Consider the following 72,089-nt stretch of genomic DNA (forward strand, 5'->3'; position numbering starts at 1 on the left):
ACCTGGACTGCCAACAGGCCACTTTGTGGAGCCTCACTGGATTCCATTGTCGGAGCAACAGGGGGTGCTTCCTCAATTGGTAAGATGGCCTACTTCAGATCAGCTTGGAGATTAAGGTCACTGGAATCTATTGCGGAGCAGCAGGGGGCACTTCCTCAATGCTTGCAGTTTCGATCATCAGAGTTTGGCCACCATCAGTTCCAAGCTCACCAACAGTCAGAACAGCATCTTCATCTCCTATGGAATTGTTAGCACCACCATGAGCAACACCCAAGCTAGAGGATGAGGCGTCACCGTGTCCAGCCTCAGGGATAGCAGGAGGCCATGGGGCCTCCCAATCAAATCTCGACAAGATAGCAGAGGGGAGAGGCATACCAAGGGTTGCACTTTGATATTCAAAGTACATTGTAAGTGGCATTGCCGAGGGTCAAGCGCACCATATGAGGGATGCTATCAAGATTCTCATAAAAGGTAGTCACCTTAAAAAATAGACAGTTCTTTGCCAACAAGAGTTTGAAGAAGAACCTTTTCCAACAAGGCAAAGCCAGAGATGGCCCTCGTCACAAAGTCAATGTCCCAGGCATGCAGAGGGACACCAGAGAGTTCAAGATAAACTCAAAATTGAAGATTGTTCGGAGATGCAGAGTCTTTGAAAGACCATGGCTGGATTTTGAAGGAGAAGAACAAATCTTTTAGGTGGCCTCATCGATGGGCATGCAGCAGAGCCTCACACATCGAAAACATCACCAAGTATTAAGTCCGATCTCAATTGGGTCCCAATCAAAATTATGAAGAAACCTTTAGAACACATATCAGATTTGAGGGACCCAACAAAGGAGCACCGCACGATGAAGAGGTAAGATACAAGATGTCGGCATTTAGGAGCTGGTTATACCTCTGCACATGATAGTCTTCAGTTGGGAGAAAGATCAAGGCATTTGTTGGATGACCAGGAATGACCAAGCTGCCAGGATCCTCCCTCCTCTAACTAGCCCGACAGGTGCACAGGGAGTGCCCAACTTTTCTACAAATGAAGCATACAAGGCCATGAAGGCAATCGCTATGAAAGTACTCGAGTTCGCCACATCTAAATCATATGCCTGGTTTGAAACCCTAAGGTCTCTACTTGAGATTTTCTCTAGATGCAGGCTCCGGCTCCTGCTGTTTAAGTATTCTGTTGAGGTTCTCATGTTAATGGAGGATTGAAGATGCCATCTATTGGGGATGTTGGGGATAAAGGGAGAAGTATAAAGGTCTCACCATGAATGAGTAGTCGTGCTACCCTAAATGGCAAAAGCAGCAATAATAGCATAGCAGGCAGCTTCCCAAAGATAGCATTTAAGAGGCTATTTACTACCCCATTAACTTTATAGTTATGATCCGGTCTTCCCAGAGGCACTGCATTCGCGCCAATAAGGATCATACTCTGTCTGAAAGAAGGGAAGGACTTTCGGCTAAGGTTGGTCGCAAGTCTCTTGACCTCTCCATGGCAACCACCAGTGCTATGGAAACTTTGATTCCTCCAAGTCCACCGACTCTATCTTGTCCACCTACTCCATCTAGACCTCATCTTCCCTACTCCTTAAGAGTTTGTCCTATTGAAAGAGAGTTTATAGACTTCATAATTTCACCATAAAATGATGAACAACTTAACTTACAGTTCTATACATAAACTTGAAGTATACATAAACTATAACTCTAATACTAAGCACACTTTCTGATTCTTCATCTTTCAATGTCCAAATCCAGCACACATATAACCACTGTGTTTCTTCCATATACTTTAATTTTCAAACAAATATACTTTATTGAAAAAGAAAAAAAGAATAAATTGCAATCAAGATAAACCCAATTCAATATATTTTCCAAAGAATAATTAGAAAAAAAAACTTTCTAAATTGTCAATTATTTCACTAACATTGGAGTCCTGTATCATAATATTAATTTCATATTCACTATTCATATGTACTATCTAAAGATAAGAAAGACCTAGCATCCAAATCAGTATACATGAATCATAACTCTAATATTAAGTATACTTTCTGATTCTTCATCTTTCAATGTCCAGATCCAGCATATATATAGCCACCATGTTTCTTCCTTATACTTTAATTTTCAAACTAATATACTTTATTGAAATAGCCACAATAGCGTTGGAGCTAGCAATAAGCCTATTGTGATGGTTGCGGTACGAGGAGGCGATGCCTGTGCTGGAGCTGGTGGTGGTGGGAATGTCAGGGGTACGAAAGGAGAGCACAAAGATCAGAGGGGTTTCTTAGGTTCTGATTGGGGTTTTTTCTCGAGCATACAAGTTTTTGTGCGAGTTGTGGAGGTGTGAGTGATAAAGAGTCGAGGAAGAGGCAGTGCCACTGCTGAGCAGGCGGTGGCGGCGGTGTCGGGGGGTCGGAAGAAGAGCACGGAGATCGGAAGGGTTTCTTAGGTTCCAATTGGGGTTTTTTCTCGAGTATATGGGTTTTTGTGCGAGTTGGGGTGGTGTGAGAGACAGAGGGCCGAGGAGGAGGCGGTGCTAGTGCTTGAGCGAGTAATGGCAGCAGTACTGGGGGATGGAAGGAGAGCACAAAGATCAGAGGGATTTCTTAGGTTCTGATTGGGGTCTTTTCTTGAGCATATGGGTTTTTGTGTGACTTGTGGCAGGGGCATTAAGAGGGCCTCACAACGGCTGGTTAAGGCAGCGAGGAGGCAGAGGGCGGTGGGGAGGCCGTATGTGAGGGGAGAGAAAGGAAGCAGAAGCTAATTAAAAAAAAATCATACATTGCATGGGTTATAAGCTAGTATATATATTAAAATGGAGGCTTCTAAATATATATTTCATTTAACACATGGCTCTCTTCTTGGATCGATGATCGTCACCTGAGAGGCAAATTCATCCGCTACTGTTGGAATTTGACGTCTCGAGATTCGATCCACACTAAGCCCACAGTGAGGTTCAGAATGACGAATAGAGTCCAAGAAGCTTAAGAACAGTCCAAACGGAGTCCAGACGACGAAGATAAATACGAAAGAAGCTCGGAGCAGGTGGCACAGCGCATGAGACACGGAGGCCGACGGCGAACCGATGGTGGCTGGGCTTGACAGATGCTTAAGCGCTGGCCCAGTGCACGGGTGGGCCTACTGCGGGTGTGCGTGCGGGCCGACCTAGTGTGCGCAGGCGCCCAGGCCCAGCGCCCTGCATGGTCCACCATGGACCGCAGGTGCTAGGCGGTCCATGGAGGCCGCATGGATTGATCATTCAGTCCACGTGCATTTTTGCGCTATCCGATAGCTCTGGAGTGAGCCATTCACGATCCGACAGCTGAGGATGACTCCGAACATGATCAAGCGTGATCAAAGGCTGTAGTGCACAATCAGACGGCTCTGATGCGAGCCGATCATGATCGGATGGCCACAGATTGTTCTAGGGTTGATGGGGACTCAATATTCCTACTGTAGCAGTACTTTTGAGATTCTGGAGCCTATATAGCTCCGATTGACGAGCCATTTGTTACATTGGATAGCTAGTGACGTCTTGGAGGTGCAGAAAGATTTCAAGAGAGATTTCAGAAAACTTTTATGAAGATTTTAGGACTTCTAATTGAGAGACTCTTGTACAAAGGTTGAGTGATGAGTTCCTCTTATATTGGTTTTGTTTTATTCTCTCGTAGTGAAGCTTGCATGCCCCATGGAGGTAGGCTTGAGGCCGATCCATGCATTTATATTATGTTGCTTATTTTATTTTTTCTTTCTTCCTACTGCACCATGTGGTACTGGATCCTACACAACAATTGGTATCAGAACAAGGTGATACCAGAGCATAGGTTGCGGCGGTGGTGACCGAGATAGAAAATGAAAAAGACAAGCACAATCAAAGTAGAGATCAACAGATTTGATAGAAAGAGCAATTTTTCCTTATGGTAGGTAAGGGTGAAAGACGTGCTCATCCAGCAAAAATTGATCGATGTTCTCTTGTGTGGAGAAGCCGACTACTATGAAGGTACAAGATTGGAGGTGGCTCCAGATGCACGCAGTGAGTATGATCCGTTTGTACCTAGCGAATGAGGTGGCGATCCATGTGATTGGTGGAACTTCTCCGACGATGCTGTGGTCGAAGTTCGAGAAGTTATACATAACGAAGTCTCTCACGAACATCTTCTTTCTCTGGAGGCAATTCTACCAGCTGCGGATGACTGAGGGACAGAGTATGTAGGAGCATCTCAGTCACTTTCAAAAGATCCTCATCGACCTCCTCAGCATTGGCGAGAAAGTTGAGGAGAAGACCAGGGCACTGGTCTTACTAGCGTCGCTTCTCTATTCGTATGAGTCTTTGGTGACTGCTCTTCTGGTGAGGAAGAGCACCATCAAGATGGACAAGGTCATTACGGTGATTCTCCAAAATGAGATTCTCAAGTAGGAGAACCCAGCTTCGAGCTTAGGTGATGCTCAATTTTGGTGGTTTCTGGAGGAGCAGGAGACAGCAGACGAAGCGACAGAAGATCGTGATGAGGGTGGTCTAAGTCTAGGATGAGAGATCTGAATAAGATCAGATGTTATCGATGTGACGAGTTGCGGCACCGAGCCAGAGATTATCCTCAACTCAGGGATCAGACGAGAATTACTGCAGCGACGGCCAATAGCGAGTCAAAGGATGATGTCCTAGAGATATCTGACGAGGTATCTACTTCTTTTCAGCAGTGAATTTTAGATTCTGCATGCACCTATTATGTATGTTGCAGAGAGGAGCAGTTTGACTCCCTGGAGAGCAGTGAGAGTACTGTTTATCTGTCGGATGGATCAAGCTGTACGATCAGAGGCATTGGGATGGTCAGTTAAAGGACATATGATGGTGTAGTGAAGAGATTCGGAGAAGTCTGATACATATCCGATTTTAGATAGAATCTTATCTTACTGAGCAAACTGGATTCGAAAGATTATAGGACGGTAGCTGGTAGAAAAATCCTGAAGGTATTGCGTGGCGATAGGATTATTCTGAGGAGAAGAAGATGACGAAAGGATATTACTACCTGGGGGGAGTCCAGTGCGAGGTAGAGATTCAAGAGCCAAGAAAAGCCCAAAGTGAGGTGAAGCTCCAGGTGGAGGTGGATTGGACATTAAATGGGAGACTCGAGAGGATGAAAGGCGACGTCGCAGAGTGAAGTTCCTATTGCTATAGAATACTTCCTCGAACAGATCTTTGGTCAGAGTGGACACAGCCCATGATGGAGGTGGGATCGAACGGCCTGGCTCGACTCCCACATTTGCCCATCCATGAGACAACAAGCATGCCCCAGAGTGTGGAGGTGAGATGGATCACAAGCTCTCAAAGACAGGTAAAGGTCGAATATTGAGTCGAGATGGAGATTGTTGAAATTTGATGTCTCAAAATTCAATTCATATTGAGCCCACAGCGAGGTACAAAATGACGAACAGAGTCCAACGAGCCCAAGAATAGCCCAAATGGAGTCCAGACGATGAAGATACGTACGAAAGAAGCTCAAAATAGGTGGCACGACACATGAGGTGGCGGTGCGGTCGGGCCCGATGGACGCGCGCGCCAGCCCAGCACACGGGCGAGCCCAGTGTGGGCATGTGTGTGAGTCGACTCAGTGCCCTGCACGGTCCACCGTGGACTGCAGGGTGCTAGGCGGTCCATGGAAGCCGTGTGGACCGATCATGCGGTCCACACACGGTCCATAGACATTTTTGCACGATCTGATGGCTTTGGAGTGAGTCGTTTACAATCGGATGGCTGACGATGACTTCGAGCATGATCAGACATGATCAGAGGCTATAATGCATGATCGGACGGCTCTAGTGTGAGCCGATCACGATTGGATGGCCACGAATTATTCTAGGATTGATGGAGACTCAGTATTCCTACTGTAACAGTGTTTTTGAGATTCTGGAGCCTATATAGCTTCGCTTGATGAGCCATTTATTGCATTGGATAGCTGGTAACGTCTTGGAGGTGCAGAAAGGCTTCAAGAGAGATTTCAAAGAGCTTTTATGAGGATGTTTGGACTTCTTATTGAAAGGCTCTTGTACAAAGATTGAGTGGTGAGTTCCTCTTTTATTGATTTTGTTTTATTCTCTCATAGTGAAACTTGCACGCTCTGTGAAAATAGACTTGTGACCGATCCACATATTTATATTGTATTTTTTATTTTTTTTCTTCTTTCTTCCTACTGTACCGTATTGTATCGGATCCTGTACAATAGCTATGATGCACCAGCATGTGCTCGAGATCCCCGGCAGGCACAATATGGTGGACTCACTCCTCCGCTTCACCTAGCTATGGAATCTTGGGGTCTACATCCTCTCCAACATCAGCACCGGCACCGTCGCCAATACCGCTCTTCACCGGCCCTCCCTCCCTGCAACCCCACCACACGAGAAAAGGAATAGTGCAACAATGTCATCCATAGTGCTTGACTGTTGAATGGTTCATCGTGTATAAATGCGGTGCTAGGCCATCGGCATGTAGAATTTTGGGAAAAGTGGAGGGAGTTGCATGTGAGTGGATCACGACTCCCAATCCACTCCCCTTCCCCTATGTTTCAAGCCATCTACCACCTCTCCTGCAACTCGAGCTCCGGCTCGGACCCCATCACCACCGACCTGCTCTCCTCCTCTCCATGGCCCTCCCCAGTATCCCTCCCGCCATCCTTTGGAGTAAAGGGGCCTTATTTGCTGAATCTCTGGTTCGGATTCTAGGTTTTGGGTCGCTACAGGATGGTGGCCTGAAAGCTGGGTTGAAGTGCATCTCTCATGATCTCCTCGTGGTTGGAGACAAGGGGAGCTGGCCAACCATGTCCTTTCTCTATGGAGTTCTTATTGGCTTTGTCACAAACCACCATCCAAAGGTACGTTTTCTACTAAATAGCCTATTGAAAAATTACTACCTAAATAACATGTGGTTTTTGTGGGCACTAGGAGTACAGTTCATGTCACTGTACAAATTTTATGTATATTTTAAATGCACTGTTATTTGGTTTTGCATAAAAAATTTGGACAAGCTAAGTGGAAACAAAGGTTACAAACTTGTGCACTCATAACTACGAACAATGTCATGTTGAGGATTATAATATCTAAGTGGAGGGAGCCATGTGTGAGTGGATCGCGACCCTCACCAATATCCGAAAGGCCATTATATTGACTTTCCACAAGCAGACCAATCATTATATACATTGCACATCTTCTCAGCCCCTATTGAAAGAAAATATACTCACAATCCACTCCCTTTCTCCCCTATTTCGAGCCCTTTTGGGAAACTAACTACTAATGGCTTCGGAGGAGACTATTATGGCAACATCCTCCATTTCATGCCGGATGATGACAACGGTGGGGACATCAGGTATCTGAGCAGCTTTTTACTATGGCAAAGTTACTTACTAGCTTTTTGTTCTTTTGACAAAATAACATTTATGTGTATTGTCAACAATTTCTTAAGGTCTCAATCATCCCGTTAAGAGATCATATTATGTAAGCCTTGGACCAATTAGTATTACATGGTAATGAGATGTAGCAATATGTCATTTACTAAATATTGATAGGAATAGAAAATAAAATTGTGGTACTCAACACATTTTACATTTGAGAATGATTGGCATGGCCGATGGCTAACGCATAAGTATTAAAATGTTGAATTAAGCAACTTTCTGTTTTCAATTGAGCAGTTCACAGAGTCCAACTTTTTTATTTTCAAAAAATTATTTTGCTTGGCTTTTGCACAGGGTGAAAGGGCTCTATTTTTGGAATGCCTCTATTTTCCTTGGATTGATGAGTGATTTGGGATGACCATGGAGCATGTGTGTGAGTTGGCAAGGAAAAATAATTTATTACTCAATAAGATAAGTTATTTACAAATCATAAGATACTATTGATGAATATTTTATCCTCTCTAATAACCAGCATTATGAAAGATGTGTGCAATTTAAATCATAGAAGCTTTCACTATCTCTAAACATGGATTTCTTGCTTAACATATAAAGTTAAGACGGATGATAATAGATTTTTTTATAAGAATTAATTGAAACCACCAAGTTTTTTAGCAAATTTTCCATCTCTTTATTTATTAAAGTAATGCAGTTGGTTGTTATTTACCTCATTGCTTCATAAATCCATAGTCACTTAAATGCCAACTTACTAGAAGCATGTCATAGATAGCTCATAATATATACCATATAAATACCAAGATAAGAGACCATTAGATAGCAAGACTTCTCATTATCTGTTTCCTAAGAATTGGACCTCATAACTTTCACAACTAATGACTCTACAAAGCAACACTACCGACACTAGGAAAGTGGCTGATCGGGGACTTGACCTTCAAGATCAAGTATCTCGTGAGGCAACAGGTGAGTAGGCTTTTGGATCTGCCTATGGACTCTTGCATCTCCTTTTTCTTTTTTTTTTTAATCAATTTTGTAAGTTCGATAAGATGATTTTTTTGTGTGTAGTTTCATTATGAATAATTAAGGATAGTGAATATGCAGAACATCATAACTAAGGTCTCTAGTTTCGTCATCGACAATAAAAATTGCATGCCATACATTGCATGGGGTTATAAACTAGTACAACTCCAAAAGCACAATACATACATTTGCTAATTAACTTCACTAATTAATACTTCAACTCAACGGAGCACTAAAATTCTATCCAATCACATCCATAAATAGCACAATATAAATATAACCGATAGGTCAAGAAAAGAAAGTAGCTCAAAAATAGAAAAGAAGAAGTGGAGTGGAGATAGGGGCTCACTGGTTAGAGTAGGGTCAGTCATTGGCCGTGGCAAGCTAGAAGGAGAGGAGAATTATATTTAAATTATTGAATACTATCCAAGATAGCATTTAAGATGACGTATAGGCGTTATGAATTTTTGGTGATCACTTTTGGATTGACAAATATCCTTGCAGTATTTATAAATCTAATAAATAGAATAGTTAAATCTTTTTTGGATCAATATGTCATAATTTTCATTAATGCTATGCTAATGTATTCTAAAGGCCAAGAGGAGCTTGAGAAACATTTGAGAATAGTGCGACTGACCCTAAGGGAGAAGAAAATTATGCAAATTAAAGAAATATGAGTTTTGATTGCATAGTATCTTCTTTCTTGGGCATGAAATTTTTACATATAGGATCAACATGGATCTAAAGAAGGTGGAGGTAATTATAGATGGGAGCCAATCAACTAATGTATCTGAGGTCTCAAGATTTTCCTAGATTGGAGCCAATCCACTAATGTATCTGAGGTCCCAAGTTTTTCCTTAGGTTAACTGGATATGACAAGAGGTAAGTTAGTGGGTTCATACAACTTGAAGGCCCTGATCATCATGAGAAATTTACACTGATCATCCAATTGTTTATGGTCCGCTACCATCTTGCCATACTTTTGCAAAGAAATAGCAACTCACCACCAACTCAATATGAACATGCTCTTATCCATGAAGATATCTATGGAGAAATCTATACGAAATTTCCTCCTAAGCTTGGATGCAAAAGGGAGACTCGTCTTCTTAAGCTACAAAAATCAATTTATAGTCTTAAGCAAACTTCTCATAATTGGTTCGAGAAGCTTGCTCGAGCTATTCACCAAGCTACATTTTACCAATCATATGCTGATAACTTTCTCTTTATCTCTAACAAAGGCGGCATGTCAATATATATATATATATATATATATGGATAATGGATAACATCATTGTTATAGGGAATAATGCCTCTATCATTTCTTCCCTTAGGCTTTTCTACATTCTTAAATATTTCACATCAAGGATCCTTGGTTGTTGAAGTTTTGCTTAGGTATTGAGATTGCCCAGTCTCATAATTACATTTTGTTTACTCAGATAAAATACACTCTTTCCTTTTGAGACTGGTTTCTTGGCTCCAAACCAACAACATTTCTGATTGAGCTGCACCACCTCTTTGCCATTGACACCAAACAACTATTTTGTGATCTTGATCTATATCATTGACTAATTGGATGGCTAATCTATCTCATGATCATTTTGCCTGGACATCATTTATATAGTCTATATCTTAAGACAATTAATGCACCAGCCTCATGCTTCACATCTTGTTGCTGCTCGCTAGGTTCTGCAGTGCTTCAAGGGGCTGCTATTTGAAGCAATCTCACTACCTTCAAATTCCAATTTGCAACTTTCAGCCTATATAAATTTAAATTGGGCTGAGTGTCCTATGCCTAGGCATTCAATAAGTATTTATATTAATTTTCTTGGCAACAGTCCCATCTCATGATGAAGTAATAAACAAAGTATTGCCTCTCACTCTTTTCCCAAAGCAATGTACCGTGCTCTGGCTAAAGCCACATATGAATTAAGAATTTGGTATTATTAACCCACAGCCCATACAACTCCATTGCAGAAACCAAGCGACTTTACACATTATAGCCAACAAAGTGTATCATGAGAGGACCAAATATATCAAGTTACATTAGACAGCCATGTTACTCGAGAGAAATTACAAAATGACATCATCACCACTTCCTGTGATCCATTTTAACACCAACTCATAGATATCTTCATTGAGGCATTCAATGTCACATGATAATAGGCAACAAGTCAAGCATATGCCCTTTTATCTCTCGAAAATTACCGAGATTCATTTCCATAGTTATGTGACTTTTATAATTATAGAATTCTCTTTTCACATTTTTATTAGCAACCTAGTAAAGCATGCTCGTTCTCATCTCTCCGAAATTGTTAGGATCCACTCTAGAATTATGAACAATCATTATGATGTATTTCTATATTACTGTGCTCTCTAGAAAGATGGATAATTATTAGGATCCATTTCAATATTTGTGCACGCTACAATCATAGGCAATCATTAACATGTATTCCCATGTGAGCGTGCTCTCTACAAACATAGATAATCATTAAGATCCATTTCAATATTTGTGCACTCTATAATCATGGACAATCATTAATATATATTTCTATATTAACATGCTCTCTACAAATATGGATGATCATTAGGATCCATTTCAATATTTGTGTACTCTACAATCGTAGATAATCATTAAGATGTATTTCCATATTAATATGCTCTCTACAAACATGGATAATCATTAAAATCTATTTCAATATTTGTACACTCTACAAGCATAAACAACCATTAAGATGTATTTCTAAATTACCATACTCTCTATAAATATAGATAATCATTATGATACATTTCAATATTTATGCACTCTACAATCATGGACAATCATTAATATGTATTTCCATATTAACATACTCTCTACAAACATGAATGATCATGAAGATCCATTTCAATATTTATGCACTCTACAAGCATGGGCAAACATTAAGATGTATTTCCATATTAAAATACTCTATATAAACATGGATGATCATTAGAATCCATTTCAATGTCTGTGCGCTCTACAATTATGGACAATCATTAAGATGTATTTCTATATTATCATGCTCTCTACAAACATTGATGATCATTAGGATCCATTTCAATATTTGTGCACTCTACAATCATGGATAATCATTAAGATATATTTCCATATTAACATGCTCTCTACATTAGGATCCATTTCAATATTTGTACACTATACAATCATTGACAATCATTAAGATATATTTCTATATTAACATGCTCTCTACAAACATAGATGATCATTAGGATCTATTTCAATATTTGTGCACTCTACAATCATATACAATCATTAACATGCATTTCCATATTAACATGCTCTCTACAAACATAGAGGATCCATTTCAATATTTATACACTCTACAAGCATGGACAATCATTAAGATGTATTTCCATATTAATATACTTTACATAAACGTAGATAATCATTAGGATCCATTTCAATATTTGTGCACTCTACAATCATGGATAATCTTTAAGATGTATTTTCATATTATTATGCTCTCTACAAACATAAAAGATCATTAGGATCTATTTCAATATTTGTGCACTTTACAATCATGGACAATCATTAAGATGTATTTTTATATTAACATACTCTCTGTATTAGGATCCATTCCAATATTTGTGTTCTACAATCATGAATAATCATTAAGATGTATTTCCATATTAACATGTTCTCTACAAACATAAATGATCATTAGGATCCATTTCAATATTTGTACACTCTACAATCATGGACAATCATTAATATGCATTTTCATTTTAGCATGCTCTCCATAAACATGGATGATCATTAGGATCCATTTCAAAATTTCTGCACTCTACAATCATAGACAATCATTAAGATATATTTCCATATTAACATGCTCTCTACAAACATAGACAATCATTAGGATCCATTTTAATATTTGTGCATTCTACAATCATGAATAACAATTAGGATATCTATTTCAATATTATTGTGCTCTCTACAAAAATAGACAATCATTAGGATCCATTTCCAAATTTATGATCTTACAATCATGGGGTTCTTCATTGTTGACTCTATTTTGTTATACATACCATATAGCTGTTCCAAAAATCATGGGATTTGTATTAGTTATCCTAGAGATTATTAGAATTTGTATCATATGAGATAATATAAATTGAAGGAATACGGTAGAGAAGATCAAGTCATTCTTTCCAACCAATTTTCTCATCTCGCTCCTTATGTCCTTTCCTCTCTTGTTGGATCTCAACTGCTTTATCTATACCAATCTCGTCATAAAAGAAGTTACCATCAACCAAGAGATGCTCAGGACCGCTCAGGTATAGAAATCCCACAATTTTGTTTCCCCTTTGGATTTTAGAGTCTGTTTCTCTGCTGGTTTAAGTTAATTCAAGCATGTTTTCAAGATTAGCCCTCAAAAACTTTTGTTCCATCTAGGTTTGCCTATATCCTTGTTCTTTACTCTTTTTTTTTTTCTTTTGGAAATTAAATCTGACCAAAAACTATACTAATCCAAGCCAAACCCTACGCTTTTAGCTTTGTCACGGCCTATGAGAACTAAAGTAAAGCTAAAGCCTAATTTGGAGAAGTCATCCAAGACTTTTTTGTTAGTTTTCTATATTTAATATTTATTATAATAGAATGTAAAATCTATGGAAACATGAATTGATGACTTCCTTGGAAATAATCATAACGTTGGGTTACAGTCGAGCGCTATGTTTCTTCTTCCCCTTGGGTAGGAGGTATGGGAGTTCAATTGTGAGTTACATCGACTGCTTCAACCCTAGTGGGGTGGGGGTAAGGTATGGGAAGAAAGTGGGGATTAGCCCTTCTTGTCTCAAGAAATATAATCATAACGTTGGTTTACTAAACCTTGGTTGGAAATTATTTGAAGAAATTAAAATTATCAAAAGATTATCATCATTCTTTTCGAAGTACGCAAGTAGTAGGATGCATGCCAATGAGTTCCTTCACTCAATCACCGCTTGTTGGACAGGTTTTACAGCTATATTTCTTGGAAGAAACAAGTTTGACAAGCAGATCTTTGGAGGCTATCAAAGCAGTCAAAGTATGTTCTAGAACCTACTCTCTCTCTCTCTCTAATTAAACAGGCATGCAGACACATCTTCAAGTTGATGCATCTATCGCATTTATGTAGGCAAGCAATTTTAGGAGGTATTACAAGAACATAAGATTCATAGAACATGTCACCAAAATATACATAGCAAGTACAGGCACTCAAATCTGAGTATGATTTTAGTCACTTTGCTTTCAAAAAAAAGGTAAGATTTATACAAATTACAGATTGATATGGGACATTCTCCTTGTTATACAATGGAATTTAAAAATAACACCTATGTTGCATGAAATAAAAAAATATATTGATCAGGAATACTGCTACCAGTCACCCATCAGACCACCAATCATTTTACCGGGTTGATGTGGCATTCAGCAATTGGTGCGGTACACAAACTTGTCAGTGGAGTCAGCCAATCACCAGCTTCCACATTGTACTAGTAAACTGGGTGGTGTTAGTGTGTCCATGTAGTTAGGGGAGAGGCTAAAACATACATGGCATAAAATGTTCTATATTACTAACAGTAATTCAATTGTTTTTCCATCATGTGGTATAGTGATAAATTTGCTTGCTGCAACGCCCATGTCCATGAGGCTTAGAGTTCGATCCCAAGTGCTCATTACAAGGCAAAGGTATGTTTTCTCCGTCTTAGAATACATCATGTCTTCTTGGCTTGTGATTCTATTAAATCCACAAGTCTAAAGCGTTTATTGTAGTATATGTTGTCTATTTTGGCTAGAGAATATAACAAACACATATAGTAGTAGGTTGATGATCTTGAAAAATATATTCTTCTGATTTGTGTTTCATTGCAGGTCCAGAGATACCTATCATTCTCTTCTCCGTCCAATGCCAAAAAGCTCCCCAGATAGCAAATGAAGAAAGCTAGGGGGACGCATCACGGACTTGGAATGCTTGATACTCCTCTATCCCATCTCACATGCTTAGTTATTACTTACCTTCTTACCGTGAAAGGTTTTAAGAATCAGCAATGACAACAATGTTGCTAATAGCATGAGGATGGAGGACAAAGGTGGCGGCCTTGTTGCTGAACATACTGGTAGGAGCATACAATCATTTATGATGCAGAGGGTTCGAAAGAGATCAGAACCTCTGACCATACCAGTAGAACCAATCTAGAAGAGCACCTACAACCATTCTCCTGACATTGAACTGTGAACCAGAACAACCTTCAGAAGAAGTAACAGCACTTGCATATCAGCAGAATACTGTTCTCTTGTTGTAACTCAGTCAACAGATTCCACCAAATATATGTTTTTATTTCCAAATATATGTGGATTTATTATCTTGTAAAATTGGAATCTGTATTCTAATTTCAAATGTGTGGATTTATTTTATTGTAATTTACTATCCTTTTTCCAATAAGAGGACTCGTTATTATACTCATTCCTATGTTCATTGGGACTTCTCTCTAATTGCTTAATGGACATCTCATCAATGAAGTACCTCTCAAGTCTTCTACAATATATTCACCCTGCTCCATTAAATCCTTGATCCCTGTTGGATAAAAATCCTTTAAGATAATCATCTATTAAGGGCGTGACGTGAAACCTCTCTTGGTAGTCCTGTTACTGAGGGAATATGCAACTTTAGCCTTTGTTCTTTGCTGAAATATTCACTTTTTTCTCTTTTAGAAATAGCGTTTGATGATAATATCCAAATCAGAGATGAGGGATAAGTAAAAATATGCTTTATCTATATTTTAGGGATCAGAGTTAGTTTGCTTGTTGCACATTAGGCACCCTATGTACATGCACTAAACTTAATGCAAAATAACTGATCTTGTTACTTCATTATACTAGGTTATTTTCAAACTTCATAGTAGTTTGAAGAACCATATCAAGCTTACGAACTATAGTCCATAATAGAATGATTAACCTACCTCTTTATATAATGATTTTATGCATACTGAAACTTTGGAGAGTCCAGACATCTTATGAGATAGATTGGTTTAACGCAGCCTAAGTTGTAGTGCTACACTCTTCACACTCATTTTGTGCTCAACAAAGACTTCTAAATTGTAGATATCTCTACTACATGATCAACTAAGTTTCCTGATTTTCTGAAACCAGATTGATGTATGACGAGCTCGAAATTGGCATTAAGATTTCTGTAACTTGAAGAAACCGAGAAACAAGATGGTGGAAATGGTGGGGAAGTGCATGATATCCAGTAGCATGAAGAACAATACTGCAATATTGTCACCTGCATGCCATCGAACATGAGGAAATTGTGCTAACGTGACTTACTGTCGCATCTCAGGATGATCAAGATAACTGCATGTCTCAGATTTCTTTTAGACAACCTATGTTCCAAATGGTTCACTTGAAGGGTCAAGAACAAGGAATCAACATCAGAACACTAGTTCTCCGTAGAAAGTGGGCAGTGCTTTTCAACCAAATACCATTTCTCTCGAAAAAGGATGTCTTACATACATCTACGTAAAGGAAGATGATCCTTGGCACGACGGTAAGGTTGCCTATTATGACCTAGAGCTCACAAGCCCAAAATATGAAAATAGTCTCACTGCATGTAAGGATAAGGATGCATACATCGGACCCTCCCCAAACCACACAATGGTGGGATGGAGCCTCACACATTGGGCTGCCCTGTTTATATACATTTATATAAACAGTTTCAATTATCTTCCTAGGAAATAGGAGTTTATCTGTCTTAAATGAAATCAGGCCATTCATACTGCATAGCTCCCATTCACCTTCACCCATGATGGTAGTTTATCCAATGTTTCAAGAAATCATAATATTTCTTGAATGAAACAGCAATATTGCAATTAGATATAACAAGCATAGCACAAGTTTAAGACTCTTTCTTTCCATGCAATTGTGGTTCGCCCTTCACTCTTTAATAAGGTCAAGCACCTACGCTCTCTAGTTTTTTTTGATAATTTGTTGGTTTGCAAAAGAATATGAGACTTAACGGCCATGGCATGCACATGAAAAGAAGAAAAAGTTTTCATTTCCTCATGGTTTTCCCTATAGAATCCAGCAAAAGCAGGAGCCAGTTGCATGCTGAAATGTTTTAGATTTTAATAGTATAGTTGTTGAAGAAGCATACCTCAGCCTTTTATTTTTTTTTAATTTGGTTAACCATTTCTATTGGGGGGAAATTCTCTTATGTTTTTAGCACCTCAATGAATCCAGATGATCATCAGTAATCACCCTCAAACAAAGATAAGGAGGAAAATCGAAGAAAAGAATAAAGGATATTAGGTAGGTTAAAATTATCGATGAGATAAAGAGGACTCCTCAGCTTAATTCCTGGCCTTGTAGTCCTCTGTTCACAATGATTGTCCAGCCACCAATTAAGGAAAAATGGTAGGATAATGCACCCCAAGAAGTGGCTTCTCAAATGCATGTTGTGTTAGGCCTGATTGACCTGGATTACGATTCTGTAAATTAATTTAGCAGTGAGTAAACCCATAATAGATCTTCTTTAGCATCCTAGCAATCTGCTATTGTATCTCACAGGATCTTCACAATTTTCTAAATCTAGGTACCCCTACATAAAAAGAAATAAAATGACAACCATAGATTTCAGTCATGATGAAGAACTTGATAGATATATGTTCAAATAACCATGTCAAAAGGGATTTGCCGATAACATCCGTCAGATGAAACAAAGATTGAACAAAAAATTTGGAGGCCACATGGTGAAATGAGCTTTTCGCATCCAAAATAAAGACCAACCTTAATATGTTTGTCCAGTCCTGAAACATAAGATTGTTTACCATGCAAGTTAACAGCAGAACTTGGGACATGCAATATACGTTGGTTTATTCAAGAAGCGCTAAATGGAAGGCTCTGATCCCATTGATCAAGATCATTAAAGGAAGATTTCATAAAAAGGTTTCCTATTCTAATTCACATTCTTTAGTATTTATTTATTAAAGAGTCAATTTGGAGGTGTAATTACTAAAGATGGGTGTATCCAGAAAAATGGGCTAATAGTGGGACTCTCACAAAGCATCCTAATCTAAACTTTCAAAGAGGGAACTAAAGATAGAATAGGATAAGTCTATGAGGAAACTGAAGTCAGGAGATAGGATTTTTCTTGTATCACAGCACTTGCCAAAAAGTGGCTCAAAGCCTCACAAGCTTCACGAAACAGACAGTTGAAAGGACTTGAAACTATAATAATAAGGAATTGATTGAAACAATTGTTATCTTGTGCTAACTCCCACAGATTTTTGTCCTTCAACAGAACTTGACCACCAATCAGACTATCTTAAATAACCATGTCCTTGATCCATCAGTTTGAAAATCACCATTGGCACAAGTTGTGCTTTATAGTTGTCGGCCAACCCATCAATAACATGTTTTGGACAGTGCATGGCAACCAGAATGACTAGTATATTTTTCCTTCAAGTAGATTGAAATGCTAATTCCCAGTAATATTCCTTCTGAGTACCTCCATTTCAGCTAACACAGCCTTCTCCTTTTACAATTAGGAGTATAAAGTGCTTTACAACTGGTAACAGAATGGAGATATGAAAATGCAAGCCATCAAATATGGAAAAAGAATGGTAAGCAAACACAAATGGCAGAGCGATTCCTAGTTGTATTATTTTGTTTTTTTAATGCAGAATCTTTTTGCTTCTTACTTTCAAAACTTGATGTGTCTTAGCTCTGCTGAAGTAGCTAAGATTTGTTTTCTCTATGCGAGCATTTTCATATACCATTATGGTTACAAGATCAACACGAATTTTTTGAGATCATAACAACTCCAGTCTGTATGTAGATTGTAGACTTCATAATTTCACCATAAAATGGTGAACAACTTCTGCGCTTATTTACAGTTCTATACTTAAACCTGAAATATACATGAACCATAACTCTAATAGTAAGCACACCTTCTGATTCTTCATCTTTCAATGTCCAAATCTAGCACACATATAGCCGCCATGTTTCTCCCATATACTTTAATTTTCAAACTAGTATACTTTATTGAAAAAGAATAAAAAGAATAAGTTGCAATCAAGATAAACCCAATTCGATATATCTTCTAAAGAATACTTAGGAAAAAATCTTTCTGAACAGTCAATTATTTCACTAACATTGGAGTCCTGTTTCATCATATTAATTCCATACTCACTGTTCATACATACTGTCTTAAAAAAAGAAAAACCTAGCATCCAAATACAACTCTAAAAGCACAAGCGCATACATTTGCTAATTAACTTCACTAACTAATACTTGCACTTGAAGGAGGACTAAAATTCTATCCAGTTACATCCCTAAATAGCACAATATAAATATAACCGAATAGAAGAGAAGAAGAGTGGAGTGGATAGAGGGGCTCACGGGTTAGAGTAGGGTCAGTCGTTGGCGGTGGCGAGCTGGAGGGAGAGGAGTTCGTCCTCGGGGATGGTGCGGATGCGGCAGTCGGAGCGGGGGTAGGAGGCGCAGAGGAGGGCGTAGCCGCGCTCCACCACGTCGTCGCTCAGCATCCCCTCGCTCTGGTCCACCTCGCCGGCCAGCAGCCGGGCGGGGCACGTCATGCACACCCCCAGCTTGCAGTCGTGCGGCACCGACAGCCCCTCCTCCAGCGCCCGCCCCAGGATCGTCTCCTCCGGCCCCACCTCGATCGTCCTTGCCGTTCCCTCGTGCTCGATCGTCACCTTGTACGCCGCCGCCAACGCCGCCCGACGGCGGAGGGGGAGGGCTTGGTGGTTCTTCTGGTGGCGTGGGCTGGGTTGGAGGAGGAAGGGCTTGGTGGCGGTGGCGAAGTTGAGGAGGCTCGTCGCTGTGGCCATTTCCTTTTATTCTGTTCCCCTGCTGGTCTGGTTAAACAGCCTCTGTGGGATTTTGGGGAGAGATCGTCCTGCGGCCTGCGAAGGATAACGTGGGGCTCCCAAAACCAAAGCTGCCGATTTTTTTTTCTTTTTTTCTTTTTCCGGGATTATTACGAAAAGGGCCTGACCTCGATGGGTTCGGGTTGGATCGCGAAAGAATGATCCGATTTTTTTTTTTTTCAAACTACCGAAAAAAAAAATTCCTTTTTTTTTTTTTTTCCTGATGTTCACCACTGGATCGCCAACGAGAGCCGTGCAGACAGATGAAACTGTTTTAACGGCTGTGTGAGAATGATCCCATAGTTGGATGTGAAAACATCGAATGACCCCATAGTTAGATGCGAAGAGATTGATCATTCTTTTGTACGAAAGATATAATCTGAACTCAATCCCGATCGATTGTTACATGCCGATAAAATTATACCTCGAGTGCATCGGCTAATGCAGGCATCGGTCCACGTTCTCAAAAACTTCGGTTCAAATTTGATGAGAATTCTGTGTAGCTAATTTGGCTGATCGACTAGCAATTTGATTTTTCTTAAAATATAATGGATGGAGATCGGAAGGGAAGAGGGCAGGTGTGTCCCTCTCTTGTTTTCTTTATGTTTTTTTCCATTGGCACGTCATCTACGGCCGCAATTGGTACGGGAGCTGGAGCCTAGCAACCATCTTCCAAATCAACCAAGACCCATTTCAATCTAGGCCATCTCCTTCAATTTTTAAGTCGGCCAACCCTTTCAAGCTAGTTTTTTCTTTTTGCAACATACTATCCTTTTTTTGCTCGATCTTAGGTCCTCGCACACTAGGATAGAATGGTAAATGAAGGACAGTACATGATTATTGCCTCCCCATCATTTATTTTTCCCTCCAACCGTATTTTTGAACAGAAGGAGGGCTCCTCTATATCTACTGAGCCAAACAACCATTACATTTTCTTCCCTTCCTCCATGTCTTGCCACTGTAATTTTATTGTTGTACCCTTGCTGGCCACCTCTCCTCACCTAACATTAATTTCCACCCTAGGGTGCTGAGCACCACGGCTGGTAAGGCCAAGCCCAACCCCCGTGTTTTCCCTTCACTTATTATTCTTCATTGGATAACGGCCAAAATTCCGCCACTTCACATACTTGAGAAGCCACAACATCGATAAGCCTAGATCCTCTCCAACCTTTTACTCTCTTTTATCTCTCTCTCCTTCCTTTCCCATTTGCGAGGGTCGGAGCCCCTCTCACCACTCAGCCAAGGGATGGTGCAAATCTCCTCTATTTTCTTTCACCACCGATGATAGTATTCATTCCTCCTGCATCTGCTCTTTGTGGTTGGGAGCTATGCTGTAGACGGTGGTCCAGAGTCCCAACAACCGGCCAACCCTCTATCTCTCTTCTGTTCCTTTTTTTTTCTATCTCTTCCTTGACTGTAGATGGTCGTTGAAGAGTTTTCTTGTGCTTATGAGTCGAATAGCAAGTACGTTTATCCTATATGATTTGCTTTATAATGCTTAAACTGAATATCAATTTGAGTATTAAAGTTTAATTATTAATATTATTCATGTTGTGTATATCAGATATCATGTATGCTCTGCATAAAATGAATTTTTCAAAATTTGGATCAATCATGAATTGTATTAATATTATTCTATCAAAATATTTATTGATTTTATCAGGTGTGATGTTTTGCTTTCTAGTCTAACTATAATCACATTGGTCACTATAAAAATATTGAATATTAGTGACGATATTAGTGATGAAAAAAATTTCATCACTAATAATACCTTTTAGCCACTACAAAATCGATCAAAAATTTTATCATCGCTAATATTATTAGCGACAGTAATTTAATTATTAGCAACGGTAAAAGTCGTTATTAACACTGTTTAATTTTTTTTTAATTTTTATAATATTTAAATATAAACTAATTACTAGCGACGGTCAACTGGGGTTATTAGCGATGAAAATTTTGCCGTTGCTAATAATTTTTTTAAAATCTAAATAATAATTTAAAAATATAATTTTTTTAAAAAAATATTATTAGTGACAGTGATACTTTTTCGTTGCTAATAATCCAGAAAATGGTTTGGGTTCAATTCGAATCCAATTCGAACCCGATTCGAATCTAATTCATAATTCTATCAAACATAATTTAATTAGGATTTGAATCCAAGTCCTACTTGAATTGTTAAATCCAATTACTTTCAAATTAAGTCAAACCTAATTAAATTTAATCTGATTTAAATTAATTAAGAGAAAATAATTTTTAATTTAGATTTAATTCGAATACAATTTAAATTTGATTCGAATCTAATTCTAAATCCTGTCAAATCTAATTCAATTAGATTTTGAATCCAAATCTTAATTGGATTATAAAACTCAATTATCTTTAAATTAAGTCAAGCCTAATTAAATTTAATCTAATTTAAACCAGAGAAAATAGTTTTCAATTTGGGTTCAATTCAAATCCAATTCGAATCTAATTCAAAATCCTATCAAACCTAATTCAATTAGACTTTGAATCTAAATCCTACTTAGATTATAAAATCTAATTAGTCTCAAATTAAGTCAAATCTACTTAAATTAAATTTAATTTAAATTAATTAGGACTTGATCCATGATTCAATTTGAATCTAATTTGAATCTGATTCGAATCCAATTCGAAATCATGTCAAACCTAATTCAATTAGGTTTTGAATCCAAGTCCTACTTGGATTATAAAATTCAATTAATCTTAAATTAAGTTAAGTATAATTAAATTAAATCTGATTTAAATCAATTAAGACTGGATCCATAATTTAATTCGAATCTAATTCGAACCTGATTCAAATCCAATTCGAAATCTTGTTCAATTAAACTTTGAATCCAAGTCCTACTTGAATTATAAAACTCAATTAGCCTTAAATTAAATCAAGTCTAATTAAATTACATCTAATTTAAATCAATTAAGACTTGATCCATAATTAAATTCGAATCCAATTCGAAATCTTATCAAATCTAATTCAATTAGGCTTTGAATCTATGTCCTATTTAGATTATAAAAATCAATTAGCCTCAAGTTAAGTCAAATCTAATTAAATTAAATCTGATTTAAATCAATTAGGATTTGATTCATGATTCAATTCGAATATAATGCAAATCCGATTCAAATCTAATTTAAAATCCTATCAAACTTAATTCAATTAAGCTTTGAGTCCAAGTCCTACTGGAAATATTAAAACTCAATTAATCTCAAATTAAGTCAAGTCTAATTAAATTAAATCTAATTTAAATCAATTAGGACTTGATCCATAAATTAATTAAGTCCAAAAATTTAATAAAAACCATTAATGATTTTTAACCACCCAAAAAATGACTAAAGAGGAAAAAAATTAATTATTAAAATTTAATATTAAAAAATTTAATAGTATTAATGATGGCATTAGCGACGGAATAATTTATCGTCGCTAATAATTTTGAAAAAAAATATTATTTTAAAAATTTTGAAAAAAAATTAATATTAAAATTTAATATTTTAAAAAAATAATATTATTAACGACGACGGATGGGTATTAGCGATGGAAACTATCGTCACTAATACTCTGACACGTAAAATAGAGTTTTACTGATTGTATTACCGACGGCCTTGTTGCTGTCCGTAATAGTCCGGCAAAATACACCCCCAGCCCGTCAAAGAAAAAAAAATTTCATACTTGTTCTCTTTTTTCCCACAAATCCTCTCTCATTCTCCTCCTTCATGGCTTTTCCCATCTCGCCAGCGTCTCCTCCTGACCGACGGCGACCCCCTTTCCCAGTGCATCCTTCCTGGCATTTCCCGCTTCTCGCGCATGATTCTTCCCTGCATCCCGACCCCATTGGTTCAGGAGCTAGTCTCCTTTCAAGCCTTTAGTGTGGTGATTACTGGCACATGCTGCTTGATGGTATATTGTAATTAGAAGTTTTCAAGATATGCTAGTGGGGCGATCACTGACATATGCTATTGGCAACATAATTTTCATGTGATTTTAGAGCTAATATGTTTTTGGTCCTTTAATAGGGTGATCACAAGGGCATACTGATTGATGGTATGTTATAGTCAGAGACTAGTTTCTTTTGGAGTTTGTCATAGATTGATCATGATTATATATAGGCGTAAAGGCTAAGATGGAGAGAGTAGGTTATCCTTCCACACTGGAGATTTGTTTCTTCATAAGATGTATTAATTATTTTAAAATTTATATTGATGAATATATATACTTGTATTGTGTATCCATCAACATGCTTTTATTGAAAAACTTATATAATGAAAAATTGATATTTCATGTATGGTATGCTTGATTTTACTTAACGTGGAGATGACTTACTTAGCTATTAGCTCACATTTGTTTTGCTTGTCTTTTTCAAATTCCAATGAATAGCATAGATGGAATCATGGGGCTGTGAACAAGAGGATTAGAATCTAGGAATGATCCATTTATCTTTAAATAAAATGCTATATAGCCGATATTGATCGAGTTTAAAATAATGTTGGATCTTGTTTTGTGAATGTTTAAAGATTTAAGAAATCTAGTACCATAGTTTATCCAAACCGATATTATTTGGAATTTTTAAGGGACTGTATATCTTATGGATCAAATCCTATAGGACACATGGACTATTATATGCTTGCTCGTGCCAAAAAGATGGGACTTGATATATTTTATGGTATCAGAGTTTAGATTTTAGATACTTATGATTTAGACTAGGCAGTTAAAAGGGGATAGAAGATATGATAGGACATCCTAGAATATTTTTATCTAAAAAAATTCCCTTGGTATTGAAGGTTTGTCTAATTCACTAATAATTCCGAACCTAATTTCTTCTTATAGGTATAGGTTGAGATGGTATGTCTTGACCTTGCCAAGGGATCCCGAGCAACTAGCAGTTGCTGCATGATGGTCATCACTCGAGTAGCTAGGACACACACACCTCACGCCTCTTCTACCTTTTACACCTCGCACCTCTTTTAGCTTTGGGATAGTTGATAGCCCATTGATAGGAAGGGCAAGCAGATGGAATGCTAGATCGACCTACCATCAAGATGACACCCACCCCTATCAATGTTGACAACAAATCAGGGGGTTGGCAAAGTTCCGAGATGTCAAGGCTTCTGGATGGCAGATTTTGTTTAGGTCATAACCGGTCTTCTATAGCAGATGCAGCATACAGAACAATCAAGAACCAAGATTGGGCACTCATTAAGCTTAAAGAAAGGCATTACTAAATTCAAGAAAATGACACCATTAATCTTCGAGGGGTCTTCTAAATCTGAGAGATCCTGAAATGGCTGAAGGGGATGGAGAAGGATTTTACTGTCCTGGACTGCATATATTAGGAGAAGATCCTTTGTCATATTGCAAGGTAAAAATTATAAATGATAGGCATGCGGAGTTTATGAATTAAGTTGACCCATGACAACATGACCGTCGTCCGGTACGAAGCGAAGTTTATAGAATTATCCTATACTACTATTACTCTTTAATTACAATAAAACCTTAATAGTTTTAAATATTTTAAATAAAAAAGGAATAGAAGTTTTAAAAAATCAGAAAGAATTAAATAAAGTATATTTTGATGGTATATTTGATCGGAAATCATCTGCCATGCATCATTCACATTGCTACCGGTTCCAAATTAAAGCAGTAAGAATTAATACAGCACGCCAGCTAACTGAAGTACATTTATGAGTTACCAAAACGTCTGTCTATTTACTGCTATTCCCCAACTTCACTTTCTTGCTGCAGCTGACTGCAACTCGAGCAAAAGATTAGCAGTACATATCTCCCTGCAAAAGCCTTTCCTAAGATGAACATATTTATTGGCTTCTGATATTCTGCAGTACTGAAACAGCATGCCTTGCTTATGAACAAAAAAGAAGAAGAAGAGACTAGAACAGTCCCTCTATGCCTTTCGGTTCTCATTGAGCCTCGATGCTGCTACCACCGACGCCGCCACGCCCCCCTCCGACTCTCCCTGACCCCGGTTCCGCTGATCCGCATCCGCCACCGTCTGTGCGTCTTCCCGTGTCACCACCTTGTCCCTCGGAATCTTCGACGTCGCATCGCTTAGAACGTCACGGAGACTGACTTCTTCCTCCTCGCCGCGGGCGTTGGAGGCCGCCGCTGCCTGTGCCTCTGAGCCCACGCCCCCGGGCGTCCACGTGCCTTCTAGCCCCGTTGCCCGGGCCTCGGCCGACTGGATCGCCGCCGCATCGGCGCCGTCCACCTTTTTCTCTCCATCGACCGTCAACGCCGCTGCTTCCAGTGCCTCCCCCATCGTCACCGGTTCACCCTCCTGCGCTGCCCCTCCAGCGGCCGGCGCCGGAACTGCGAACTGTGCCACAACCTGAAGTATAGAGTTGAAACGGGTAAAAGGTAGGGGTAGCAAACGGGTCGGATTGGTCGTAGATGGGTCGGGCCATAAACAGATCATAAAATGATCGAATCAAATTCGATCGTTCCGAATCAAAAATTTAAGATGGATCAAAAATTTAAATTTAAAATTAGTCTGTTTAATAAATAGATAATTAATTCACTCCAATTCATTTAATTTATTTATTAAATAAATTAAATTAAATTAAAAAAATTAAATGAGTTAAATAGATTAAATAGATCAGATTAAACAGATTTTAAACAGATTAAATAGATCTTAAATGAATTAAACAGATTAAATAGATCGAATTATATAGATCAAAATAGATTAAACAGTTAAACAGATTAAATGGATTATCTGACTCAATTTAATCTAAATATTAAACAAATCAAACGGATCAGATATCTAAAACTCATATTCGACCGACTTGTTAAACGGATTGATCCGTTTATGATCTGAATTTATTTAATTTAAATTTAAATTTATTTATAATAAATTAAATATGAATCAAATTGATAAGTTGGATCATATTTTGTTAATCCCAGTAGATGGGATAGCTGGTCCTTGACTACTATAACAGTCCGTATAATACTTTTCATTTTGAAACTTGGAGAGATGTTAATACCTGGCCGCCAGTGGAAGCGGTAACGAGGCGTTTCCCTGGGAGATCGGTCTCGGCGACGACGAGCCCGGGGTCATCACGGTTGAGGAGGGCATCTCGCTCGCTGCCTGGAGCCACGGGTCCCCGGAGACGGGGAGCACGTCGCCGGGCTTCATGGGCTCGGCCTGTCCGCTTTGAGATTGACGTCTCTGGGAATGCTGCTGGCTCGTGGCCTTTGGGCTGGTGGGACGAAATCGCTATTGCAGTGTAAATAATAAACAAAGGTACACATGGTGTACACGCGGTGCGGGGGTGTAAGTGTAGCTGAGAGGACGGATGTTATCACGACGCGTTGCTTCCTTAGTGAACAGATGGAGAGTAGAGAGACGGGCTCGTGGCTTCTTCGCGTATGCAAACGTGGTCGAGTCTTGGGTCTGATTGGTTTCGTTTTTCCTTTTTCCGTGCGGAAGAAGAGGCGGCGGAATTTTTTTCTGTGGGTGCAAAAGTTTTCCAACAATTAATCATTCGATCCCGGCTGTAATATAAAAACTATGGAAAATTTATCAAGATCAATTCTCCTATTATTTCGCAAAATTCGACCTAACTTAGCATTAAAGAGCTTCTGGTCAAATTAGCTCCGACAACCTTCAAGTTCTATTCTATTTTGTGTACAGAACAACGGCATTGTAAAAATTTAAAATCTTATCTAAAAAAATTAATTAAAATATATTATTTATATTTTTTTGATTTTGTATAAGTACTTAAGATCTTTACAGCAAATAACTGATGTAAAACTAAATATATGTTTGCATGAGTCCTCACATACTTTCCTCATAAATTCTACCATCCTTACTAAGCTAAGGATCCAAATCCATACTTTCATTCATAAACACCACGATCGGCTCATAGTCAGTCCCACTAAATCCGTACTATAATATTCTCTAGTCCACATAAGTGATGGACTGGATTGATTCTAATATCATTAATAACAATTCAAGATTTCACTCAAAAAAACTAGCCAGAAATTATTATTTGAGTTATCTAGTCTTATATAAGTATCCTAAATTTTTTTGATAAATAATCGATGTAGGACTAAGCACGCATCCATACAGATCCTTACAGATATATCCCAGATTTTCTTTCCTTTAAAGTGCAAATCCAACGTCAGTGACCTTCTAATAGACCAGCAAAGTCTAAAGGAAAAAAAAAAAAAAAAAAAAAAAAGAAAAAAAAAAAGATGACACTACTTTTTGGCAGCTTTTTATCATTTTTTTTGCTTTTATTGGTGATGATAAAAAACTAATAGCCGCAAGAACAAATTATTGCTCAAAAGGAAGGATAAAAGGAATCAATTCTTCCAAATGTATAAGCAATTTCTAGGATTGCAAATAAATCACGCCATGACCTAACCTATTACCAATCCAATTAAATCTCACCTGACTCGTATTTGTGGACCCATGACTTAGATCAGGGTCAAAATTATACTGAAACTAAAATCTAAGTTGGTTTTGGGTTTATATTTTTCCACCTGAGAAATCTAACCCAACCTGTATATCATCCAAGACTAATTTCAATAAAAAAAAAAAAGAAATGCTTAACCTAGCTCAAGTCCGATCATTTCTGACCCAAAAATCCGAAATATATAAACCTTCTCTTTCACTTTGCATATCTTTTGCAATTTATTGAATGAACTCTCGTTCAAACTAATTCCTCTATTTTTCATCTCACAATTGCATCTCCTTTTATCTATTTTTTTTTACTTAGTTACATTTAAACATTCACATTTTATTATTTGACTTGATAGATTTATTTATAATGCCCTCAAGTGTGTATATGTATGTATCTATATATGTATTAAAACAAAGACATTAATCCCCATTCACCGTGTATTTACTTTCTCTATTTGACGCGTGTAGGGTTTTAGAGAGGAGGTGTTTTGATTTTGATAGAGCATGAGGAATTCATGATATGCAAAAAAAAAAAAAAAAAAAAAAAAAAAAAACCAGGTGCAAAAGGAATTCACGATGTGCACAAAAAAAAAAAAAAAAAAGCTCTAGACTCCATGATCAGTTTTCTCCGTAAATTTTTCTTGCCACCGACTCTATGACCCTCCACAAGATCATGGGATTCGTAGGCCACCCTTCTCTCTCTTTATTAAGAAATACGAGCTCCAGACTCCGTGATGGGTTTTTTTCTTGCAGGTTTTACTCGCCATTGACTCTGTTGGGGTAAGTCAATCGACTCCCAACTCAGATCAACCAACTGCTGACTTCGACTCAACAACAGCCGACCAACTAGACATATAATCCCGACCGATTCTACATTGGTTGATTATACGATTCCGACTCTTCATCGACAACTGAGTGAACCGTACCGGTCTACTGCCGGCTGACCGACTAATGATTCGACTACTATCGATCGACAGCGGACGACTTAGACTGACGGACATAATAAAACTACTAGCTGACGGTCACTCATGGATTCTACCGACATATGGTCGGTTCTACTGACATATGTTCGGCTAATCTGCTCAACATGCCATAACCGTCACGAATGTTTACCGACCACATATCACGGCATGATCAATGAAAATTAACGGTTCACTACGTGATTATGGTCTGATGATTTAGCAATATAAAATACGGGACCACGTCTGACGGTTATGAAAACTTCATCTATAAAAGGGGATAAGAGAAATAGGGCTGGTAAGCCAACTCTGGGCTAAAACTCTGCTATTGCTTACATTCAACTTCTGTTCACCAACTTTCCTCTCTGACTTAGGCATCGGAGGATCCTCGTCGGACCCAATCCGATCTGCGTGGATGCTGTTTTGTAGGTGTTCGTTCCTGATGACAGGTGATGGAGAGTTGGCCGCAACAGATTGGCGCATCAGGAAGGAGAGCAGCAATCGCATTCACTATAGTGAAAATCAGGGCCCAGCATTCTACTGCAACTGGGTTGGCGAGATACTCTTCCTGTCAGGAAGAGGTTCCTCCCCTTTCTCTAGTAGCAGAGTCTAGTTCTTCACGTCTTGTGATTACCATGAACGTCCAGATTGCTGCACTCATGCAGCAGATGAATATCCTCATGGAGGCAGTCAAAAGCCTCCAATAGCAACAAACCCAGCAACAACAGCCACCGACAGAGCAACCGAGGGTACAATCGGTGCCGTCCAAGCACAACCGCCGTCATCCACGACAATCACCATCTCCTTCTCCGAAGCGACCATCTCAGCTTCTCCGTCGAGATGAACAATGATATTCTCAGCACTCTCGGCGTGCCACTCATCGTTCTCAATGTTCCCCCTCTCCTTCCCATCTCAATAGTATTAGGAAGGGGAAACGATCATGAATGTCCTCCGTGTCTCTTTTAAACTTGTCGGATGGTTCTACCCCCGAAGTTTTCCAATGATGATTCGATGATTATAAACGTAAATTCCAAAAGATCAATCGCCAACTCGCTCAGCTTCAAGTGGAAGGTCGGAAGTCCTCCAACGACTACAATTTCTACACCGTCCAGTCACTTTTTCAGCACGTCTTGGACCAACCAATCCCATCTCGGTTCAAGATACCTCAGGTGGAGCCATACGATGGATCTATCGACCTGATCGACCACTTTGAGAGCTACAAGGCTCTCATGACGATTCAAGGAGTGACCAACGCCCTCTTATGTATCGGCTTTTCGGCAACTCTTCAGAAAGCTGCTCGAGCTTGGTACTCTGAGCTTCAATCGGGAGGCATATATTCTTTTGGACAGCTAGAATATTCTTTCGTGGCTCACTTCAGCACCAGTCGAAGGCCACCACGAACTTCTGATAGTCTCTTCTCGTTTAAGCAAGGAGAGACTGAAACACTTCGGGATTTCGTGGCTCGTTTTAATGCGGCAACGCTTAAGGTCAAAGACCTCAATGAAAATATGACTATCTCGGCCATGAAAAGAGATCTGAGGGGATCTCAATTCACATATTCTTTGGATAAAACTTTCTTTAAACTTATACTGAATTTCTGAAGCGTGCATACAAATATATGCGTACAGACGAAAAAGCTTCTAACAGGTGTCAAATAGAAGGCAAAAGTCAGAAGAAGAAGAAACAGAAGAAGGGAGGAGCTCTAGTCGAATCAAGTCAGTCACCGTCCAATAAGCGAGCTTCACCTCGACGATGGAGTCCAAGGAAGGGTAACGGCAGGTATGACTCCTATACTCCTTTTTTCGCTATTCATGAGCAGATCCTTATGGAGATTGAAGGAGCGGAATATCTACGACACCCCCACCAATGAAAGCATTATCGAGGAATCATGACCAAAAGAAGTATTGTCGGTTCCATTATGATCACGGTCATGATATCAAACAATGCATCTAGCTCAGGGATGAGATAGAAGCCCTAAATCGATGAGGCTACCTCAGAAAATATCGAAAAGATCTGTCGACCTAACCTTCTGCTGATCGACAACCTCAACTGCAAACTGAAGAAGTTGTAAATAATCAACCAACTGCAGGGGTGATTAACATGATCTCCGAATGACTAACATGAGGGCAACTTTCGAAGATGAGTCGGCAAAGCGACGATGACTCGACAATGTAATAATTTTTTTGAAAAAAAATATTTAGAGAATTCAGACTCCCCATGATGATGCTATTATTGTTTCAACAACAATAACGAACTATGATGTAAAAAGAATCCTTGTAGATAATGAAAGTTCAACCGATGTTTTGTTTTATTCGACTTTCTTTCGAATGCGACTGTCGACAGACCGACTCAGAAGAGTCTCGATGCCATTGGTCGGCTTCACAGGAGATGCTGTCACAGTGGAGGGAGAAAATTTTCTTCCCTTAACCGCTGGGACCGAACCACAACAGAACACTATTTTCATAACGTTCACGGTGGTTCAAGTACCTTCGGCTTATAATGCCATATTCGGATGATCTGGGCTTAATGCTCTGAGAGCAGTGATTTTGACATACCATTTTTTAGTCCGATTCCCGATAAAATATGGAGTCAGAGAGATGCGTGGAGATCAACAACTCGTCCGACGTTGCTTCTTTGTCTCCATCCAAAATAATAAACCTGAAGACTCTTTGCCTGTTGACAAATTGGACCAAAGAGAAAATCAGGAGAGGGGTGAACCGGTTGAACAATTGGTTTCTATCCCGTTAAAAGAAGAAGATCTCGAGAAAATGATCCAAATGGATCATAATTATCCGACTCAGAGCGGCAACAACTAATAAAATTACTTAGAGCCAACGTCGATATTTTTACTTGATCGGCCACCGACATGTCTGAGATTCCTTCAGAAATAATAACGCACCAACTTAACATCAACCCAAATGTTAAGCTGGTGAGACAGAAGAAGCGATCTTTTGCTCCTGAAAGACTAAAGGTCATTGATGAAGAAGTCGACAAACTCCTCACAGCAGGCTTCTTCAGAGAAGCTACATATCCCAACTGGCTTACCAACATGGTAATGGTAAGAAAAGCCAATGAAAAGTGGAGGATCTGCATCGACTATATTGATCTGAATGTAGCTTGTCCAAAGGATAGCTTTTCATTGTCAAAGATTGATCAATTGGTTGATGCGACTTCTGGCCACCGACTTTTGAGTTTCATGGATGCTTTCACTGGATATAATCAAATCCACATGACACCAGAAGATGAAGAGCACATGACTTTTGTGACCGACAAAGGCATATACTACTATAAATTAATGTTTTTCGGTCTGAAAAATACCGACGCTATCTATCAATGGCTCGTCAACAAGATCTTCAAGACACAGATCAGACGGAATATGGAAGTATATGTAGACGACATGCTAGTAAAGAGTCTAGAAATTTTAGATCATGTTCGAAACCTGAAGGAAGCTTTCGACACACTCCGATGGCATCAGATGAAATTAAATCCGAGTAAGTATGCATTTGGGATAATCTCCAAGAAATTTCTCAGATTTTTTGTTTCGCAATGAGGAATCGAAGCTAATCCCGAAAAAATCAAAATCATTATTAACATGAAGCACCTATGTTCAAAGAAAGAGATACAGCAACTCAACGGAAGGATTGCCGCGCTCAGTCGATTTATTTCTAGGTCAGTCGAGAGATGCTTGCCATTCTTTAAAACTTTATGGCAGATGAAAGATTTCTTATAGTCGGATGAATGCTGACAATCCTTCGAAGACTTGAAATAATACTTGACTTCTCCACCTTTGCTCACAAAATCAAGGGTCGGAGAGACATTGTGTCTTTACTTGGCAATTTTGGCAGAAGCAGTTAGTTCGGTGCTCATCCAAGAGGATGAGAATCGAATCCATCGATCAATCTACTACACCAGCAAAGTACTTCACAATGCCAAAGTCTGATACTCAAGGACGGAGAAAATGATCTACGCCCTAATCATATCGACACAACGACTTCGTTCGTACTTCTAAGCCCATCCAATTGTTGTTCTGACAGATCAGCTGCTGAAGGTAATCTTACATCGACCTGACACGTCAGGTCGGATGGCAAAGTGGGTAGTGAAGCTTGACGAGTTCGACATTCAATATCGCCCATGACCATCCATGAAGGCACAAGTCCTAGCCGATTTTATCACCGAATGTACTATATCCGACAATAAGTCAGAAGATACAGATGATAACATAATAAAAGAGACTACGACTCTCAAATCTAACTTAAAGTTGACCTGGGTGCTGCATATTGATGGAGCATCTAATGCACAAGGTAGTGGAGCTGGCCTCATACTCACGAATTCTGAAGGGGTAGTCACCCAATACGTCCTTCGGTTCAACTTTAAAGCCTCAAATAATCAAGCCAAATATGAAATACTTTTGATCGGCTTGAAGATAGCCAAGGAGCTTGAGATTTATAGTTTGAAGGTATTCACCACTCATAACCGATCGCTAGACAGGTCAAAAGTGAATTTGAGGCCCGCGACCCGTTATGATGAAGTACCTTCAGAAGGTGAAAGATTTTACGCCAAGCTTGAAATATTTCGAGATCTTTCACATTTCCAGAATCGAAAATGCTCGAGCTGATGTACTTTCACGACTGGCTACTACCACTTTCAACTCACTGGGTCAGATATTTGTTGAATACCTCGAACAGTCGAGTATTGATAAAGTTGAGGAGGTATTGTAGCTCATTATCGAACCAAGCTGGATGGATCTGATCGTTCAATATTTGATCGATGGGATCCTTCCTACGAACTCCTCAGAGGCTAAACGACTCTGATGGATGGACTCTCAATATATAATAATGAATAGTTATCTTTACAAAAGGTCGTTCTCTCTCCCCTTGCTGAAGTGTTTAGGACATACAGATGTCGACTATGTACTTAGAGAAGTGCACGAAGAAATTTGCGAAAATTACTTGGAGGGCAAGTCTCTAGCTTATAAAGTTCTACGACAAGGATATTATTAGCCCACCATAAAAAAAGATGCAACTGAACTTGTCCGAAGGTATGAACCATGTCAAAAGTATGCAAATATACAACATCAACTAGCTAGTCAGCTGACGTCAATTGTAGCACCATGACCCTTCGTACAATGGGAGATTGACATACTTGATCCTTTTTCTCTCGACATCTGATCAAAGAAAATTCATAGTGATCGCCATTGACTACTTTATCAAATGGGTAGAAGTCGAACCTCTGACGCAAATCACTGAAAACAAGATGGAAGACTTCATTCAAAAATTTATCATTTACAGATTTGATTTGCCACACACCATCATCACCGACAATGGTTGACAATTTGACAACCAAAATTTTAAAAAATTTTGTATGAAGTTTCATATTATGCACAAACTCACGTCGGTCGGCCATCCACAGTCAAATGGCGAGGTGAAAGTTACCAACCAGATAATCTTACACGGGCTAAAAATCTGACTGAATGAAGCCAAAGACTTCTGGGTAGAAGAAGTATATCTGATTTTATGGACATATCGAATGACTCTCCGTATACCGACTAGAGAATCCTCCTTCAACTTAGCTTATGGGACAGAAGCAATGATACCGCTTGAGATCGGATTTTCGTCAACAAGAGTAGAGCAATATAGTAAGCCGAGCAATTTCGAATATCAGAGAGCCGACTTAGATCTCCTTCCAGAACTTTGATAGCAAGCTCAAGTTTGGATGGCGGCATATCAACAAAGGATAGCCCAGTATTACAATGCAAGAGTTAAGCCGAAGGTCTTTCGATTAGAAAATTTGGTCTTAAGAAAAGTAGAAGTCTTAAAACCCTTGGATCAATAAAAACTATTCCCGAACTGGGAAGGACCTTATAAAATATCCGAAACTGTTAAACCGAACACATATCGGCTAGAAACTCTCGAAGGATCGACGATTCTCCGAACATGAAATGTCGACAATCTGAAGATATATTATCAATAAAGTCATCGATATGTATCTTATTTAAAATACAATCAGAATTTCAGAATCGCAAGCCTTTGACAACTTTTATCAACTATTGGCTATATGTCGGCTTCCATTGCCAAAGCCGAGCTATCTACTGTACTTTGACATGAAGTTTATCTCAACCTCCACTATAAAAATTAAAGAATCAACTGTTTCAGTGATGACTATATTTCGGTTCTCATACAAAAATCAACATACCAACTGCAATCTCAACCGATATCGACTACACAGGCTTTCACCGCAAAAGTTGAATCACCGATTATACTTCGGTTCTCAATGTTGGCTCTCCATTGTAAAAGTTGACTATCATCGAAAGACTAATATGCCAATTTACTCCCAACTAAGCAGAACGAAAAATGTCAAAATGATCAAGGTTAGATTGAAATTATATCGACTAGGCTATGGCCAGTTGAGGGGTATTCGACTTGCCATTGATTATTAGATAATTCGATGTACAAGCTCGACTAAATGTCGGGCACAGGATATTCGACCTACAATCGTTATCTTAATTTCTATTAAGTACGTCAAAATGACTACGTGATTGATGGACATTCTACAAGTCCTACCAAATGATCGGGTCATCGATTATTATTCGATGGTTATTCTTCATTGCAAGCATTGTGAACAAGTAAAATAAGAGCCTAAACTTAGAAGGAGAATACTTTCATTCACTGTCAAAAAAAGAGTTATAAAATTGGATCGAAGTCCAACTACAAGTATCAGATTACAGAAGCAAAAAAAAAAAAGAGAATACACCGACTAAGCTTCATCATCCTTCTGCTCCTTTGCTCGGGTGTAGCATCATCGACTTGAACGATTTTGGACCCAGTCGGTGCTTCTTCTTAAGTCGGAATAGCTTCTTCTTCAGCAACTTCATCTTCTGATCTTGGAGGGACGATACTGCTCAAGTCGAGACTCGGATATAATTTTCAACCGCATCTCAGCCATCTTCATATCCGATGCAATACGATGCGAAGCCACTTTCGAAGATCTCTTCTTTGAATTCTTCCGAACCTCGAAAATCCTTGACTGTCCGACTCAGTGCTTCCCTTGCTGACTCTACTTCTGTCTTTGCCAAATCGGCATCGACTTGAGCAAAGGATAATTCTTCTTCGGTCAGTGCCAACCTTTTCTGACTGGCCCGATGACATCCACGTTCGACTTCGAGTTCTTCGATGCATCCGTCTCACTCTCATCGAAGCCGGTGGATAAAGTGTTTCTTGCTCTTGACCTGTGACTCAAGAGCTGAAATAGCCTCGTGAGCCGACTTAAGTTCGACCCTCGAGGAGGCCAAGTCGTCAGATAGTCGGAAAACCTCCTCCTAAAGTTTGGCTTCCCGCTCCGCTGCTGACTTGAGTTGTTCAAGCGTAGCTACTTTCTCAGCATCGACGGTTGCCACCTTATTCTTTCACACACTATGGATGTCGACGAACTTCGTGTAGCTGGCCTCCAGGTCAGACATGTCGTAGATCAACTGCGACAGATGATAAGTCAGATTAAAAAAAATAAAAAAAATAAAAAAAAATTACCAAAGAGACTTACCTCGATGATTGTCGGATAAAAGGAAGAAAACATCTCGACCACAGACCATTTCCTCCGACGCTCCCAATTAGCTGGAAGAAAAGTTGCTTGGCATAATCGTTTGGCTAGTACAGAATTAACCAGGGCCGATTCATTGACGACACTTGGAGGTCGAAGTGCACCGCATGGCCCTCCAATGCTGCATCATCTGCCGATGCCACCGGAGCTTTCCTCCGGTCTGTTGTCAGCAGCCCCATGTTTGAAAGCGAGGGGAAGCTTGAGCTTGACTATGCCCCAACTGAAGGAGCAACTAGTGCAGCCGCAGATTGTTCAGGCTCTCTTGCCTCGGTCCGAACCTCCTAAGGTGGTGGGACTACCGATATTATTTTGGTAGTTTCCCTCACCGCTCTTTCCTTGGATGACGCAGCAGGGAGCATTGTTGGAGCTGACAGTGCCAAGACTGGTTTGGGAACCGATGTCGATGGGGCATCGGGTTCCACAGTTGACGTTGAAATGCCGACTGGAGCTGGTGCTTGCTGCCTCTTTGGCGATCGTGAAGGCCCGACCTCAAATACTATCCTCTTCTTGGCAGCGTGCTGACAAATGTCGACATTCGACACTCGCACCCTCTGTTGCATGGCTGCAATTACAATGGAGGTCAATATAATTCAGCAAGTAAAAGAAAAATCAGAAATAACCGACCAACTGCACTATACCCAGACGTGGAACCGAACTATGGCCGGCGTCATAAAGGGCATGTTCGGTTATAAGCTCTCTTTGTTTCGACACCGACATATCTTTCAGTCGGTGAAAGTCCTTCTGGTCGTCGATCTCTACTCGACTGTTATCGTTGGGACTGGTTCGTGGATCGCCCCAACGAGAAGGAAAACCCCAAGGAAGGGAAGAAGAAGCAAAGAAAAACTGATTCTTCCATCCATGAATGGATGATGGATAATCGATAATAAAGGAGAGGCCTTTTCGAGGGTTGAAGAACCACCACCTTCGAACTTTCGGATGAGGTCGGAGGATGAAGAGAGCCCAAAAAAGAAAAGGATGGGGCATGGTAGGCAACATCCGACACAATAAAGCAAAGCTAATTATCAGCCGGACCGAGTTTGGTGCCAGCTGAGCCGGATAAAATCTATAATAATCCAAAATATTTCAGACAAATTTTGAAATCAAAAATCGAAGACTCGCCCAAAGATCTTCGATGTACAAGGCCACCTGATCCGACGGTGGGTTATTCACCCGACCATCGGCCCCAGGGGCAAAAGTTGAAACTGCTTCGGGATACAAAACTCCTCTCGAATCCGTTCAACATTCGATTCTGAAAGTGAAGAGGCCTCCACATCCGAACTTGACTGGGATTCATCAATCGGATTCTCTGATCGATCTTTTCGAGAAGGAGAAGCCGTAGCCATGAGAACGACTCTGAAGAAGACAAAGACTTTAGAGGAAAGGACTCAAAAGTAAGATGAAGTTGACCTGAAAGTTGGGAATGATAACCTTGGGCATTGGGGCAATAATCCGGCAGAGTCCCAGCACCAAAAATAGTAAAAAATAAAAATTTGACTAAGAGCGACCCTTTATATAGGATCCCTAAATGGCCGAGATGAAGACCGTCAAATCGAAGATCTACCAGATGATGACACATGACAACATCTGGACCGACCATTGATCGAACGGTTCGACACACCTGCCCCAGATTGAGCCACATCATCCCTATCCGCATGAACAATTCCGACCTAATAATATTCGGCACGTGGAACAAATCTACTTGTCAGAATTATATCATCAGACATTGAATCGACTTTCCGAAATGACACCTGACACTGACAACTGATACCGAATCATTCGGTCAGTGTGACAGATGACTGTACCTGCCAACACAATAAAATAGTCGGTCATCTATATCTCGAAGTAAATGGCATCAAAATCAAGATTCGATGTGACAAAAAATAACTCTTTTCATCCAATACGGCAAACTACATGGTAATATATACATCGACTTATCTTGGACTTGAGAGTGGGGGGCAACTATTGGGGTAAGTTAATCGACCTCCGATTCAGGTCAACCGACTACCAACTTCGACTCAACAATAGTCGACCGACCAGACATACAACCCCGACCGACTCTACATCGACTGATTATGCGATTCCGACTCTTCATCGACCAACTGAGCGAACCGCACCGGCCTACTGCCGGCTGATTGACTAATGATTCGACTACCACCGATCGACAGCGGACGACTTAGACTGACGGGTATAATAGAACTACTAGTTGACGATCACTCATGGATTCTATCGACATATGGTCGGCTAATCTGCTCAACATGCCATAACCGTCTCGAACGGTTACCGACCATATATCACGACGCGATCAGTGAGAATTAACGATTCACTACGTGATTATGGTCCGATGATTTAAAATCATAAATATGAGACCACATCCGACGGTTATGAAAATCTCATCTATAAAATGGGGTAAGAAAAATAAGACTGATAAGCCAACTCTGGACCAAAATTCTGCTATTGTTTATATTCAACTTTTGTTCACCAACTTTTTTCTCTGACTTAAACATCGGAGGGTCTCCGTCGGACATAAATTCGATCTGCGTGGATGCTATTTTGTAAGTGTTCATTCTTGACGACAGACAATGGGGAGTTGACTGTAACAGACTCCAAGACCCTCCATAAGATCGTGGGGATTCCTAAGCTACTCTCTCTTTGTTACATGTATTTTTATTTTTGAATCTATTTCAAATTTATTCATGGCGAACGGAGATATTAAACTCCATTCGCCACGTATTTACTCTCTATTTAACATGTGTTAAGGGGTTTTACAGGGGCGAGGAATTCATGATGTGAAAAAAAAAAATGGGCTTCAGACTCCGTGATAATTTTTTTCCTGCAAGTTTTTATGGCCACCAACTCGAAGACCCTCCACAAGGGATTCGCAGGCCACTCCTCTCTTTATTAAGAAATACAAGCTTTGGACTATGCGATGGATTTTTCCGCGTAGGTTTTTCTTCGCCACGTATTTACTCTCTGTTTAACATGTGTTAAGGGGTTTTACAGGGGCGAGGAATTCATGATGTGAAAAAAAAAAAATGAGCTTCGGACTCCGTGATAGTTTTTTTCCTGCAAGTTTTTATGGCCACCAACTCGAAGACCCTCCACAAGGGATTTGCAGGCCACTCCTCTCTTTATTAAGAAATACAAGCTTTGGACTCTGCGATCGATTTTTCCGCGTAGGTTTTTCTTGCCACCGACTCCAAGATCTTCGATTAGATCATGGGATTCGTAAGCCACCCTTCTCTCTCTTTATTACATATACTTCTTATTACGGGATCAGAATTATAAGAAGATTGATCCCACATCGACTATAAGTCAAAAATAACTCTGATTTATATGACTAAGTCCTTGAGATCTCTTTTTCTTTTTTCAAAAAGTAAAACCATAAGAGCCCCGATCCAGACCCATCCAAAGGCATCTGAGATGAGGATGCACCGAAGTGAAAAATATCCCACGAAGCTCGAAGTTCCCAGACCATCCAAGCCACAAGATCTTTAACCACAACTAACAGAATGTGATATGGGCATAGGGCTATCCCCCTAAGTAGAGCTCACATACGAAAGAGCTAAGCCCCCGCTCCTAGGGGATGACTAACCTGAAAAGCACCCCCCCGACCGATGTATCGGCCGCAATTCTTCATTTTCTTAGATTTTAGGATCGGCCACTGATCTAGTCATTGCTTGCCGACTCGTGCCTACGGTGGCTACCCCACTCCTGCCGTCGACCTCCGCTCCAGTTGAGCTTTGTCTCGATCGCCAGCACCAAGGGTTGCTTGATTGAAGATGCCCCCAACCCTATCAAATCTAGCTACTAATGGGGAGCAATCGATTGTGCATAGAAAAAAGTCATGTCAATCTCCTGACCCCTAATAACTAGTTTAAGCTACAAATAAAAGCGGCCAGCAACACATCAGGGATGTAGGCACCACCTACCCAATCCAGAGAAATCGAGTGAGGATTTCAAGAGCATATCCAACGATCTATATATCTCTAATCTTAGCCTACAAATAAAAAAGCACAAGAGTCTTTGAAGATACGTAAACAAAAACTCTCATGCACTCTTTTCCCTCTATTCTAGATTATTGATTTGAGTGTCAGAGGCTCTCCGTCGGAACCACCTCTAGTTCGAAACTTCTTTTGCAGACCCGATCACCATCATTTTTATCGGACTGCAATTTACTCTAGCTACTCTGACCCAAGCTGGAAATCTACAGCAACACTTCTATTTCTATATCTATTCCAAATTTATTCTGTTATGGTTGCGGGAATAGGTACTCAAAGATGAGATCGGGTTTGAAAGAATGCTCCAGATTTTAGGTGTTGGAAAAGCTATAAAGAACAAATAGTTGTTTGGATGGGATTCTTGGAGCATCCCATTAACTGATAGCGTATACTTTTGGTGGATTAATCTGTTCCACAATTTTGATTGATTCTTAAAAAAAAAAAAGAAACAAAAAGAAAGAAAAAGATAGGCACTTAGGGTTCGGTATACTTGGCTTTTGGCTAATCATTGGTCAGATTGATCCCAGGCCAACTTCTGATCGCATTCCAACAGTTTTTGAAAGATTTGTTTGAATCTGAACTGATTTAGCACGAGTATCGAAAACTTTGAGGACTGCACTTGGGGTTCGAGAACTGAGAGGTGCAAGCCACGCACTCATTTATGGTATATAAAGTTAACGGATGAAAATGCTGAAGAAATGAGAAAGTGAGTTTTATTATTATTCTTATAATCATCACGATTTGTTTATCTTGTATTCGGGTTGGAACGGTAGAGCAGGATACTAACCATTGCAACATACGTAGGAGTGATAATTGGATTGGATCGGATCATAAACGGATCAGATTAGAAAATTGTCAATTCAAATCCGACCTGCTTATTAAATGGATGAAAAATTTAAATCTGAACCCGACCTGTTTATTAAACAGGTAATCCGATCCGATCTGTTTAACCTATTTATTAAATAGGTCAAATTAGATTAAACGGATTAAACATGTTAGACGGATTAAACAGGTCGGATTAAATGGATCAGAAATAGGTTAAACAAATTTTAAACAGGTTAAACGGGTCTTAAATAGGTTAAACAGGTTAAATAGATCGGATTAAATGGGTCAAAAATAGGTTAAACAGATTAAATGGGTTATCTGACTCAATCCGACTTGAATATTAAATGGGTTAAACGAGTTAAACGGATCAGATATCTAAAATCTAAATCCGACTAATTTATTAAACGAATTAATCAGTTTATGACCTAAATTCATTTAGTCTAAATTCAAATCTATTTATGATGAATCGAATACGAATCAAATTAGTAGATCGAATCATATTTTATCGGCTCTGAACACATGTTACAATGACTATGCCCTATTTGTCATCATGCACAGTTGAGGTTGTTAAACTTTGAGGGCAGAAATGGGTTGCGTTTATATTTTTCCATGGAGATTGAGATATTTGCACCTCTGGCATAGGTTTGTACAGACCGTATTTACAATTTTTAATATACATCGGATAGTGCTCCAGAGCAGAGCATACTGTCACCATGCGTTTAGGTGTGCTATGATAAGCGATCGCATCTCATACATCGCATATATATATATATATATATATATATATATATATATATATATATATATAGATACTTGACTCGAACAGCAAATCTAACCTAACTCTATCCCAATCTGAATTAACTTATTTTGAGTTGGGTTTGGGTCATTTTTGATCCTAACCTGATCCAAAAGATCGTTGGGTCTAAAATTCTTTCCATAGACTTGATCAAATCCTACCCGATCAGCTATTGGGTTAGGTTTGTGTCTAAAATCATGCCTCAACAAGAAACCAGTGTTAGAGTTAAGCATGCCTCAGTCCGACCTTATACATTTGCGGATCTATCAATTTGCTAATCGGAGAATGTAGGAATTTCTTCTTGCAAATTTCTCGAATGAAAGTCCTTGATAAGATGCGTAGGCCTGAATCTGTCCTTCATGTCCTTCAATTCAGTGAACAAATTAATTCCGAGCTACAATCTTGCTGAATATATGTACACTGATCCGCTTGCATGGTTGTGACTTATCTCTATTGATGCTTCACCAAGATAAAAGATCTAGTAACTTCATTCACTATTGAATCTCAGAAAACAGTGCATGGTGGAGGCACGAATCACCATCATGCCCATCAGCCATATCGCACATTATAAAGTTCAATACATCTGCAATATCATTCTAAAAGACCAAACCACTGGAAACCATGCTTAGATGGGTAAAGGTCTTCTCATGAGCTCAAAAATATAATGGTCATTGATTTTCTCTCAGTCTTACTTGCTGCAACTTCTAAAGGTGGTCTTATCTATAATGTCCTTAAGATAGAGAAATTCTGGATAAATTCCAACCCATATGAAAGGCATATCAATATGGTCATCTTTCTGGAGAAAGGCTCATAGAAATCAAAATGACTGAAAATGCAAACTACTTACACCTGGAAAGAAAGACTTATGAAGGTTTTGCCATTTTCTGCAATTGATTTCCAGCTCGTCCCGGTGCAACTTAGGTGTAAGGCGAACTAGGCCTCCATCATGGGAGGCAGGGCACGCCGGGGGGCACGATATCAGCGAATATGCCATTTTGAAAGGAGCTAGAATCGGTAACCTGCTTTATCTTATTACAAAAAAGGGTTAAGCATATACTCAAAAGGCTTGACCAAAAGAAGATCCCATTTCTGATGGCAGCTGCGCATATAAGCATGAAAATAATACCATTTTGCACAAATACTCAATTTTTTTAAGAAATAGAAAACATCTGTATTTCATAGCAATTATTTTTTTGTAATAAATCTCTGGTTCCCAATTTCTTACCCACTGTCTTCTTCACTCTCTAATTAACCATCACATCACTTACAAAAATGAGCTCGGCTCTCCTTCTATTAAAAACTGTGCGGTTGACCGAGATCACTTTTTTTAAGACAGTCATCCATAGAATGCTTCAATTTGGAAAACAAAAGCCAACTCGATAATAGTAGTATAGACCAAAAGCACTAATCTACATTTGGTCCACTTTCTTAATTTACTTGATTTATTTTATCCACTCTCACTTATCAAAGGATCTAACATGAACCTTCTGTTTCCTATTCAGCACACCTGTGTTGCACTGAAGGATGCGGGCATATGAAATTGTAAAACATAAAGTGCATAAATCAGGAAAACATGCTGATTGTTTACTTGTTGAGGATTACAAGTACCAAACAGGATAGGTTGCGCAATATCTATATAAGTTCTGTTCCATTTATACATTTAAGAGGCTTCCCGACTTTGTACTTCCAAGCCATTACCTACACACAATTGGTACCAAAATTGACATCAGTTTTATGTACAAACGAAATATTAATATCTTATATATTACATGCATCATCACATGATTTTATGAAGCAGCAAACTGAAATTAATTACAAGGTTATGACTTGCCAAAAATAAATAAATAAATAAAGATTACGTGAACTACGGTGTTTTGACAAATACTAGCAGAATCTTTGCAAGCACATTCATGCATACACGAAGTAACACAACTACAAAGGCAGGTCAATTTAACCTGACTGACTTCTCATCTTCATGAAATTTTACCAGTATCGGCACTCATTCATGAGGGATTAGCTCAGCTTAGACAATCATAGAACATCACAAAACTTTGTCAGATTGCATTTTGAGGTGTAAACAGGCTCCATACAGGTAGATAGAGGCCATTCACAATCATACGTGCTCGTCAAACAATTGCAGATTCCGATTCTGTGATCCATGACATTTCAGGTAGGCTATACCAACCGTGCCAGCTCCTAACTACCCTAGTAGCCCATTTTACCACTCCACCATGTGTTCAGTTCCAAGTACTCAAACTAAAAGATGCCCAACTTCAAGATGAAGTATGCTTAAGTAAAACCTTGTACCTAATTAGCTCTTCAGATGTGGTCTATGTTGTAGGTTAAGGACTACAAAAATTCGCAGTTCTTATTTTACATTTCATAATTAAATTTACTTCATTTATTGAAATTAGCTCAAGTTGCACCTACAAGTATACCCATTCATGAGGTCAGGATTGATCTTTGGTCCAGATTACATGACATATTTTATGGGGTATGGTTAAAGTCTAACCTAATCCAGGGTGAAAAGCTCTAGAGGCAATCATAATGCATCTATGGTGTGACCAACTGAAGTAAAATGAAGGATTAAGCTTTTTGTCCAAAATCAAGGATATTTTAGTGAAATACTATACAGTTCTCAGTATCTATGAAAATAAACCCTCATATCCAGTCACTAAGCTTTGCACTGATGACTATCCTACAGTCCTCTCTCTTATCAATATTTCCAAACTTCAGAATTCCTATTCATAAGTGGGATTCAGAATAATAGTTCATTTATGTTTTTGAGTTCTTCAAGAAGAGAACAGCATCCTCATTACCGTGACTGGTAAGGTTTTTACAAATGAATTAACAGACTGGATTTTTTTAAAGAAAAATTATCACCCTTTTATATCAAAATAAAAAGAGAGAAGAAATTACGCTGGAAATGAAATATTCAACCAGCAAGGAAGATTGATAACATTCCTTTTGAAAGCACGTGATCAATGTTTCTAGGACCTTTCTTTGGCTAGAATCACATGCTTTGGGCTCCTTGTTGTGTTCTTGAACGTCTACTTATTTGTAGTATGAATTTGTTGCTAGAAATCCATTTACAATTGAAATGGAAACTTTCTCTCACAACCTAAGAGTCTATTTGGTTCAAGGGTGGAAAAAGGAGATGGAAGAGAGAAGAGGACACTGCTTGGATAGATCTCTCTCATATCTGATCCCCTCATTTTAATAAACGATAGTTAAGGTGTTTGTGGGAGTTATGATTTCCTACTTGATTCTATTTAAACCAGGCAATGGACATGCTCTCATCGGTGCCCAACTTGGTTCCTAACATATCCCACTTGCACATGATGGAATGGCCATGCCTTTTTCATGCCTAATGACACTGCCAAAAAACAACCTGAATCCCGCTTATATAGACAAATGGGTAATGCAACTGGCAAATATATCTGCACTTTGGAGCTCCACGCTAGAAACCTGTTAGGACCAGAATGGAGACATCAACCCCAAAAACAGAAGAAAGTGAACATAGAGTGCTGCTGTATCCAAGGCTCATTTAGTTACACCAGATCAAGCAACTCTCAAACCCTCAAGAGCCATGCTCAACCCTTTAACTTCACATGTATCCACAATTATGTCCAATCTTATCAAGAGGACATAACTGCCAAGTCAGTGAATACACGTGAGTAGTGCAATTTCAAATTTGCCTTCCTTTCACCCCAATGCCTCTTGGGTCTGAATTAATTGCTTTCCCAATAATGTCTCTTAAGGCCAAATTACTTATGACCATATATAACATACTAGAATATATAACACCAACTCTTTACTTTGTGAAAGTCAAAAATCACGTAAGGTACCATTGCGATCAAATTTGCGATCTTTATAACTCTCAGTGAGGAAGCAGGGATCCATTCACACACTCTTTGATTGGTCATTAACCACATGCAACATGAAATGCATGGTACAATAGAGATTCTCCATTTCACACAGTGTACATCTTTACTTAAAACACCATATGGGTCTTAGTTCAATCGCATCTCATGTGCCTAACTCAAGTTCTTCATTTGCTCACTCTCAACAGCATTAGATGAAGCTCTCACAAAGAGCCTCATCTTGGTCCTCACCAAAGCAACACTTCAAAAATTTGAGCTAAACTTGCTCTTTTAGTTTTATAGCGTAACCAGTCTCATCTCTACTCGCTCTATTAGCACCAAAGGCGATTGCTTGTGCGACTAAGCTAATTTTAACCAATCAAAATACATTTCTAGTTGTGCTATTTGTAACTCATACATCATGCCAGAAACACAAGTAATTAAAATAAAATTATATCAAATAAATAGTACTAAAAAACCTCATCAATCATATTAATGGAAAATGGGTTATCCAACATGTAAGATTATAAAGTGGTCAATTAGAGAAATACAATCACATGCCATAGTCCTAGGGATTGGACATGTGTCACATACAAATCCCTAGCAATGGGTTTGGTAAGCAGATCTGTAACCATCTGACTCGTGGAAATGTTCTTAGGAGCACTTGTTTCTGTTCCACAATGTCTCCAATGAAATGTTATCTCACTTGTATATGTTTCATTCTACAATAATATTTGGGGTCCTTGACATAATTTCATGCAACCATACTATCATAGTAGATGATCATAGGATCTGATGCATAGATCATAATTTCTAGATGCCTAAAGAACCTCATTAACTAAATAGCTTCCTTCACTAGTGAAGAACATTATATATACTGAATCTTCATTGTGGGTAAGGCTATACAGGATTGCTTCTCACTACAAAATATGGCCCCATTATTGAGCAAGAATGCAAATCCTAATGTCAATATGCGCACTTCTAGGTCACCTTTCCAGTCAACATCATTGGAACCTTCTAGCGTGAAACCTGACCCCAATAACGTAGCATATATTTGCTGTTCCTCTGAGGTACATAAATATTCTCTTGACTATATTCCAGTCCAAAACTCCTCGATCAACATGAAAATGGCTAACAGGCCCAACAGCATAATCTATTTCCTATCGTGTACCATTCTAACATATATCAAGCTTTGGACTGCATTGGAATAGGGAAATCTTGACATTTTCGCTCTTTTCTTAGGAGTCTTAGAGCCCATATCAAGGCTTGGGCTCAAATTCTTCTCCATAAAGGTGTCTATGAATTTATAGTTATGCAATGGTATCATTCAAGCGTCTGCTTGATGTAAGTCTCTTCAAATAAACTAAGAAATCTCATGGACAAATCCCTTGGGATCTTGACACCAAGCATATAACTACCTTCACCCATGTCCTTCATCTCAAAGTTGGGGGATAATCACTTCTTAGTGGCATCAATTAATTCCTTGCTATCTCCGGTCAATAATATGTCATCAACATATAATGACAGGATTGGCAAACTACATTCAGATCATTTACCATAAACACGAAGCATTTATTGTCTAGATACCTGCCTTAGGTCATAAATAGATCATTGGAACTTGCATACTTTGTGCTCATAATCTTTAGCTACAAAGCCAACAGGTCGATCCATATAGATATCCTCATCTAGTTCTCCATTAAGAAATACAGTTTTAATATCTATTTGGTAGAGATCAAAATTGCTATGTGCAATAATGGCTAGATAAGGTGGATCAAGGCAAACCTAACAACTAGAGAGAAATTCTCATCATAATCGATTTCCTCCTTCTAGGTATAATTTTTAGCTACAAGGACCTCTTGGTGGATCCATCTACGTCGAATTTGATCTTAAGAACCTATTTGTTCCTCAACGTCTGGTGCCCATGCAGAAGGTCTTCTAAGTCCTAAACATGGTTTACCTTCATTGACACCATTTATTCCTGCATTGCTTTAATCTATTCCCTAGCAATGGGGCCCAAAGTGATGCCCAATAAAAGACAGCCAAGGTTGGCTCTGCCATTTTATTGCTCCAGTTATGTTTCAATGTTGATTATGTCCCCCCATGATCCAAGCATTCTAATGCCACGTCACTAATACATCATCGACATGTCAGTGTCGTGTCCCAGCCATGTCATCCTCATGGAATAGATGCTTCTATGTCATGTTGCTGCTACATCACTGCCATGTGGTAGTCACGTCATCATCAAGTCACAACCATGTCACTACTATGCCACTGCTATATCATCATCATGTCACAGTAACATCAACACAGCATTATAAACACATGCCACATCACTGACAGATCAATGATGGTGTAGACCACTTAAGTGCATGGTAGTTAGAATGGAAAATAGGCCACAAGATTTCTTTAATTTGAGAATACCACCGTTGCGTCTTCGATGGTTGATTTCTTCCTCTCCCTTTAAGTCTTCTTTGCAAGCGACTCCTCAGCCAAATGCCACAAGGCTTGATGTTGAAGGACTAAGATGTAGTGCATCAACATGAAGAAGGAACCATTGCCAAGGATAATAGAGAAGGCAGCAGTGGGCAGTCATCCCGATCAAGATGACTCCACTTCTTATTGCTGCTGGTGGCAAAATCGGGCTTAGTCGCCTTCACCCCTGACTCCCGCTTCTCCTTTCACTCTGCTCCCTCATCTTCTCCTCCCCAATGTATCACCATGCACGAGCAATGGCATGAGCAAGTCACCGAGCATGGGCAATGTGTGAAAGCCTTTATGCCAAGCCACCATGCACCAAGGAGTGAGAACTACATGGTGCCACGAGAGCACCCTAGTCCTAGTGGCAACCATTGTGATTAGTCCTGGTCCCACACATTGGTTATTCCAATCCCATTTCAAAACTAAGTGGGGTGGGTCAGAAGGAAGAAGGGAAGACCCCAATGGCTGCAACATGCACATGGTCTCCATTGTAGGTAAGACTCCTTCAAAGTCCCCCCTGTTGATGCCAAATACCAGGACCACCTTGGGCAATGCCTAAGGTGTAGACACCTAAGCCCATGACACTGATTTGACCAACAAAATTCAACCCATATTTTATTTTTAGGTCAAAGTGGTGTGTAACCACTATTTGGAAAGCCCTTATAGTGATCTACACATACATGGAAACCATGGATAATTTAGTAAGAGAAAAATGATTTGAGAAACATGGGCTTGAAATTGTTATAGAACTTGTGTTCGGTTTTCTTTCAAATCTCACATTAGAATTAGCTGCAAATTTCCAAGATTGATCATGCTTAATAAATTATCTAATGTATGAAACTCAAGGCTTTATATTAAGTGCATGAAAAGTTGCCGTTAGAGACTCCTAAGATCCTATGAATGGCCAAGCCATGAAAAAATTTTAGAACCTTTCTTTGGCTAGGATTAGATGCTTTGAGCTCCTTGTTGTATTTTTAAATATCTACTTTCTCGCTGTAGCATGAATTCATGGCCTAGAGTCCATTTACAATTAAAACAGAAAATCTTTCTCACAATCCAAGAGTCCATTATGTTTAGAGATGGCAGAGAGAGAGAGAGATATATAAGAGAGGAGAGGAGATTGCTTTGATCGATCTCTCTCATTTTTGATCCCTTTCTTTTATTGCAGGGGTTTGATGTGGCTTATGGGAGTTACGATAACTACACAAGGCAGTTATGACCTTGTAATAACTCCCATTCTAACCCATTTGAACTAGGCAATGGGCATGCTCTCAGGAGCGCCCAACCTTGGTTCCTAAGAAACTATGTTAGGTTCGCTTGCTCGCTATGCTCTCTTCACCCAGCCTAAACCCCTTTTTTAATTCCCTATTTTCTTTCAAGATAAGGATGGGTCAAGACAAACAAAAAAAGTATTAAAACCCTTTCTTTCTTCATATCGTCTCCTCCTCTTCTCCCTATCTTTTTCTGTTTTTTACCTTTTACTACTTCAACTTCCTCCATTCCTTTTGTCCATCTTTCTTACTCCTACCCTTCCCCTATTTCTTTCTTCTCTTCAACTTCTTTCCAACCAATAATAGAAATACACAACAGTTAAAGTTTAACGCCATAGGTCTTTTGATCATAATACCATAATAATACAATAAAATTGATAAAACAATGTGCTGGTTCTTACAACTGTGTGTTCATAACGAAGAAAGTAATTGTCAAATACTATTAATGACATCTGTTTCTATGGCTCTGTCCTGTCTTCTCCACTAATTCATCAAATTCCACCACCCTTGAAAAGGTGAAATCAAATTAAGCTGTTATTTGTTAAGTGAAGTTGGGATTTCACAGACCTCTACTACCCAATCTCTTAAATCACATCAGACAGATCATAGTGAAAAGGAAAAAAAAATGTATTATTTTCTCCAAATCGAAGATTAGATAGTTCCATGAAAACTAATTTTCAAACAAAAAGAGGATGAAATCCTTACTAAGTCTCTGTGGTTATGCCTGCAGAAATCCCAACTAATTGAACAAATATCAAGAGCAGACACAAGGTGCAAAACGGGAAAAAAAAAAAAAAAAAGAGCGGAAAAGAAAGAGTTTACCATCTGGATCGAAGAAGAAGACCTGCCTCGTCTTACCATCCGGTTGGATCGTCTCAAACGTCTCAATCCCTTTTTCCTAAAAAATTTTTCAAAAAAAAAAAAAGAAGAAAAGAAAAAGGAATTAACTAACAAAGAATTCAGGGACTTTACAAAGCATAGGAGAGGAGGGGCTAGAAGACTAGACTTGCCTTGAGGGTTCGGACCAAAGAGTCGAAATTGGAGACGGAGAAAGCGAGGTGATGTCCCCGGGGGAGAGCACGGGGATCGGCGACTGTGGACGGAGGGGACGATGAGCTGCTGCCGTAGGGGCTTACCGGGAGCTTGGACTGGGGGTTCCTCTCGATGAGATGGAGGGCAACGGAGGGGTTAAAGGGAAGACTAAGCCATATCACTTCGAATTCCGCGAATTTGGGGGCTTCTATCCTCTCAAACCCCAGCACCTGAAAGAAGAAGAGAAGAAAATATCTTCAGTTCAATCTACTGGTTGGGGAAGGGAAAAAAGATGAAGGCTTTATCTCTTTTGCGTCGGTCTACAGTCTACCTCCTGATAGAAATTGGCGAGACGTTCCAAGTCGGAGGATTCCCTAGCGATGTGGCTAAGCCGGACGCCCTCGACGGTCCCCATGACGACGATGAGCGAGACAGCGAGGAGGGAAGCGGATTTGTAGGATAGATACGTGGAACGGAGATACAGGAGTAATCCTTCCGTTCCTCACATCATTTGTACCGAAAAAAAAAAAAAAGCGGGGCGGGGGAATCGAAGGTTACTTCGTGGGGGCCGCCCATGGAAACATCATACACGCGTTGCCTTTTTTTACGGCAGTGAATCGAGTATTTAGTACTTACTGCTCGCTAGTTGGCTGCAGTAGCTGCTGTCGATCTCTATTATCAAAAAATAAAATAAAATAAAAAAATATTTATTGATTAAAATTATATTTAATAAAAATATTTTAATATTTAAATTAATAAAAAATAATAAACAATAAATAAAAATTTTGAATAATAAAATTTTAATTCAAAAATATTTTATCAATATTATTTATTTATTTTTTTTATAAATAATTCTGATGTAATCGTCGAGCACATGGTTCTATTTTTTATGATATTAAAAGATAATTATCTCAATTATTAGGTCATAATCATAGAATTAATGAGCTGTTTATATCCACTAATGATCGTGACACGTAGTTGATAACCGTTTATAATGGTTAGACATGTGGGTTTCGTACATTCTGGTATTATATGATCGTGGAAAGTTAAGCCGACTATATATCGGTAGTCATAAAAATCCGAATGAGCATCGATTGGTAATTCTGATATACCGATGGTCATCGATCGGATATTAACTGAGTTATCGTGGTTGTCCGTTGATGGTTGAAAATAGCCAACCGTTGGTCGGTCAACTGATTATCAGTCGACATATTGTATTTATGAGGTCGATCTAGAGTCGGAATCGAGAGTTGGTTGAATTGTCCCAACAGTTATCCCCCACTTTCAAGTCCAAGATAGCCTGATGTATATATTGCCACGTGGTCTGTCACATTGGACGAAGAGAGTTGTCACATCACATGCTGCTTTGAGCTCCGATTCGACTACTGGCATTAATAATTTTTAAAATACGAGAGGTCTCCAGCTGTTTTGTTGTTTCGATATCTGCGAGATTATCATTGGGATGTCGTTTCGGGAAGATAATTCGGTGCCCGAAGAATCCGGATGATTTGAGTAGATCTTGGCCATGTGTCCAAACATCATTGGCTCTAAGCTGTTCATGTGGATAATGGTGAGGTGGCATGTTCTATAAGTAGGTACGTCGAATCATTCGATTAATAGTCGGTCTTGATGTCGATACGTGTCGACATCTGAGGAGATCTTGATTTGACTGATTTCATCCAGATCATTGAAGGGTCCTATATATTTAAAGTCACTTTCATCTAAATTTTACTTTTGCATTTATCGCTTTCCTCTGTAAGAGAAGGTTCTGCTGCCCCAGTGTTAGGTGCTTCCGAATTCTATTCCTCACATCACCTTAGGCTCCAGGTCGAGTTCTCCTTCCCTCTCTTAAGGTTTTCTTTCTTTTTGGATTTTTCTTCTTTTAGGGTTTCCATTTTCAATGGTAAGTAAGAAGGTTTCATCTTCTCGAAAATTCTTCGATCGATGATTCTCTTTCAGATCCAAAAATGAAAGTTTTTTCTTTATCTGGGCCCAATATTGAGCGGCTCCAGAAACAGTACCGTATCCTAGAGCAGTATCAGCTTTCTGCTCCTGGTCCAGACGGTCGGATGAACTCCCCTCCTCTGGGTCAAGTCACATTTTATGTTGAGGACCTTAGGGCCGGTCTTCGATTTTTGATTTCGGAGTTTATCCGGAATCTTTTTGACTATTATGGTCTTTGTCCTGCTCAGCTGGCTTTGAATTCTATCTGGTTGATTATTAGTTTTGCTTTGTTATGTCAGCTTATCCCGACTGACCCTCATCCTTCTCTCTTTCGGTCTTTTTTCGTCCTTCGTTCTCATCCTAAGGTCAAAGGTTGGTGGTTTTTCAACCTAAGAAAAGGCCTTTCTTTCATCTCCGATCTTCTATCATCTATTCATAGATGGAAGAATCAATTTTTCTTTGCTTCTTCTTCTTCTCCTTAGGGCTTTCCTTCGTGTTGGGGTGATCTGAGAACTGGCCCCAACGAGAATAGTCGGGTGGAGACTGCTGATCAGAAAGACTTCTTCCGACTAAAGGATATGGAAGTTCCACCGCAGCGAGAGCTGATGACCGAACAAGCTCTCTACGATGTCGGACTTAGTTTGGTAACTTTCCTAAGTATAACATAGTCGGTCATTTTACTTTTTTCTTTTGTCTGTTTTTGAGTTTTATACTAATCTTTTTATTTTGATTGCAGCTATACGGACAAGGGCACGAGTGTCGGCCGCCAACATCCGCTCGCATGCTGCCAAGAAGAGGGCAGTGACTGATATTGGATCTTCTCGACCGTCGAGAAGGAGTCGGGTTGAATCTCCATTGGAACCGGCAAGGGAATCCGACATTTTGTCGGAGGCAGCCCCCGAGCCGGTCCTAACGTTGTCGGTCCCGACAATACTTCTTCCGTCTGAAGTGCCGTCCACTGGAGTCGGGGCAGCGAGGGATGAAGAAGCCGCAGCAGAACCATCAGTGGCTCCATCGGTGGGGGTTCGGGTCGGGTCGGAAGTCATGGCTGAATCCGAGCAATCTGTGGCTCGCAAGCCGATCCTCCAGCGAAACATTTTCAGACGCAGTCAAGCACTGTCTTCCCGACGGTCTCAAATGCGCGACTGTCGATTGGAGATTGGGGGAAGGCGCCGGCTACTTTGGCTGACAATGGGTTGCCGCAGGCCTTCCCACACTCTTCGACATCAGGATTCTTGAAGGTGAGTCAGCCTTGGGCAATCCGACGTTGGCCAGGTAACTCATTGAGGCCGCACTGCTCCCGACAGATAGGGAGAGCAGAAGGAATCAGACTATGTCTGAAATATTTTTCTTTTTCTACTCGATGATACTTGGGGTAATTTTCTAACATTCTTCTTTTTTTTTTGACCCAACTTGACTTGTTTTTTGTTTTCAGTGGGTGCACGATATGCACACTTTAGAGAGCGGATATCAGAAGATTGCCGACCTTCGTTAGGCGTGGATGGATAAGGTAGCGGCTGTCACCACTGAAAAGATCACTGCCGTCGAATAACTTTAGGCAGCAACTGAACAGGAGAAGAAGCTTCAGAAAGAAATCTCCCATATGACGGCCGACCTAGAATCCTCCAGAGCTGAACTTGAGTCAGCTTGTCAGAACATCATATCCCTCGAATCTCAGATCTGGAGCAAGAAGCACTCCATCCATCAGCTCCGGAGAGAGAGGGATGGATATATTGAAGAGTTAGAGGTGGAGCGTGGAAGGTATCGGGCCACCATGAAAAGGCTGGCACTGGATGATGTTGAGTTGGTCTCTGCAAGGGCTGAAGCTGAGTCGGTAGGGATGCCCTGAGTCTGACTGTCAAGAATTTTAAGAATTCAGAAGAATTCAAAGAAGAGATTCTCGAAGGTGGATTTGTCTTCTACTGCATTAGATACGAGGACGGTCGAGATGCGGTCGAAAAATTGTATTCGAATTTAGACTTGAGTAGCATTGTTCCTCTTGGTTCGGGGGAAGAGGCTGCTGAAGAGGGCACTGCACCGACTGAAGAAGATGTGCCAACTGCACTAGGGCCTGCTCCAACTATCGAAGCTGTACCGGAGCGGGGAGATGAAGAAATCGACTGATGATCGATGTAGCATTTTTTTTTATAATCAGATAAATTTTGTAATCAAACTTTCATCAAATTTTATAACTTTCTCTCCAATGCATGAAAAGAAAAATTTTTTAGGTACAAACTCTCTTCTTTTTATGTACTTTCAATATCATCGAATCATAGTTGAACAATCGAATACCTATTGGTGAATCGGATGTTTAGTAATAACTGTTGTAGAATTTGTCTATTAGTCGAGTGTCGATTGACATACCTTACCTCTCAGATATTTGGATAGATGGTGATAAGCCGAATATTCCTTGACTAATCATAGTCAAATCGATATGTCTAGATATTTGATAAATGGTAGTCAGCTGAATATCCTTCGACTGACCATAGTCAAATCACTGTATTTTCGATTTCACTGAAGTCGAATTGGCATAATATTCTGCTTAGTTAAAACTAAGTTGGCATAAGTAGTCGTTCGACTAAAGTCAGTTTTTACAGTGAAAAATTGAGATATAGTCGGTATGTCGATTTTTACAGTGGAAAATCGAGATATAATCAGTAAAAATTGATCGATTATTTATCGGCCTGATGTCATTTTGTAGATGTAGTTGGTCGAAGCTTTCAAGATTCTAAATTCTAATATTTCATTTTGAATATTGTATATGTGAACAACTTTATTGATAATACTCTTTAAATTATCGACATTTCAAGTCCGAGAAATAGTTATTTCATCAAGAGTTTTTAACCGATACGCACTCGGTCAAAGTATCTCGATTATTCTATAAGGTTCTTCTCAATTTGGAGACAACTTCTCCTGATCCAAAAGCTTTGAAACTTCTGCCTTTCTTAGGACCAGATCTCCTGGATGAAAGATCTTCGGCTTAACTTTTGCATTATAATATCGGACTATTCTTTATCGATATGCTGCCATCCGAACTTGAGCTTGCTATCAGACTTTCGAAAGTAAGTCTAAATCGGCTCTATGATATTCTGAATTGCTCGGCTCATTATATTATTCAACTCTGGCTGATGGTAATCCAATCTCAAATGAAATCATTGCTTCCGTTCCATAGGTCAGGTTGAATGGTGATTCTTCCATCGGTATATGAGGACTTGTCCGATATGCCCATAAGATCGGATACAGTTCTTTCATTCAGAGATTTTTAGCTTCATTCAGTCTAGTCTTGAGACCATATAGGATTATTCAGTTTGTTACTTCCACCTCTTCGTTGGATTGTGGATGGCCGACTGATGTGAGTTTGTGCATAATGTGAAATTTCGCATAGGACTCTTTAAAATTTTGATTATCGAATTATCGATCATTGTCAGTGATGATGATGTGTGGTAGACTGAACCTGCATATGATTGACTTCTGAATGAAGTCTTTCATCTTACTTTCAGTGATTTGTGCTGGAGGTTCAGCTTCCATCCATTTGGTGAAGTAATCAATGGCAACCACTATGAACTTCCTCTGACTAGATGCTGGAGGAAAAAGATCAAGTATGTCAATTCTCCACTGTGCGAAGGGTCATGGTACAATAATTGATGACAGCTGACTGACCGATTGATGTTGTATATTTGCATACTTCTGACATAGTTCACATTTTCGAACAAGTTCAGCTGTATCTTTTTTCATGGTAGGTCAATAATATCCTTGTCGTAAGACTTTATAAGCCAAAGATTTGCCCCCCAAGTGATTTTCATAAATATCTTCATAAACTTTTCAGAGTGCATAGTCGATATCTGTCAGTCTCAAACACTTCAATAAGGGAAGAGAAAATGACTTTTTATAAAGTTGGCCATTCATCAAAATATATTGCGAGGCCATCTATCTAAGTCGTTTGGCTTCTGAAAAGTCTGTTGGTAGAGTTCCATCAGTCAAGTATTGGGTGATCGAATCCATCTAGCTTGACTCATCATTGATTTGTAGCACTTTTTTGACTTTATTGATGCTTGGCTGTTCAAGGCATTCGACGAATGTCCAACCCAGTGAGTTGAATAAAGTGGTTGTAAATCAAAAAAGTATGTCAGCTTGAGCATTCTCTGTTCTTGAAATGTGAGAGATCTCAAAATATTTTAGAGTCAATGTGAGATTTTTCATTTTCTGAAGATACTTTATCATAACGGGATCTCGAATTTCAAACTCACCCTTAACTTGTCCGGTAATTAACTGTGAGTTGGTGAAGACCTTCAGATTGTCAATGTCAAATTTTTTGACAATCTTCAAGTCGGCTAGGAGAGTTTTATACTCGGCTTGGTTGTTTGAAGCTTTAAAATCAAATCGAAGGGCATATTCGGTTACAATCCCTTCGGAATTGGTGATGATGAGACCGGCTCCACTGTCCTGTGCGTTGGATGCTCCATCAATGTGTAATACCCACACCGATGTTACGTTGGGCTTGGGAGTTTCAACTGGCTTTATTTTATTGTTAGACTCATCTTAAGGATTATTATCAGGTATGGTACATTTGACGATGAAGTCGGCCAAAACTTGTGCCTTCATTGATGAACATGGATGATATTGGATATCAAACTTGCTGAGTTTTATTGTCTATTTTGCCATTCGACCTGAAGTATCAGGTCGGTATAAAATTGCTTTCAATGGCTGATCTGTCAAGATGATAATGGGATGTACCTGGAAGTATGGACGAAGTCACTGTGATGATATGGTTAGAGCATAGATCATCTTCTCGACCCTTGAATATCTTATTTCGACATTATGAAGCACCTTGCTGGTGTAGTAAATGGATCGTTGAATTTGATTTTCATCTTTTTGGACGAGTACTGAACTAACTGCCTCTATTGAAGTTGCCAAATAGAGATACAAAATTTCTCTGACCTTTGATTTTGTAAGTAGCGACGGAGATGCCAGATATCTTTTTAGATCTTTGAAGGACTGTCAGCACTTGTTTGAGAAGTCTTTTACTTGTTTCAAAGTCTTGAAGAAAGGCAAGCATCTTTCTGTCGATCTTGAGATGAATCGATTGAGTACGATGATCCTTCCATTAAGTTGTTGTGTCTCTTTCTTAGAGCTTGGATGCTTCATATTGATGATAGCCTTAATTTTTTCGAGATTGATCTCAATTCCTCATTGCGACACAAGAAATCTAAGAAATTTTTTGAAAGTTACTTTAAATGCACACTTGGTCGGATTCAATTTCATCTGATGTCATCGAAGTGTGCTGAAGGCTTCTTTCAAATTTCGAACATGATCAGTAGTTTAAGGGCTTTTTACCAGCATATTATCCACGTAAACTATCATATTTCATCCGATTTGTGCCTTGAATATTTTGTTGACTAGCTGTTGATAAGTAACTCCAATATTTTTTAAACCGAATGATATTACTTTGTAATAGTAGATACTTTTGTCGGTTATGAAGGCTGTGTGCTCTTCATCTTCGGGTGCCATCCAAATTTGATTATAGCCCGCAGAGGCATCCATGAAGCTTAAAAATCGATGTCTTGAAGTTGTATCAACTAGTTGGTCGATCTTGGATAAAGAAAAACTGTCCTTCAGACAGGCCTCATTTAGATTTATATAGTCGATGCAGATTCTCTATTTTTCATTGGTTTTTCTCACCATCACTACATTGGCGAGTCAATCAGGATAATTAACTTTTCTGATGAAGTCAGGCATGAGGAGCTTGTCGACTTCTTCGTCGATGACTTTCTACCTTTCAGGAGCAAAAGATTTTTTCTTTTGTCTCATCGACCTAACTTTTGTATCAATGTTTAGCTAGTGGGTTATTATCTCCAGAGAAATGCCTGGTATATCAGTAGCTGATCAAGCAAAAATATTGATGTTTGCTTTAGTAGATTTATCAGTTGTTGCCGCTCCGGATCAAGCAGCTGCAATCCAATTTGGACCGTCTTCTCAGGATCTTTTTTTTTAGCGAGATGGAAATCAGTTATTCGGCTGGTTCACCTCTTTCTTCATTTTCTCTTTGATCCAATTTATCGATGGACAAAGAGTCTTCAGATTTATTATTTTGTGTGGAGATGAAGAAGCAGCATCGAGCAAGCTGTTGATCTCCACATATTTTTCTGACTCCATTTCTAGTTGGAAATCGAACTAGCAAATGGTATGTTGAAACTACTGCTCTCAAGGCATTAAGTCCAGATCGTCCAAGTATAGTATTGTAAGCTGATAAAACTCGGACAACAGTGAATGCCAGGAGAACAGTGCTTTGTTGAGGATCTATTCCTATGGTTAGTGGGAGAGTGATTTCTCCTTCCATAGTAACTGTATCTTCAGTAAAAATTGACTAATGGCATCGAGACTTCTGAGTCGATCAATTGGTAGTCGCATTTGAGAGAAAGTCAAGTAAAAAAGAACATCAATTAAGCTTCCATTATCAACTTAAATTTTTTTTACATCATAGTTTGCTATCATCGTCGAGATAATGATAGCATCATCATGGAGAGTTTGTATTCCCTGGATATTATCTTTCAAAAAAAAAATTATATTATCAAGTCATTGTTTCTTCACCGACTCTTCTTCGAAAGTTGCCCTCTGGTCATTCTATTGTCATAAAATCATATTGATGACTCCCACCGTTGGTCAATTGTTGATCGTTTCCTCAGCTTGTGACTGAGGTTGCTGGTCGGTGAGAGGTTAAGTCGAACGATCTCGTCGAAATTTTTTGAGGTAGCCTCATCGAATCAAAACTTCTATTTCATTCCTGAGTTAGATGGACTGTTCGATATCATATCCATAATCACGATGAAACTGACAGTATTTCTTCCTATCATGGCTCCTCGATGGTGCTTTCATTGGTGGGGAGTGTCGAAGATACTTCTCTCCTTCAATCTCCATCAAGATCTGCACACGAAGAGTAGAAAGAGGAGTATAGGAGTCAAATCTACCATAGCTATTTAGCTTCAGACTCTATCGTCGAGGTGAAGCTCGCTTATTGATAGTCGGCCTACTTGATTCGGCCAGAGCTTCACTTTTCTTCTACTTATTTTCCTGACCTTTTCTGTCTGTCTGGTGCCAGTCAGAAGAACCCTTATCCATGTGGATATACTTGTATGTGCGTTCTAAAAGTTCAGCATAGGTTTGGAGAAGAGTCTTGTCCAGAGAATAGGTGAATCTGGATCCTCTCAGACCCCTCTTTATGGTCGATATAGTCATATCTTCATTAAGATCCCTAACCTCAAGTGTGGCCGCATTGAAGCGAGCCACAAAATCTCTCAGTTTTTCCATCTCGCCTTGCTTAATGGAGAAGAGACTGTCTGATATCTATGGCACTTTTTGGCTAGTGCTGAAATGGACCACGAAAGAATGCTCGAGCTGCTTGAAGGAGTTGATGCTCTCTGACTGAGGTCCAGAATACCAGGCTTGAGCAGTCTTTCGAATAGTTGTCGGAAAGTCGATGCATAAGAGGACGTCGATTGCCCCCTAGATCATCATGAGAGCTTTATAGCTCTCCACATGATCAATTGGATCGATGGAGTCGTCATATAGCTCTATCTGCAGTATCTTGAACTAAGATGGAATCGATTCATCCAGGATGTGTCGAGAAAGAGGTTGGACAGTACGAAAGTCATAGTCATTGGAGGACTTCCGATCTTCCACCTGAAGTCGGGCAAGCTGCAGTCGATCTTCTTGAACTTACGCTTGTAGTCATCGAGCCGCCGTTGTCGGAAAAATTTGAGGGTAGAATCTTTTGAAAAATTTGAGGATGGAGAAGTAGTAGGTGTACACGATCTTTTCCTCTTCCTAATACTATGTACACGAGAAAGAGAGAGAGAATGCCGTGAAGAATGGGCGGCATGATGGGAGTGCCAAGAATGCGGTTGTCCATCTCGATGAGAGTGTTGAGATGGTCGCCACTTTGGAGATGAGGAAGGTGAACGCCATGGAAGATGACGGCTGTGCCTAGACAGCACTGAATGAGCCACCGGCTCCTCCACCGGTGGTTGCTGCTACTGTTATGTTTGTTGCTGCTGGAGGCTTTGGATCGCCTTTGTTAATACCTTCATTTACTGCATTAATGTAGCAATTTATGCATCTATGGTAACCACAGGACATGAAGAGCTGGGCTCTGCCAATAGAGGTGGGGGGGGAATATCTTTCCGACGAGAAGATTGCTTTACCGATCCTATTGATTGTTGAGCTCTGATTTTTACCATGGTTGCTTGTATTGTTCCCCCTACCTGGCACGCCAATCTATTACAGCCAATCCTCTGTTATGCCTGTCGTCGGAGAAGAGCACCTGCAAAAAAGTCCTCACTGATCAGAGCTGTGTTTGGCAGAGATCCTTCAATACTTAAGTCAGTAGAGAGTGGTGAACAACAGATAAGAATTTTGAATAGTAGAGTCTCTATTCAGAAGTGTTTTACCAATGCTATTCATTTACCTCCCTTCTATAGGTGATTCAGATGTAACCATCGAGCACGTGGTCTTGCTTTTTATGGCACTAAAGGGCAATTACCTCAATTATCAGGCCATAATCATGGAGTTGATGGACTGTTTATGCCCACTAATGATCGTGACACATAGTTGATAACCGTTTATAACGATTAAATATGTGGGTTCCGCACATTTCGGTATTATGTGATCGTGAGAAGTTAAGCCGACTATATATCGATAGTCATGGAGATCTGAATGAGTATCGATCGATAACTCTGATATGTCGATGGTCATCGATTGGATATTAACTGAGTTATCGTGGTTGTCCGTTGATGGTTGAAAATAGTCGATCGTTGGTCGATCAACTGATTGTTAGTCGGCATATTATGTTTATAAGGTTGATCTAGAGTTAGAATCGGGGGTTGGTTGAATTGTCTCAACAATAGTTACAATAGGTTAATGTAATAATGATAATAATATGCAGTTAGACGTAGGCATTGGAACGTATCTGAAATGATTTGATTCAAATCTGTCGTAAGGATTCAAACGGATCGTGTCGAACACGATCCATTTATCTTAAACCCCGATCTGGTATGGTTCTAAGATCGGGGTTTGACAGGCCATGCCTGGCATGGCCCGTGGCCCATCAAGCCCATGGGTCTGATGGGCGGCCATTTTATTTTTTTTTAAAAAAATCAGTCCAAACTGATCGTGCTAGGCACAGTCCATTTAAGTCTGTTATGGACTGTACCAGACACGGCCAATTTAATGCCGTTACAGGCTAGGCTTAATCCATAACAGCTAAATCTCTTTTTTAAAATTTTTTTGGATTGATAACGGCTAAATTTTGGAAAAATGACCATTTTTACCCATCTAACGTCTACAAAATGGCTAATTTGAGAGGTATTTTGGAAAAATAAAAAATATTGGATTCTTATAAATATCCCCTCCTCTTTCATTTTCACCACAACAAATCAACCCTCCTCTCCTTCTCTACTACTACTCTTCTAGCAATATTAGCAAGTGTTCAATTTGTAATTAGCAAGTATTCAAGTGCTATATAAGAGGAGGATTAGTCCATCTATTGGAGCCTTAGAGGTCTTTATTGAGGTCCTAAAGAGGAGTGAGGAGCACAAGAGGAAGCTCATAAGTCTCTGCCTATGGCCTACCTCTACTCAATTTTTTTGTTTGGTAAATTTTTTTATTTGCATAACTCATATTTAGATATGACATCTTTTGATGAGAGTCATTTTGATATTTTCTTATTTTAGAGAGAGAAAAAACTACTATTCCTGTTCCTTCTAAAACCAATACTGAAGGTCAAGGCTCTGTCTCTTCTTCCCATAAGAGGACTAGTGCTGTATAGAATGACATTGAAAGAGTTATGATAGATAGAGTTTTAAAAGTAAAATATAAAAAATATATCAAATTGTATTGTTGTGTAGTAGTGGGAGAACTGACCATTTCAAGAGACATCAAGAGAGCCATATAATGAATGATGCTCGTCTTTAAAGCACCCTTAATATACAAGAAAGTAATCTTGTAAGTAGTTTTACATATAATCATAAAAATCAAAAAAAAGTATTGGTCAAATGGATAATTAAGGATGAATTATCTTTTAGCTTATGTGAATCTTTTAATTTTGAAGAGTATGTTCGCTTAGCCCTACAGCTCACTTATAGAAGAATTAGTAGACGTATATTTAAAAGAATAGCTATGACTAATTTTTTAGTAATAAAATAAAGTTTAATTGAAACTCTTTCTGGCCTAAATTCAAAAGTATCATTAACTTCTGATATTTAGACAGCATCTATTGGTAGTTATTATTTTATTGCTGTTACTGCTCATTATATTGATAATAATTAGCTATTAAATAAACATATTCTTGCTTGTTGTGCTTTTGATTTTTCACATTTTGGGCAACAAATTTCTAATGCTATTTATTAAACTACATATACATATGGTATTAATGATAAAATTATGTCTATTATTTTTGATAATGCATCTAATAATAATTTTGTTATTAGATTATTGAAAGACTCATTGCATCCGATTTTAAATGAGAATTTATTACATATTAGATATGCAAGTCATATTTTAAATCTTTTTATTTAATCTAGCATGGGTATGGCTCAAGATGTTATTCTAAAAATTAGAAATATAGTTTTTTTTATTCAAGTTTCAAGAGTAAGACTTCAAGAATTTAAGCAAATGTGTATAGATCATGGTAAATATTTTAAAAAATTTAAACTTGATATAGTTACTCATTAAAACTTGACATATACAATGATACATAATGCATATCCATATAAAAATTTATAAAATATATGTATTAATGATTGTAGATTAGGTTTTACATTGACTGAAACTGATTGGAATAAAGATAAAATTTTAAAATTTTTTTTAGTTAATTGTTATAATGCCATTGAAATTCTTTCTGATATTTATTATTCAATCTCTTATTTATTTTTATAATAAACATATTTTATTAGCCAAAAATTTGCACAACATAGATTTGATGATATTTTAGAGCCTATTATTTATGAAATAGAATCTAAATGGAATGAGTATTGGGATAGAATATATCCCATATATAACTTAGCTTGATTCACGAATTAAATTAAGTGATATTTTGATAATACTTGATGCATATTATGAAAACATAAATCAAGATCCTGAACCCGCTAAAGCTGAAGTAAACCAACTTCTTCATGATATTTATGCTTTATATGATGATAAGATTCATGGATCTAGTGCTTCTCGTTCACAAACCTCCACCTCTTCTTCTAGTATTTTTTGTTCATTATCTGTTTTCTCATTCATTGCACATAGGAGATATACACACACTTCTTCAAGTTTATCTTTATCTTCATCTTTAAGTGGTAAACTTGAACTTTATTTACGAAGTGATCTTCAATCTGCATATGATGAAAATTAAATAAAAAATCTTGATGTGTTAGCATGGTGGAAAAGTATTAAAAATTAATATACTGTAATATCCGTCATTGCACATAATATTTTAGCCGTGTCGATGTCCACAGTAGTATTGAAATCTACTTTTAGTGCAGGTCAATAAATTATGGATGAAAAGAAGAGTAGGATGATCAATAAAATAATTGAGATGCTGTTCTGCTTTAAAGATTAGTTGGATATCGAGATGAGACTTCAAGATAAAGATAGACATAATACAATATATGATGACGACAATGATACAAACACTATCGACGATGCATGATGATTAGTAAAATTTTTAATTATTAATTTCTTATATTTATAATTTTTTAATTTTATTTTTTAATTATTGAGGTGAGTCATCTCAATTTTTTCTCTTTTCCTTATTGTATTTGGAGGTTAGGCCTAGCCCCCCTCTCTCTTTTGTATCATTTTGATTGATATTAATAAACTGATAGGGATCCATGCTAAACCCCCTACCATTACAAGATGATTTTTTATTTTTATAAAAAAATCTCACATCTATTTTTACAAAAAAATCTCAAAAATAAATCCCCCACTCGGGCCTTGCTGGGCTTGGACTGGGCCTGGAGCGGGTTGGGCCATGCCATGCCTGGCCTACAGGCCGGGCCGTGCCAGCCCAGGCCCTTATGGGCCATGCTGGGCCTGGACTGCGGGCCGCAAACCTCTAGCCCAATCGAGCTTCTTCTAATGGGCTGTGCCAGGCATGGCCTGTTACTGTAGCTAACAGGCCATCCCAGGCATGGCCCGTTTCATGCTCGATCGGGTTGTGTAATGGGCGGCTCGGCTTGTTGCCCATGTTTATATGCAGCTCACACAAAACCCTTTCAAACCTAACCGTCAACTTGAACCTCCTACTTCCGCGTGGGCCCACATAAAAGATTGCTAAGCATGACACACCTGCAGCTGTACAATGCTAAGTGGGCTGCCTTTTCGATCAATATATGATAGGATTGCATAAGAGATTTTTTGTGCACTACGGGTGGTGTAGAAAATCTGACGTAGAGTGTACCGCTTTATGTGATTGATCCACGTAGTCACTATTTTCTAACATGTATTTAATATCTGTAGTTCTATTTTTTTATTTAAAAATTTTGAATGACAAAAATACCCATACTTTTTGAAAAAAATTATAACATCTTACATCCTGGATGTCATAATATGCCTTAGGATGTCATAATTTTTTTCATAGAGCAGGGATATTTTTTTCATTCAAAATTTTTAAATAAAAAAATAGAACTGTAGATATTAAATGCGTATTGAAAAATAGTTGGATGAAAATGTTCCTTCTATATTATGACTTCTTGGGCCCTATTATACCATTCTGCATGCAGAAAATTATAATTTGATGCAAGATATCATAATATGCTACAGGATGTCATAATTTTTTAGACTATATTACGACATTCTATGTGTAGGTAGTCATAATATGCTATAAAATATAATAATTTTTTTTTAAAAGATAGGAATTTTTCATCATACAAAATTTTTAAACGAAAAAGTGAAACTACAGGCATTAAATGTATATTGGAAAGTGATGATTACGTAGACCAATCACATAAAGTGGTGCACTCTACATCGAATTTTCTACACCACCCACGATGCACAAAGAATTTCTTAAATTGCATATAGTAACCAAGTAATGTGGTTTAAGGGATTGCATCCACATGTCTTATCCACTGCATCATAAAAAATTACTAAAAATTATATAGATTGAGAAATTATTATTTTTGAAAGTAGATTTTTTTAAAAAAAAATGATGTTGAAAGTGTTAGATATATGCCCTATAAGCCAATTGTTGATCGACACATGTAATTTTTCTAGTGATATAATTTTATAATTTAATTTTTTAAATTAATAAAATTAGATTTATTTTTATTTATGTTGTATCATGTGTCTATGAATTATCCAAAAAATTAATAAGATAGTGACATATATTCTCAAGAATTAAGAATTTAAGACGTGTCATTGGTGATTAATTCTTAAATACTTTCTGTCGATGGATTATCATGAGAATGATGATTGATTCGATGAAATTAGTGCATAGATCATTTTTCTTAGGATAGACAAGTTTCGAGTCTACAGTATGGAGATACTGAAGTAAGAGTGCGGTGATTGTTAGAGAACAATGGTATCGAGCTTGGTCATATGAGTAGTCACTAGATATCTATCCACTCATCAGTGACATACTCGATGCTATGGTGGTGTGACTAGTCTTTTGACCTATGATATTTTGGCTACTCACAATGTGGTTGCTATGATTTGACTGTACATACACTTGGTTCCTAGCAATATGGACCCTTGCGGTGTATGTTGGTTGCAGTAGGTTCATTGTAGGAGTAGGTTGTATCTAGATGGGATCTATCGATCTTGGTAGACAAGAAGAAGTTCTATGTATTTCATGAAACTGAGTTCAGAAGTCTATAGCCATGGCAAGATGAATGATGGAAAGAAGTTTTCATAAGTTTCACTTGCGAACTTGAGTCAATTGAATTTTACATATGACTGATGTGGGGTTTGACAAATTATCAATGACCTTTGTCATATCAGGATTCACGATAGAAGGATCAAATCACATGATAACTGCACATAGAGATTCATTATTCAGTTCTGCTGGATTGCCACTACATACTGCTAGGTGTCACTAGTATATTATGGAATTAATAATTCTTAATTGACTAAATTGGAAGGAGTTTCAATCTATTAAAAGGAGTTTCAATGATATTATTGATGGAGATCACAATATATCTCACTAACAGAAAAAATTGAACCTATGAGGTTACACATAAAAGAAATTAGTTTAGAATGGTTCAATTGAGCTCATAAAATCCCAATTGAGTTAGGATTTGGTGAAATCTTATTAGGTTTAAGAATACTATGCTAGCACAACTTAGAGAAGAAGGATCTAGATTGAGATCAAAGCTTGTTGGTTCATCTTAGAGAAGAAGGATCCAGATTATGAGAAAGTATCATAGAGCTTTTCTATAGATATCTATAGAAGTCGAACACGTATGCGGCTCTTCAAGTAACCTCAAATTCATGATCATCAAACTACGGTGTATATCTACCCGTGCAAAGATGAAGATGAGATCTTCATGCTTATATTTGATAATTTTATTTGCTACCTATAGGTCTTAAAAATATGATAGGAATGATCTCATGAGATGAGATTTAGAAGATGCATGTTAGAATAAATCGTTTCCACTGCTTGTATAAAATTTTTTGTTGTTTTAGCATGCATGCTGTCCTAGTTTTTTCTTCAATTGGTATCAGAGCAAAAGTTGCATGATTATGTTCTTGGATCTAAAATTTAGATTAGATCTAAATTATTTTACTAATAATTTGATCTCAGTTTCAGATTGGATCTGAAAATTCATGTTTATCAATTGTATATGAAGTTTAGATGTGATTTGAATTTTATATTTTCAAATAAGCAAGATTGTTAGATTAGATCTAATTTTCTATTTTATTTGAATTTGATTTTTTATATTTTGATCTAAAATTTAAATAAGATCTAAAATATTAGATCAAAAATTTTAACAAAAAATCAAAAATTATAATTGATAAGCACTTAGGTTAGTCGAATCACATCCTGACCTAAGGTTGTCCTGGCATACTTAGGTTATGTTGGAAGATTGTCCTAGGATGTTATGAGATGAAATCCTAATTACACATCTAAAATTTAGATTGGATCTAAGATTTTAGATTAGAGATCTAATTGATAAGTAATTGGGTTAGTTGAATCACATCCTAACATAAGGTTGTTCTGGCATAACTTAAGCTATGTTGGAAGATTGTCCTAAGATGGTGAGATATGAAACCCTAATCATGAAACATCTTTTTGAGAAAAAGAAAAGATATGATTAAATCAAATCGATTATAGGATAATCGTTTGTATCTTCATTGATACAAGTAGTGATTAACCTAATTACTACAACCCTTGGTGAAGGGTGTATCATGAACACACATTAAAGTGGTTGCAATCTTACAGTTTACGGTGAGAATCCTAAAGCCAAGCTCAATGTGAATGGGTTAGCCTATTGGTGTCCAAGGCAAGTGCTTTGAAAGATGGTTATTTAATTAGGACTGTTGTATTTGCACGGAGAGCCTCCCACCAATCATCACTTATCTGGTCAATTTGGTTGACCTGATTCTATTTGGGGTGCTTATGATTGAGTTCGCTATATTTGCATTGCACCATGAGATCATCTTGGTGAGACCAAGCCAGGATCTCTCTAGTAGATCCAATTTAATTATGGATTTACATACAATGTAAATTGATAATTAAACCTAAAGAAGATCCAAATCAAATTTTCTCATAAAATATTAAGTCTAGCAATCTTCCACTGTTATAGATATGCGGGTCCTTTCGGGTGTTGACTATTCTCGACTAGTCACAATGGTTCGGTTGCATCAAAGAAGACACAACCACTCCATAGCATAAGATGCTTCAGGATAAAGATGGGTTGGGCTCAATAACTATCAGATGAGAGATCCAATGATAGCTTTACACCTACTGGTGAATGGTGGATCTGACTTAACTAAGAAATAAGGCCAATAACTGTCAGATGAGGTCTTAGGACTTAAAGGTCAGAGATCACTGCAACTGCTTGGAGAAGCATTGGACAAGAGTTGTCCACTCATTGGTTGACACATCTCTAATAACTGGTAGATGAGATGAGGTGCCAATCGATGGGACCGTAATATCCACTAGAATCCTAATCATGAAGGAGTTTTCATTTCTCCACCTGATGAGTGTAGTAGATTCAAAAAAATAGTAGGAGTAAGTTTATTTTTAAAATAAAAATTTTAAAATAAACTAAATAAATCAATTATAAAAATCTAACTAGAATCTTCTTCTCTCTATAAAAAATATCTGCTTCTAACCCCCTTATCTGTGTTTTAGAAACCAACCAACTAATCGGATCTAATTATAAGGACTGGCTCAGGAACTTGAAAGTCATTTTGAGTTTCGAAAAGCTTAGCTATGTCTTGGACCAAGAAATCCTAATGTTACCAAACCATCCAACCGCTGACCAACAAGAAGTGCTGGATAAATGGATGGATGATGATAATAAGGTCAAGTATTACATCTTGGCATCTATGTCAAATGAGTTGCAATGCCAGAATGTGGACACAAAGACTACTGGGGCTATCTTGACTCATCTATAAGAGTTATATGATGAAAAGAGACAATCTGTGTGCTACAAAATATCCAAAAGACTCTTCAGCGCAAAGATGAAAGAAGGGCAATCGATGCACGATCATTGTTTGACAATGATCAAGGACCTAGAGGAGCTTGAGAAGCTTGGCATAACCATACATATGGAATTGTAAGTGGATTTGATCTTGCAATCCCTTACAGGTTTGTATGGATAGTTTATAGTAAACTACCATATGAACAAAATAGATTGTCTCCTAAATGAATTATTAGACATATTGGTGACAACTGAGAGGACCTTAAAGAGTTCAAGGGCCATGATTCTCGTTGAAGAGTGGAAGAACTATCATGTGTACCTAAAAATCCTAAAAAAAATAAAAGAGACATACCTTCAGAAGGTATGTCAGATATGTTCATGATTGAAACTAACTTTTTGGTTTCTTTTGCTTTTAGTTGGATCATAGACTCTGATTCTAGTGCACACTTGTGCACTTCCATACAGGATCTTGAGGAAAGTAGAAGGCTCAGGGAAGGTGAGATGACCCTTCAGATTGGTAACTTAGCAAAAATTGCTGTTGTGATCGTGGGCACCTGTCCTTTGTAATTATCATTTGGATTCAGTTTGATTTTTAGAGACTATTACTATGTGCCTGCTACCGACAGAAATTTGATTTCTATTTCATATTTAGTATAGGATAACTATGTATTTAGTTTTCATAAGGACTTCTATACCATTTATTTGGGAGATAAAATGGTCAGCCATGGCTTTATGATTAATAGTCTCTATTAGTTATATGTTGATATATCTATAAATTTATCCGAGCAGATAGTAAGTGCTATTGGATCTAAGAGATCCAAGGATGAGATTAAGTCCAAATGTATATGCCACCTTAAGCTAGGTCATATAGGAGAAGAAAGGATAAACAGACTGGAGAAAGATGGGCTTTTGAGCCCATTGACTACTGAGTGATATTCAGTTTGTGAATCTTGCCTTCAAAAAAAAATCAAGCTACTATTTGTGAGATATGAAAAAAGGACTACTGAGATACTTATCTTAGTACACATCAATGTGTGTGGCCGATTTAATGTGACAGTCAAAGGAGGTTATATCTACTTCATTATCTTTACTAATGATTATTTATGATATGGGTATGAATTTCTTATGAGACACAAATCTAAAGCTTTTGAAAAGTTTAAAGAATTCAGATGTGAAGTAGAGAAGCAAACTAAAAAAATTCTAAAGATACTTTAATCAGATCGAGGAGGTGAATACCTAAGTAGAAAATTTTTGGATTATCTTAAGAAAAATGATATAGTCTCACAATAGACTCCACCTAGAACATCTCAACTTAATGAAGTTTCAGAACAGAGAAATCAGATCTTTTTGGATATGGTTCGATCCATGATGAGCTAGCTTCATTGACCTCCCTTTATTTCTTTCGGGCCATGCTTTGCTTACCATAAATTATTTATTGAATGGAGTTTCCTCTAAATTCATTCCTATCATATCGTATGAGATATGACATGGTAAGAAATCGAGTCTTAATCGTCTCAAGATTTAAAAATATTCGGCCTATGTCAAGCAACAACAGGCGGACAAGTTAGAGGCTAGATCTATGAGAGCTCATTTCATAGGGTATCCAAAAGAATCTTTTAGATACTACTTTTACCTCTTAGAGGATCACAATGTGATTGTGAGTTGGTATGTTATCTTTTTGGAAGAATAGTTTATCCATGATGGAAGTAGTGGGAGGCAAATAGGGCTTGAAGAGAGAGTCTCTGATGAGCAACAACAAGTCATAGAACTTAATGAATCTATTCTAGATGAGCTAGTACATGGAGTACCTCCTCCACCTTGTAGATCTAGTAGGATCTTGCATCCTCTTGAAAGGTACATGGGTATGCTTATAGAGGATGTAGAGAAAATATTCCTCGTGAAAGATAGAAAATATGAAGATGATCTTGAAAACTATTATGAGGCGATGTCAGACATCAAGTCTGAGAAATGACTGAAAGCAATAAAGTCAGAGATTGACTCTATGCATACCAACCAGATCTGGATCTTAGTAGATCCACCTGAAGGTATAGTACTTATTGGGTGTAAATAGATCTATAAGAGAAAGATCGTTTCGGATGGAAAGGTGGAGACCTTTAAGGTAAGGCTCATGGCTAAGGGGTATAGTCAACACAAAGACATTGTCTATCTGGATATCTTTTCACTAGTGGCTATGCTAAAATTCATTCGGACATTGCTTGCTATTACAGCATCTCATGATTACGAGATTTGGTAGATGGATGTAAAAACTTTTTTTCTGAATGGATATCTTGAGGAAGATATCTATATAGAGTAGCCTCTTGGTATTACTTCCAGTGATGGTGATCACAAGGTCTGCAAATTATAAAAATTTATTTATGGACTCAAGCAAGTATTTCGAAGTTGGAATACTTGTTTCAATGATGCGATCAAATCATTTGATTTCATCAAGAATGAGGAATCATGTGTCTTGAAGAAGGTCAGTGAGAGTGCTATGACATTCTTCATATTGTATGTGATGACATCCTCCTGATTGAAAATGATATTCTCATGATGACCTCGGTTAATATCTGGTTGTCGAAAGAATTCTTCATGAAAGATCTTGGAGAAACATCCTATATTCTGGGAATAAAGGTCTATAGAGATAAATCTAAGAGGATATTTGATCTCTTACAAAAGTTATATATAGAGAAAGTGCTGAAGAGATTCAGCATGGAGAACTCCAAAAGGAGATTGTTACCCCTTAGGTATGGAGTTCATCTCTCCAAAAAGATATGCCCTAACACATCTGAGGAGATTGAGCGCATGAGCAAGATCCCTTATGCTTTTGCTATAGAGAGCCTCATGTACATGATGCTATGTACTCGACTTGATATATCTCTTGCTGTGAGTGTTATGAATAGATATCAGTCGAATCTAGATGAGGAGCACTGGATAGTTGTGAAGAATATCTTTAAATACTTGAGAAAGACTAA

The 72,089-nt window shown here is 38.5% G+C and overlaps 3 protein-coding genes across 6 annotated transcripts; all 3 read right to left on the bottom strand.

Moving 5' to 3' along the window:
- Window positions 1–13,642: 13,642 nt before the first annotated feature.
- Window positions 13,643–19,342, bottom strand: LOC140850921 (ferredoxin C 1, chloroplastic-like). Of its 4 annotated transcripts, none has more exons than XM_073250418.1 (2): window positions 18,817–19,342; window positions 13,643–13,910 (listed from the first exon to the last, which is right to left on the bottom strand). In XM_073250418.1, exon 1 carries the CDS (start codon window positions 19,266–19,268, stop codon window positions 18,831–18,833), a length of 438 nt encoding a protein of 145 aa, XP_073106519.1. In that variant the 5' UTR covers window positions 19,269–19,342; the 3' UTR covers window positions 13,643–13,910; window positions 18,817–18,830. The 4 variants fall into 4 exon arrangements, with proteins under 4 accessions (XP_073106519.1, XP_073106518.1, XP_073106521.1 ...); XM_073250417.1 differs by having other exon boundaries at window positions 13,643–13,918; window positions 18,817–19,341; XM_073250420.1 differs by lacking the exon at window positions 13,643–13,910 and adding an exon at window positions 17,206–17,222.
- Window positions 19,343–24,911: 5,569 nt separating this feature from the next.
- Window positions 24,912–26,621, bottom strand: LOC105035426 (late embryogenesis abundant protein 31-like; the record flags this gene model as incomplete). Its single annotated transcript, XM_073250431.1, has 2 exons — window positions 24,912–25,657; window positions 26,310–26,621. Coding segments are annotated over 2 exons (756 nt in total), but the record flags the coding sequence as incomplete, so codon positions are not given.
- Window positions 26,622–43,444: 16,823 nt separating this feature from the next.
- Window positions 43,445–51,059, bottom strand: LOC140854484 (glyoxylase I 4-like). The gene is made up of 4 exons (XM_073250427.1): window positions 50,880–51,059; window positions 50,527–50,778; window positions 50,339–50,414; window positions 43,445–43,602 (listed from the first exon to the last, which is right to left on the bottom strand). Exons 1-4 carry the CDS (start codon window positions 50,961–50,963, stop codon window positions 43,565–43,567), a joined length of 450 nt encoding a protein of 149 aa, XP_073106528.1. The 5' UTR covers window positions 50,964–51,059; the 3' UTR covers window positions 43,445–43,564.
- Between the last annotated feature and the right edge of the window lie 21,030 nt (window positions 51,060–72,089).

This window comes from Elaeis guineensis, unplaced genomic scaffold (assembly GCF_000442705.2).
Source record: "Elaeis guineensis isolate ETL-2024a unplaced genomic scaffold, EG11 Super_Scaffold_31900, whole genome shotgun sequence".
In the NCBI taxonomy this organism is placed as follows: domain Eukaryota; kingdom Viridiplantae; phylum Streptophyta; class Magnoliopsida; order Arecales; family Arecaceae; genus Elaeis; species Elaeis guineensis.

What these genes read in the sequence shown, in the direction of transcription:
- LOC140850921 (XM_073250418.1), bottom strand. Translation starts at nt 19,268, where the DNA reads ATGGCCACAGCGACGAGCCTCCTCAACTTCGCCACCGCCACCAAGCCC.
- LOC140854484 (XM_073250427.1), bottom strand. Translation starts at nt 50,963, where the DNA reads ATGGGGACCGTCGAGGGCGTCCGGCTTAGCCACATCGCTAGGGAATCC. An exon ending in TCGCCAATTTCTATCAGGAG is followed by an intron (nt 50,779 to 50,879) that starts GTAGACTGTAGA and finishes TTCTTCTTTCAG; the next exon opens with GTGCTGGGGTTTGAGAGGAT. An exon ending in CTTTGGTCCGAACCCTCAAG is followed by an intron (nt 50,415 to 50,526) that starts GCAAGTCTAGTC and finishes AAAATTTTTTAG; the next exon opens with GAAAAAGGGATTGAGACGTT.